This window comes from Rousettus aegyptiacus, unplaced genomic scaffold, assembly GCF_014176215.1.
Source record: "Rousettus aegyptiacus isolate mRouAeg1 unplaced genomic scaffold, mRouAeg1.p scaffold_m13_p_12, whole genome shotgun sequence".
Lineage (NCBI taxonomy): Eukaryota > Metazoa > Chordata > Mammalia > Chiroptera > Pteropodidae > Rousettus > Rousettus aegyptiacus.
The window spans coordinates 22296305-22368393 of record NW_023416287.1 but is presented as its reverse complement, the minus strand read 5'-3'; the positions used below and the strand labels follow the sequence as shown (position 1 = coordinate 22368393).

Sequence of the window (72089 nt, the reverse complement as noted above, 5' to 3'; positions counted from 1 at the left end):
ACACCATCTGAGTCCCTAAGGTCAGACTGGTCCATTTGGTGAATCCTGGAATAATGAATGTCAAAGCCAAAGGGAAAGTTAGCTGTAATCTCATCCAATCTCTTTCCCATTTTATGGATGGAGAAACAGATCCCCGCCCCCCCCCCACAAGGAAAGAAATGAATACTCAAGGTCACAAGAGATGGATGGAGCATCTTGGGCTCCTGACTGCCTTTCTGGTGCTTTTTCCATCATTTCATGTTGCCTCCCTGACCCCTGACCTCCGTTACCTCAGAGGATTTGGGAGGCGCACAGCTCCAAGTCACAGGATGCCTCAGGATGCTTTCAGCTTCAAGGAACAAAAATCTTAACCCCAGACACTCTAAACAGTGGTTCTCAAAGTGCGGTTGTATAGAGCGTAAAGAATTGAGGACTTTTTGGACTTTACAAAATGGATTCCATGGGAGCCATGACAGTAATTCCAACTGGCACGTAATGGGAACAACCTTAGGGTGTGACTGGAATGTCGGCCATGACTTCCCTGGATGAGCTCCCATCTACAGGGGCCAATAAGCATAAGGATCCTACCTTGTAAGGTCCATATAAGCTGAACACCTTAGACAGATGATGCTTAAGCCTGACCCGAGAGCATCACAGACAGGTGTTCTGAGAGCAGAAGACTCTGGCCTTCGGCCAGTCCTAGCCATTGGCTTGTGACCTCTGTACTGCTATCTGTGCAGCCAGTCAAAAGAGCTGGCTTTGGAAATGCTAAGGACTTTCATTCCTTTGCTCTGTCACATAATACTCTGCACTTCCCCTCTCTGCATGTTGGTGTTAACCTGTGTGGGTACCTGAGTGGTTTATCTGACAAGGTTCTGCTCAATAAATCTGGCATTGTGGAAAGACGCTAACGCATGCAAGGGCATTACTTTGGTAGCTGCTTTGCTTGCTTGCCACAGGGGTCCTCGGACCAGCCAGCATCAGCATCACCTGGAAACTCGTTAAAAATGCAAATTCTTAGCTTTGCCAACTGAATCAGAAACTCTGGGAGTGGGCTCCAGCCATCTGTGTTTTAACAGGTGGTGTTAATGCCTGTTCAAGTTTGAGAACAATTGCCCGAGGCAGGAAAGATATTCGTTATCTCACAAAACAGGAGGCCCCTGGACTAGCCCCTGGACTAGTGGCTTGATGGCTTTTTAAGAACTGTGTTTCCAGTCCTCTATTCTCTGTGCAGGGCCTCTGTCTTCAGGCTCAGCCCCTCCGAGTCACTAGGTGGCTGCTCCCATTGACAGCTTCATGAAGAAAACATCAGGAAGAAAAGAGATTGTATTCTCCAGACATCTTTTAAGCAATTTCCTTCCTAGAGGTCCCACAGCAGACATCCCTTTATATCTCATTGGCCAGAAGTGGGGCATGTGCCCTTCTCAAACCAATTACTGGCCAAGAAAATTGAGTTACTATGATTGGTAAAGAGTAATCTCCACTACAGAAAGGAAATATAACATAGTGATTAAAAAAAAAAAAAAGCACCCTTCATATCCTGGCTCTGCTGTTTCCTTGTTTCATGACCTTGATCAAGTTACTTAACCTCTCTGTGCCTCAGTTTTCTCACCTGCAAAATGGGCATAATAATAACATCTATCTCAGAGAAGTGTTAGGAGGATTAAGTGAATTTATATTTATAGAGCACCTAAGACAAGACCTGGCTGCATAAGAGTTTGTTAAAGAAATATCATACATACCATTTTTAATCCTGGTTTTTAATTTATTTTTAGTTTTTATTTATCTTGCTTTTTTATAACTTAACTTGCAGGACTTGAAGATCATCCAACAGTAGTACAGAGGGTACCTCTTCACTCCCCCCTTTTTTGGTTGCAGAATAATTCATTATGTGAGTGTACATAATTTATTTAACAATTAGGTTATTTTAATTTCTTTGCAATTACAGTGTTGCAATGGATAAAGTTGCGGATATATTGTTTCATGTGTGTGCTAATATATATGTAGGAATAAGTTTGACGGGTCTGTGTATTTGAAATTCTGTAATACTGCCACATGGCCCTCCATAGTGGTTATGCCAATTTACCCTCCCACTGCAGCGTGTGAGGCGCCTGCTTTCTTAGTCTCACCACCAGAATAGTTATCGCTTCTCAACTCCTGTCCTCACGACAATTCATGTTCATTGTTGCTCTCATTTGCCCAGGAAGAAATAGACCCACACTGGTGAGTGAGCTCAGAGAGACCGCATGAGGATACCGCCATGCCTGGTGCACTTCCCAGTTTACAGAGCACTGCCCTTTGGAAGGAGATAACGCCAGATGCCAGCAACCAGTGTGCTTTCACTCCAGCAGCCAGCATCTGTCTTTCAGAGCAGTGGTCTTCAAACTTTTTGGCATCAGGGACTGGTGATCCTATGAGAATCTAATGCCCGATGATCTGAGGTGGAGCTGAGGCGGTGATGCTAGCAGTGGAGAGTGGCTGCAAATACAGATGAAGCTTCGCTCACATGCCCGCCACTCACCTGCTGTGCAGCCCAGTTCGGTCCCTGGCTTGGGAGTAGAAGACTCTTGTTTCAGAAGACTGCTTGTGGCCTGTGTTTATGGAGAGCTGGAAGTGCCTGGACATGTATGTCCTACAGAGGGAAATTAACTTCTTCAAATTAATGATGACACAGGAGTATAAATACCCCAGTTCCCTTGCCCTCCCCACCCCTAAATGGGATAACTCAGAGGTGCAAACTATACTATACCCACGGCACTCCCGCAAGCTTGATCCAGCGTGGGACTTGGAGGTGACACACACTTGCTTGGCTCCTGTTCATTCCCTGTCCTGATTTCCCTAGTTCTACCAGCTGTCCTGGGAAGGCTTCACAGTAAGCTTGTTATAAAGCATGATATCATATGACATGATAAGATAATGAATCCTTTCTTTACTTTCACAAGAATCCTTTTCTCAGGGTCAACTACTGGAGACCCTAACCTAAGACACCTTCCATAGCCTTCATTCTTCCCTGTCATCGTACCCATTGTAGAGATGAGAAAAATTGGGGAAGTGACTAGTTGGAAGTTACAGAGCCACCAAGCGGCCCAGGCAGTAAGTAGTACCCAGGACATCTAACTCCTTGTCTATATTTCTTTGAAGGAAGGACTGAAGCTCCAGATCTGGCTTAGAATAAAATTTGTCCCCTCCTCTTTTCTTACCTCCTGAGCACTATGAATCTTCTACAGACACCTGCTGTGTGTGCACCTTCCATATGGTCTGTCTGGGTCCCTGGGCCTCTGCCTCATCTTATCTCTGAAGTGATTATACTGTCTGATACTAAAATCGGTTCAGTATTTCATGTCGGTCACATCCTAAATGCTGAGTTTGACTATAATTGCAGCAGGCAGACCATAATACGCTTATTTAACATACCCCGAGTTAGGACCTCTTGTATGCATTTGCATGTCATTTGCATCTATTTGACTGGACCAGGAACAAATCAACTAATGTAGTTTTTGAGTCAGGCGGGCTGAAGAGAGGGACAAGTGCTACGGTGTTTACCAAGGCAGGACCTGAGGCTTCATGTGAGTCTCCCTTCATCCCAGGACTCGCCATGCCTAGAACTGGGGTGATTCCCCTCTGTGTCCAAATCCACCTTCCCATACATACTACCCCAGATCACATTCCATGAAAGCAAACATCGCTTCTGTCTGGTCTCTGCTGGATTCCCAGATCTGAGTAGGTGAATGAATGAATAAATGAATGAACACATGAACAAATGAATGTGCATGGTCTGGTTTATCTTTAAAAAGCATAATTCTGATCTTGTGCCTCTCTTGTTCAAAACTCGCAGAAGCTCCCTATGAACTATGGGATAAAAGCTACAGGGCATTCAAAGCCTTTCGCGTCTCATTTCAAATCCGTGAGAGTATAAACATTGATTGCACACCTGCCGTGCCAGGCCTGTGGCAATGACCCTAAAATGCGGCTTGGAGAAGTGAACAGGTAAGCTATCTGACTTTCTACTTCTCCTTCTCCCCTTCCTTCTGCACACTTGATTAGAGCAGCGGCCCCCAACATTTTTGGCACCAGGGACTGGTGCTCTATGAGAATCTAATGCCTGATGATCTGAGGTGGAGCTGAGGTGGTGATGCTGGTGCTGGGGAGTGGCTGTAAATACAGACGAAACTTCGTTTGCTTGCCTGCCACTCACCACCTGCTGCGTGGCCCAGTTCCTAACAAGCCACAGACCAGTATTGGTTTGTGGCCCAGGGGTTGGGGACCCATGGATTTAATCAACCCAAGGTCCAGGCTCTGGGCCAAGTGTCAGGGTAGTGAGGGAAGTCTCAGAAATTATACAAAGACCCTGCCTAGGAGGGAACAGCATACAAGAATCACCCTGGTATCTGCAAAGAAGGAGAGCTAAGGTTAGCTTCAAGTAGGTGTCCAAAACCTGACTGAACTTCCTTGATTGGTCCAGGAGGGGGCGGCAGCATCCCTGACTACAGGAACCAGAGCTTCCAGAGGCTTATCTGTGGAACTGGGTAGCCAGGCTCCAATGAGAGTGTTTGTTTGTAAGTGTGAGAGAGGATCTGAGCATGTGATGGAGTGCCCAGAGTGAGAATGTGTGTGTTTATGAGTGCATTTATTCATTCGACTCTCTCACTCATTCACAAGTGTTTACTAAGTGTCTACTGTGCCAAGTCCTGCTCTAGACACAGCAGTGAGCCAGCTGGGAGTGATTCCTGCTCTCATGAGACCAGGGCTGGGTAGAGAGGAGACAAAGAAAGAAGCAAGCCAACAACTAGGGTGATGTCACAGGGGATGATGATGACCTTGGGTGAAGAGTAGGGTCTCATTTGGACCAGGTAGTCAGAGGCACAGTTCCAAAGAGGTAGCATGGAAGCTGAGACCAGAAGGACAAGAATGAAGCAGGAAAACAAAGATGTGGGAGACCATTCCTGGCACAGGGGGTGAAGTGGGCAAAGGGCTGACAGTGATGCCTGCAAGGGTTTGAGTTTGAAGAGTTTAATTTTAGTCTAAGGATAGAAAGTCCTTAGACTCTGAACCTGGGAGTGTCGTGGTATTTGGTTTACAGTTTTAGAACCTCTCTGGCTGCTAAGTAGAAAATGGTTTGGAATTGGATAAGATAGAAAGTGAGGAGGCTACTGCAAAGGTCCAGAAGTTAGGGTGGCTAGGCCCCCGCTGTGACCATGGAGCTGAAGGGAAGATCACAGTCTCATTAATTTAGAAGGTGGTGATGACCGTGGGGCCAGAGGAGGAAGCAAATGCACTCCAGGGTTCTTGGTCTAGAAAGAGGGTAGACTTCCAAGCGGGAACAGCTGTGTCAGTCAAATTTTGCATTTTAAAGGCCAGTTTCTGCCTGGGGCCTCTCTGTCTCAGCTCCCTGGCCTGTCTGACCAGCCCAGACTCTGAGGGCCAGCCCCACTTCCCATCTCTGCCTTCGGGAGAGAGGTTCTGCAGCAGCTCCTTCAGCCCTGCCCTCGGGAAAACCCAGGGCACTCCACTTGGGTGCTGTATGGGGACCTGTCAGCTCCAGGCAGTTTTCTCCCCCAAAGCTTTATCCTCCCCTCATTCAATCATTCCTGGGGGAGAACAGGAGTGTTGGAGACAGTCTTTTGCAGGGCTTTTTCTCTTGAAACCCAGGAAGCGTGTTCTGGGGAAGCCCAAGCACCAGGGAGAGCCAGCCCCTCAGCTAGAGTCTCAGCTGACAGCCAGCATCAACCACCCAAAACACGAGGGAAGAAGCCTTAGAAGATTCCATTTCCAGCCTCTCAGCTACCACGGCTAATGCCAACAAGAACAAAAATGAGCCATCTTTGCCACACCCTGCCCAAATTGCACATTCATGCCCATAATAAGGGTTGCTGTTTTCAGTCCTTGTGTTATGGAGTAATTTGTTATGCAGTAATAGATAACTAGAATGAATAACCTTGAACATCAACCCTGCCCTTACCAGCTGTGTGAGCTTGAGTAAGTTGCTTGACCTCTCTGAGTATGTGTCTTCAACTGCGGACTAAGGATAGTGATACCCATTATGAGGTATCCATTACGAGGTTGCAAGAAATCCTCGTAACACCCAGAAAGGTGGGTTCATCTGTGAAGGGACACACAGACAGCAAGCAGAGACCTGGAAGATGGAGCCTGAGGTCTGTGCAAGGCATGGTTCAGGGGTCTGTGTTCCATACCCTGAAGCACTCCTTAAAGATCCAAGCTGAGTTGGCCAAGGAGGGGAGGCAGTAGTGTCTGAAGAAACGGGTCAGTATCCTGAAGCTCAGTGCTTCCAGGGCCATGATCTTGAGTGTGTCCATGGAAGGGACCGCCTCCCATGGAAGGACTGCACCTGCACTCACAGGGGCTATGCAGGTCTTCCCCACCCCAAGTAGCTCAGAGCCTTGACCACTTCACCTCTGGGACTGCTGCCTACACTGCAGTTGTATCTGCATCTTATGTCACCAGGGCTTGCTCCCACAAATGCTGCCTCTGTCCACCAAACCCACTCCAAAACCTACCTAGGACCTCTGATCCCTCCTCCCTTCCTCTCTTCAGGCCATGGCTGACCTACTACCTAATCCTGAGCAAGACACTGGGCCAGCCTGAGTCTCAGTTTTCTTACCTGTACAGCGAGAGTAATGGTCTCTATTTGCTGAGTTCTTGCCAGGATTAAAGATAATAGTAACTACCAGGTAGTACCTGTGCACTTCTAGGAGGTGCTAGAAGGCTGGCTGTGGGGGGACCACATGCAAATGCCCTTGCAGAAGGAAGCTTTCCTCCAAGCTTCCGAGGACATTCCACCTGCTGTCTCCAGTACCCCGACATATCCAGTTTGGGGTGGTGATGTGGACCACCATTGGAGCCCTTGGGCACCCACTGTATGTGATGATGCCTGTTGCTAGGCAACAGGTTTTAGCTGAGGCCTGAGCCCCGGAGGTCAGCCACCTACCAGCTGGCCTGCTATTTCTGGGCTGTGGAAGCTGCCAGTATACTCCGAGATTTCTCTCCTCCATAGAACCTGGGAGGAAAAAGGAGGCAGGCTGTGCTTTGGGGACTCCATAAATTGCCATGCCCCTCAGGAGGCAGACCCGGGAGAGGCTGGAATCCCTATCTGGTTTGGGGCTCAGCAAAGGAAAGGGGTTAACCAAGACACAGAGGAAGACAGTGCGGGATCAAGGGCTCTAGAACCCAGTTCTATCTCCTCATTCCCATCCGCACTGGAGAGATGATACAGACAGCTCAGAGAGGTCAAGTGGCCAACCCAAGATCACACAACAAGTAAGGCACAAAGCAAGGACTCCAGCCACACCTTTCTATTCTAAGACATCATTTATGAACGCTTGTGGTTTGCAGGTGGGAGTCCTTGAAGACTTGGGTGTCTGCAGAAGGGTCTCAGGGGCCTCGGGGGTGGGGGAAGGTGACAGAGAAGCTGAGCTCACAAGTGGGACTCTAATGCTCCTGAGTTGTGCTATTTCTCCTCCCCAGCCCCTTGGGAAGTCACTGGGAAGGGATGAGGAGCGCTGTGCTCCAGTCTTCTGTGCTCCCTTCCCCTCTGAGCCTCAGTTTTCATGTTGATGTGATTCAAGTACTGAATGTGTTAGCAAGTTTTCAAAGAAATTTTAGCCTTTCTTTGCTCCTTGTGAGACCCACATGAAATGGGTGGAGTACAGAGGGCCTTTGCACACATCAGCAGCGGCTAATAAGACGCTCAGTCCCTCCCACAACCAGAACATCTCTTTCGTGCCATCGCACTACCTCAGCAGCACCCTGTTCCATTCTTCCCCATCTATCTTTGCACTTCCTGCTGTCAGGAATCAACGTGTTTTTCATCGACTCACTTATTCAGTGCCAGCCTCTCCCCAACTAGAAGGTCAGCCCTGGATGCTGAGACTAGGTCCATCTTAGCATTTGTCTCTGTCTCCCTGCATGACATTCAGCTCAGTAACAGAATGACAAAGTTGAGTCTTCGCAACATCCCCAGTGGGGATATTTATCATTTTTGGTCACTTAGTATCCATCTTCCCCTTCCTAACAGCGCCCTGATTTCCTTTTGGGCAGTGACTTTTCTCGCATTGCATCCAGTGATTTGGCAGGTACTTCAACATAATTTCTATAGTTTTCCCCTCCCACTGCAGAATATCATCATCATCATCGCCCTCCTCATCATCATCCAACAAACTATGTTTACTGAGTGCTTTCTGAATGCCAGGTACTGTTCTCAGTGCTTTATCCACATCAGCTCCCAGCCCATTTACAGAGGGCCAACGCCAGCTTGAAGATTAACTCGCTTGCTCAGAGCAGGCTGAGATTTGAACTGAGACAGGTCAGTTCCAGAGGCTTCATGCTTTCTTATTGCTCTGTGGTGCCTTTTCCTCAGGTCATGCCTCTTAGCACGCTGACACAACCAAGGCAGGACATGTGAACTTGTGCAGCCATGTGGGACTTTAACTGTTGAGTGGCTAATGCGAAGATGGAAGTATGGACAGAGTTGCTCATGCCACAGCCAGGGGGCCCTGACAGTCTGGTAGCTGCTATTCTTGTGCCTGTGTGAGTCCAAGCTTGGCTCTTTAGCCTTTGCCTCAATTCTGTTATCCCTAATAATCTTTCAATAAATTCTCCTTTTATTCAAACACCAAAGAACCTAATGGATACAAGGTGAAGAGGGGATGTATCAGTTAGCTGCCGCTGCGGAACAAAACACTCCCACCCCAAATTTAGTGGATTAAAACAACAGCAATGGTTTCTCACAATCCTAGGGGTCTACTGGGAAGTTCTTCTGGTCTGGACCAGCTCACTGGGGCTAGATGGTATAGGATGGCTTCATGCACTTGTGTGGCAGTTGGCAGGTTGGTTGGTCTCCGTGTCATGTGGCCTCACATCCTTCAGCGGGCTAGCTCAGGATGGTGGTCTCCGAGCCCCAAGGAGTAGTCAGTGTTTTCCAAGTCTCTGCTTGTGCCTTATTTGCTATTGTTCTGTTGACCAAAGCAAGTCACATGAACATGCCCAGAGTCAGGGTAAGAGGGGATAATGTGTAGTCATTTTCACCATTTACCCTGGGAGGGGATTATTAGAGATGGGGGCTGTGATAATCGCTATTGTCCAGACAGGAAATGAGGGCACGGAAAGGGAAAGTGACCCTTCCCGCAGCTCACTGTGGGGAGAGGCAGAGCGAGGGCTTTCCAGACCCTCTGGAATCTTTTGCCTCAGTCCAGTGCAGAAGGCAGGGCCTGGTTTTTCTCTCTGATATGAATCAATCTGATACAGTAATTCTTCTTGCAACAAGGAAAAGCTATGGTGAAACATTTGTTGTGCAGAATTAAGGAGTCTTATTTCCTGCATGGAGTGCTGACCTGGAATAATTGTCTTTATGCACAGAAAAATAAGAAAGGGACCTGAAAGTGTTTTCCAGAGCCCAGAAAGGTCTTCTTTAAAAAAAAAAAAAAATCAATTACCTATTCTCACTTTAGAGAAAACACTTCAGACATGCATTTTACATTCTAAATAGAATTCAGTGTTCCTGGCTGAAATCTACCTGAAAATTCTTTTCAGAGGCTGAGCGTCCAGACAGAGGCCCCCAATTACCTTGGCTATTGACGTTTCAGGTGGCGGAACGCCATGGCTATCTCAATAATAAACTACTTTTCCATTCAGAAAAAAAAAAAATGTAACATAAGCCTTGGATTCAGTTTCTCTTCCCCTGCCTGGTCTGCCATCGACCGGGGTTTCCTGGCGCCTTTTCCCCTCCCACGCACACTCCATGGTCACACAGAAAAGACACCGAAGAAACTGTCTACCTCAGTGTCAGCATGAGCTCTGGTCTCAGATATACCCAAGTTCAATCTTGTTCTGGTGCTTTCTAACCGTGCACAATTAGCTCATGATGCAACAGCTTCTGACTTTGGTTTTATCATCTGTGAATGGGCATGAGAATAGGACATCACAGAATTGGGAACAACGGCGTCCTTCCAGGTGGCAGTACTGTGTATGGAGGCAGAGGTGAGGGACTGGATGTTTGCTATGCACTTTCTGCGTTCCTTGGGCCTCGGCTTCCCTACAGTCGGGACTGGTGGGCAATGAGGGTAGGGTCAGGCTCTGGTCTACCAGCTGTGCCACTCACCAGCGGGCTGGCTTAGGCAAGTCACTTCACTTCTTCGGGCCTTGGTTTCCTCATCTGTACAATGGGCTATCCATTGTGCCTATGTCATAGAGCAGATATGAGGAGCAAGTAAGTGAATGCCTGCTGAGTGCTGAGGGTGGCAGTGGTATCCTTGCACCCAGAGATGGGAGGAAGAGTACGAAGGAGGGCGGGCTTGGAGGGGAGGTTCAAGGTAGCCTTGGATGGTTAAGTGGAGAGATGGGCACTTGGGTGCAGGGGTGAGGCCCTGGCCAGACGGTTAGAAGGCTTGGAGATTTCCCCAACCCCGGTATGTGATAGGGAATCGGAGTCTCACAGTGGTCTCTCAGAAGCAAGTGCTGCACTCATCTGGAAGGAAGAGCTTGAGATGCAAATGGATGAGCCCTGGCCTGGCCCACAGCCTCTCTGTAAAGGGAGTCTCCCTGAGAAAGGTAGCAATAACCCTCTGAGTCTGTACCCGGGCTGAGTGAGCATGGCCGCTGCTCCCAGGGTTATGGTGCTGGCCTCCTGGCCCCACTCCCTGCTTCTCCAACTGCCTGCACCCCAAATCTATTCCCAACGTGGAAGTCAAGGGACGCTTTGGAAATGGAAGCTGAATTCTGTCACTCGGCTCACAACTCTCCAAAGACCTCCCCAACCTCCGCTTCCCTCCCCTCTCCTCCCCTTCTCTCTCCTCCCTTCCTCTCTCCTCTTCTCTCTTACTGCAGCCACCCTGCCTCTGGCCCTTCCAGACACTCCACTCAGGGTCTCTGCACTTGCTGCTTTCCTTTCCCCAGCCATTTGCCTGACTTACCCCTCACTTCAGGCAGGTCCCTGCTCAAATGTCACCTTTGCAGGCAAGCCACCTTGATCCTCCCTATCCCATTGCCCTGATTTCTCTCCTTCAAAGCACTCGCTGCCCATTGTACACTTTTATTTGTTTACTTATACCTGTCTCTTTGCACTGGCCTCTAAGTGCCAAGAAAGCAGAAGCATAATGAGTGGACAACTCTGGGTCCCCAGTAGCTGGCCCGGGCCTGGTTCAGAGTGGGCCCTCCATGACTGGGACCATAACAGCAGCCCTCATTTGCTGGCCTCTGAGAGGGAGCCAGGCCCCTGATGGGTGGTGCATCCTATAACTGTGTGAACTCAGTTACCAGTGTGACTCTCTGGTAGACAGTGGAGGACAGTGAGGCTGGCAGCATCCCGTTACCTGTCCTGGGTCACTCTGTGGGTAAGAAGAGATCTGAGGCACTGGGTTGTGCCCCATGAGGGAGCTCAGGCCATGAAACCCAGCGCAGGGAAGGTCGGCAGGCAGGGAGGCAGAGGCCCAAGTGAGCAAGCACCTGGAGCCCTGGGCATGTGTGGACAGGTGAGCTTGACCTCCCAGGGTCACCAATGCCTAGGTAGGGCTGAGGCCTCGGGCAACAGCCAGCATCCAGGACATACCAGCTCCTGAGTTCCTCCCAGGCCCCGAGCGTTCATGCATGCAGCTTCTTTCAGAGCCAGTGGGCAGGGTGAATGGGCAGTGGGCAATTAGGGAGCACAAAGCTGAAGGGTTGGCAGCTCAGAATGTGGCCTGGGGATGCTTCTCTGGGCAAACACAGAATAAATGCCCTGCCAGCCCCTCTCACCCTTGCCCGGTGCCAGATTATGTAACGTGTTGATGCTGCGAGTGGCATCCACCCAACTCTCTGAGAACTCTGCCTACACCCTAGGAAATGAGTCTCAGGAGGATAGTCCAGCTGGCTCACCACTCCCCACCCCAGCCTGTCCAATACTCACACACACACACACACACACACACACACACACACACGCACGCGCGCACACACACACACACACACACACACACACACACACACGCATGCACGCACGCACACCACTGTCCAAAGGAAAGCAGAAACTTGGCTTTGGAGTTAGTCACTCGAGCAATCTTTATTGAATACCTACTACGTGCTAGGCACTGGAAAGATAGCAGTGAACAGGATGGACAAACATGAATGCCCCTGGGGAGAGAAAAATAAAAATAAGGTCGGCAAGGGATGCAAGAGAAGAGGGAGGGAGCCGGGTAGATGGCAAAGTGCGTGGCGGCAGGGGGTAGGGGGAAAACAGGCCATGTGCAAAAGCCCTGAGGCGGGAGCGCCAAATAACACAGAAGCTGCGGAGCTGGGACATGCTGAGTGAGATGAGAGGACAAGAGGTGAGTCGGGGAGGGGACAGTGGCCGGCTAAGGGTCTGTATGACACGGCAAGACTTCAGCTGTCACCCTCAATGAGAAGGAAGCCACTGCAGGGTGAACCAGCCCAGTAAGCACACACCACAGCACTCACCTGCACATGGAGTGCCGGCCTCATGTCCCTTAGGGCCGTTGCAGGAGCTCGAGAGAGGACATCTGCACCTGCCACTGCACTGCTTCTCCGTATTTGCTCCCTCCCCCCTGTAACTTGACTTTGCTTTCCACTCTAGGGGGCCTACAAGGGAACTTACAGAAAAAGAAGGACCCAGGCAGGAGAGAACAACTTTCGAGCCCAAGCCAGACAGACTATGGCTGCTGAGAGGAGAAAGAAGCCATTGGATGGGGATTAGGTCAGAAAAGGCTCAGGTGCCGCCTGGTAGTCAAAGGTCTGAGCCCTAGGCTGACTCTCCAAGCTGGAAGGATCCTTCTGGACCAGCTAGCTACCCAGACTCATTCTCCTTCAGCTTTTAACTGGAGTGTTTTTATACCAACAGAAAAGTTAAAAGAAATATGCAATGAACACCCAATGCACCCTTCACCTAGGAGCTCCCTTTCTCCCTCTCTCTCCAGAGAGAGGGATGAAGGGAGAGAAGAAATGCAGGAGGGAGGAAGAGAGAGAATAATAGAGGTATAGGTTTAGCTATCATGCCAATTCACTCCTAAATACTTCAGCATATACCCATGTATCACCCCAAAACAAGGCTTTCTTCTATACAACAAAAACACCAAACACTAAAATAACCAAAATGTTTAACACTGTTACATTTTCATCATACATTGTTAAAATACAATCAGCATTCAGTCTATCATCATGTAGCCCATATTCTGAGTTCCCCAAATGTATGATAATGGCCCCTACAGCTGTTTTATTTTGACTTAAAAAAAAAAAAATCTAGGACTCCATCAGGATCAGACGCTTCGTTTGGTTGGTTTACTCCTTCAGAGTCTGATCTGAAATGAATAATGCCCACGGTACCACCCACAATGCCTTTTGTTTCTTTCATGACATTGACATTTTTGAGACAGCCCAGTTGTCTTGTTAAATATCCCTCCATTTAGGCGTATCTGATTGTTTCCTCGTGATTAGATTCGGGTGGAACATTTTAGGCAATAACACTAAAGAGGTGAGGTCGTGTCCTCCCCAGTGCATTATATAAGGAAGGCATCGTGCCAGTTTGTCCTATCATTAGTGATGCTAAATGTGATCATTTGATTAAAGTGGTTCCAGCAGATCTCTCCATTGTAAAATTAATCTTTCCTTTTGTAAATGGCAATTCATCTGTGTAATGAATTATATATTTGAGACCATGCGACTATCCTGTGGGAATTCCCCCACAAATTTTCACTCAGTGATTTTTAGTAGATATTGCTACCTTTTCCAAACCAATTATTTCATTGGAGGCTGCAAAATGGAGATTTTATTATCTTGTGAATGTCCCTTCAAGCTGACTCTTATGTCCTCTACTTTTTAAATATAACAATTTTATTGAGGCATAGTTGACATAGGAGAAATTGCACATATCTAAAGTGTGCAATTTAATAATTTTGATGTATGTACACACCTTGAAACCATCACCATATTTAATTTAGTGCACATATCTATCACTCTAAAATTCTCTTCATACATTTTCACTCTCATTTTGTAATTCTCCCTTCTCGCTAGCCCTTCACCCTGACAACCAGTGATCTGCTTTCAGTTACTGTAGATTTATTTGCATTTTCTAGAGCTTTTTATAAATAGAATCATGCTTTTGTAATCTTTTATGTCTAGTCCTTTTTACTCAGCAGAATTATTTTGAGATTCATCCATGTTATACTGCATAGATCATTCTTTTTTGTTGCTGAGTAGCATTCCATTGTATGGTTATATCACAATTTGTTTATCTACATGTTGATATGTTGAAAGACATTTGGATTATTTCCAGTTTAGGGTTAATTACAAATAAAGTTGCTATGAACATTTGTGGAAGTCATTGTATAGATATATATTTATTTTTGTCTTTGGTAAATATGTAGAAGTAGAATGACCAAATTATATGGGAGGTGTACATTTAACTTTTAAGAAACTGTCAAAGTGTTTCCAAGGTGGTTATACCATTTTCCATTCCTACTGGCAGAATAGAAGAGTTCCGGTTCCTCCACGTAGTTACCACAATGTCATGGTTAGTCTTTTTCATTTTAGCCATTCTATTAGGTGTGTGGTTATAGCTCATTCGTATTTTAATTTTTAACTTAAATTTTAAAATTTTAAAAATTTGATTTTTCTTAGTGGCAAATGATGTTGAGCATTTTTGCATGTGCTATTTGCCATATGTTTATCTTCTCTGGTAACAAATGTACTGTATACTTAAAACTAAATAAAAATAATTAGAGAAAAACATTTTTAGTTTGATGGAGTTCCATTTGTTTATTTTTCCTTTTGTTTCCCTTGCCTGAGGAGACATGTCCAAAAAATTATTACTAAGCACTACGTCGGAGAGTTTACTTTCTATGTTTTCTTCTAAAAGTTTTATAGTTTCAGGTTTTACATTTAAGTCCTTAATACGTTTTGAGTTTATTCTTGTTTATGGTGTAAGAAAGTGGTCTAGTTTCATTTTTTTACATACATCTGTCCAGTTTTCCCAACACCATTTATTTAAGAGACTGTCTGTACCCCATTATATATTTTTGCCTCCTTTGTCATAGACTAATTGACCATATAGGTGTGGGTTTATTTCTGGGATATCTATTCCATTCCATCTGTTCTTTGATTATTATAACCTTGTAGTATAATTTGATATCAGGAAGCATGTTACCTCCAACTTTGTTCATCTTTTTCAAGCTTGCTTTGGCTATTCAGGGCCTTTTGTGGTTCTGATCAATACATAATCTTGTTTAGGTGTGTTTCTGTTTAAAGTCGCCTTATATAGTATCTATTATTGATTTACTAACCTTTAACTCACATCCAACATCACTATACTTCATGCCTAAATGAAATTTATCTAACATACAAATTTTCTCAATAAGGTACATCACAGTCTTCTTGCAGAAAGGAACACAAGACAGCACCTCAGCACTATGCTTGGGGGCTGTTTTAAAATCGCTGACAAAAAAAAAAAAATGTGGAAAATGTGGCACTAAACAGACTGCCGAAAGGACACCTGCTTATAGTATGAGCTGAAACAAGAGCTAAGTTGAGAATGTGTGCATCAGGCTACTCATTGTTTTTTTCCTGCCCTGTGCATGTCTGTGAGTGACTGGAACAGCATTGCCATTATTAACTTAGGCGTTACAGATAAATTTTAGCTAGTATGTGAATTCGCAAATGCAGAATCCACTAATAATGAGGATCAACTTATACCTCTTTATTTATTTAGCATTTCTTTCATTTCTCTCAGCAATATTTTATAGTTTTCACTGTATAAATCTTTCATAACTTTTACAAAATTTATCCCTAAGTAATTGATATTTTTTAATGATATGAAAAAATGATATTATTTTTTTCTATTTTAATTCTCAAATATTCACTTCTAGCATATAGAAATACAATTGTTATATATTGATCTTATATCTAGCAACATTGCTAAACTCAATTATTTCTAATAGCCTTTCTTTGTAGATTCCATGGGATTTTCTGCATAGATGATCATGTCATCTGAAAATAAAGGCAGTTTTACTTCTTTCCAATCTCATGCCTTTAATTTCTTTAATTTTGTCTGTTTGCACTAGCTAGAAGCTCTAATACAATGTTAAATGGTAAGACTGGGCATCCTCCTTGTTCCTGACGTTAGGGGAAAGCATTTAGTCTTTTACTATTTAGTATGATGTTAGCTGTAGTTTTATCATAAATGCCCAAGGAAGGACAAACGTGGAAGGGGTCTAAATCCCTTGGAAAGGTATAGCTGAGAAGTTTAATGGTTTAGCTAGACTGGAGCTCATCTGGAGTTTCTGGGTAAGCAACAGGCGACCTTCCAGAGTATATGTGTGTGGAAGCAGCAGGCCCTCAGCAAACAGTGTTATGGGCAGTGGGGTGACTGGGCACCACACGTGTTATGGGCAGTGGGGTGACTGGGCACTGGTGGGGCAGGTGGCCTTCAGACTACTGGGTCGCTCATGGGCTTGTAGAAGAAACATTGCTGGCTATGTGAGACTCACCAGGCCATAGGCGACTGTGTGCAGGCCGCCAAGGGGCTTTGGTTTCAGGAGGGTTGTAGAAAGGATATCACTGGGCTGAGGCTGCAAGGTCACAGACTGATGGTGTTCTGCGCCTATGACTGGGGTAGGAATCCTCTGCAAACACCTCACCCTGAGTTGAAAATTGTAGGAAGCCTTTTCCTCTTACAATGTCCCCCCAGAGTCTTTAAAACTGTGCTAACTTGAAGGGAGAAATGCTTAAAGGGATTTTGTTGCTTTGCTTATCATAGAGCACATATTGAAGGAGCACTTGGAACCGAGGCAACAAATAAATAACAGGTGGGAAGAACATACTATTTTAACCTCTCTCCAAAGCTTGCTGGGGAGAGACTGTGAGGGTCTCAAGAATAGGGCAGGAGTGAGGAATGGGTCAAAGGAACAGTCCTGGGAAGAAAGTTTGGGGCTCTGAGAGGAGAGAACTAGCTAGGCTCTGGGGTGAGGGAAATTGTCTTGGCTCCACAGGCATCCGTGGCTAATCATCTTTTGTTCCCAGATTACTGCTCATCTGATGACCCAGGAAAATAAAGGACTACTTTTCTGTGCTGGAATTTGGTGACCTCCTCTCCCTGGCTGCCTGTTCAGAATTGTGGGACACAGATGTCCACAAGCTGCATCCCACCCACAGAGCCGGGACCAGCATTTAAGTCTCTTAGCCCCTTAGATTCATCTTGTCTGAGCCAAAGTTCTCAGGATATGTCCTCTGTGTGTCCCACCCCTGACTCCACGCTTCTGCCTAGCCTTCATCCAGACACAGAGCTTGACACAGGGTAGGGGCTCATGAACTAACTTTATGGTGAGGGAATCAGATCTAATTCTATTTCATCCTTGAATATCCAGTGTCCAGCATATTAGGTGCTCAGTGAATGCTCAAAGCAGGAAGAAAGCAAAGCTTGTATCAAGGAAATCAATGGGTCCATTAAAGAGATCAGGGCTAATTTTATCAGTGTTCACAGTACTATATTTGTATTAATTTATTTAACCCTCAGAATAATCCTGTGATGATGTGTATTAGCTTTTACTTCATAGAGACAGAGACAACAAAACCCAGAGAGGTTAAGTAACTTGCCCAGGATCACACAGCAAGTGGAAGACCTGGGATTCTGACTCAGGCACTGTATTTCAGACCCTACCCTCTTAATCACCACAAAATATCTCTTCACCTATCTCTTTTCTGTATCTCTAGCCATAGAAGAGTGCTGATACAGAGATGGCACTCAATACACACTTACTGAACAAATGACATGCTGACAGACAATAACCTAAGTCTACAATTCTTGTAGCATCAGGTAATTCCATTGGTTACACAACACCTCAGCTCTGAATAAGGCAGCCTGGATCTTCTCTGGCTAATTTGGTTCTCTCTCTCTCTCTCCCTCTCTCTCCCCCTGCCCACCCCCACCCCAAATGCAGGTCTACAGAGCTATTGTTAATAAGATAATACTTAACCTTTAGTAGAATAAGCCAGAAGGACAGTTATAGGGCAGAGTGGCTACTTGCCTTATCCAGCACCAAGTCTCCCCTCAACCTCAGTAATAGGACCACTGCCCCTTTTGTTTCCCAGCCTCTTTGACACCAGATGTGGCTGCGTGCTAAGTCCTAGACAATGAAATGTCGGTAGAAGCATGGTGTGGGACTTTAAGGATGGTTCCATAGAAGAAGGGGGCAAGCTCTTCCTCCTTCCCTCTTTGCCGTTGCCTGGGACGAGAACATGCCTGAAGCTCCAGCAGCCATCCTGGATTGAAGTAGACCTTGAAGATGGAAGCCACTTGCTGAAGATGGTGGAGCAGGAAGACAGAAGGAGATGAGATCCCTGATGACCTCATGTTACCAGCACAATAGCCTTGTATTGCCCCCTCATACGGTTATGTGAGAGAGAGGTCTATTCTCATTTCAGCTGCTGCTATTTGAGGTCTCCTGTTTAGGCAGCTACACCCACTAGTTAGACACAGGTGCAGTTATTATCCCCGTTTTACATATGAGGAAACTGACTGGAACCCAGGCAGTCTCACGGTGGGCCTGTGTGCAGAACCACTAAACTACAGGTGCCTCCCAGCAGAACATTAATTGCTCATTGTGCTGGGTAAACACTAGCTGGAGGGTGGCTGGGCTCTGCCAATATGGGAACTAGGAATGCTGGGGTTTTGGCAGTGGCCTCGGTCTGCTGGTGGGGGCAGCTAATCTCTGTGTTCTCACCACATTTGAGTTGTCTGGGCCAGAGCCCTATAGCATTTTGGCGGGGGACCCATATCATGGTTATTAAATTCCTCATTCTGATCTGCCCCCAAGGAGCCAGTAGACTAAGCAGAGGCAATTGTTGGAGGCTATTGCAAGAGGTAAGTGATTCCAGCTTTATATGAGACAGGATAGGGTGGCTGAAGTTCCCTGAAAGGGAATTAGGATTTGAGAGCTGCAAAGATGATCTCGTTTAGTATCTCTCAAAGTGAGCTCGAAGGCATCTGCATTGAACACTAGTATCAGGAGATGCTAACAGGTGTTCAATGTGGAAGCACTGGTGATCCAAGAAGCTTGAGAAACAGGACATAATATAGGACTTCTCAGAGCCTTTCATGCATTGGGACACTACTGGAGGGGAATGAAATACATAGCATTCCTTAACAGTATTTAAAATTTTAACCTTTTTTTTTTTCTGAGGAGTATCTCAAAGATGCTTTTATTCTTAAAAAATATTATCAATAGATACCATTTATGGATAATTTATTGCATGCCAGGCACTGTGCTATAGATTACATATGCACTATCTGATTAATTCTTGGAAAATGTATGAAGTGAGTGCATTATTACTGCCATTGTATAGGTGAGAAGACTGAGGCTCAGAGTGTAATATGCCAAGGTCACAAGACTGTAAGTGCTAAAGCAGTATTCCAAACCCTTTTGTCCGATTCCATTCTATTCCCCATACTATCCAGTCCAGAGAGGAGAGAATTTGCCACATCCCACACAGCGGGCAGGAAGCCATGCTGGATCTGGATTCAGGTTTCTTGACTCCTATTCCAATTGTTTTTCTATATTTTCCTGTTTCTAGATCCACGAACATAGGTCAGTTGGTGGGTGACATCAATCTCTCTACACTGTACTCCCCTCCCGAACACCCAGAGCTGTGGCCAAGAAGCCAGCTGGAGGTGAAGTAGAACTTCCGGGCCTGGTTCTTGCCCTATCACCATCATGCTGCAGTAACCTCTCATTCACTTTTATGGGCCTGACACATGACACAGGGACACCCCTTGAACTGGAACCATCAATTATGGGCCATGCTGTCCACCATAGATCCCACTCAGAGAAGCAAGCCCTGGACTGCTCTAGGTGTTTGGTTTTTACACTTTTAAATGGTTGAAAAGACATAGTATTTTGTGACACTTTTGTGAAAATTATATGAAATCCAAATTTCAGTGTCCATTAACAAAGTTTTATTGGCACACAGCCATGCTCATTTGTCTATGGCTGCTTAAGTGTTATAATGGCAGAGTCGAATACCTGTGGTAGGGGCCCATGGCCTACAAAGCCTTGAGTATTTACTTTTTAGCCCTTGACAGAAAAAGTTTGCTAATTTCCGTTCCAGGTGAATGAAATAAAACTCTAATAGTATCTTCATCCACCTCAGGTGATTCCTTCTCAAGTAGTAGTTTTCGTTCTGGAGAGGGGTTTGTGGGAATGAAATGGACTATGAGTAAACCTCAGGAATGGAGAGAAGTTGCAGGCCGACCAAAGAGGGTGGTGGGCTGGGGCTTAGGAGCCCAGGGTTCATGTCCTGGGTCTGCTCCGACCCTGTAAGCTCCTGAGCAAGTTTCTTCCACTGGGACTATGTTCCTAATGATACAATGTGCTCTCACCAATCTACTTAGTATGCGTTGAATGCCTACTATGGGCCATGTCAGGTCCTGTGTAAGGATATGGAGATTATTTATATACAGTTGGTTCCTAACTTATGATGGTTCAATTTAGGATTTTTTGACTGTGAAAGCAAAACTCTTACAACCATTCCGTTTTTCACTTTCAGTACAGTATTAAATAAATTACATGATATTCAACATTTTATAATAAAATAGGCTTCGTGCTAGAGGATTTTGCCCAACTGTAGGCTAATGTAAGTGTTCTGAGCTCATTTAAGGTAGGCTGGGTTAAACTATGATGGTCGGTAAGTTAGATGTATTAAATGCATTTTGACTGGTGATATTTTAAACTTATGGTGGGTTTATCAGGATGTAGCCCCATTGTAACTCAAGGAGCACACTTGTATATGTATTATGTATATGTATGCAATATATAAAATATTCTGCTGGTGATAGTGCTATAAAGAAAAATAAAACATGTTAAAGAAATAGCAATGATAATGAAGTGTTTCTTTAAAGAAGGGAGCAGAGAACTATATGAAGCAATGAAGTAATACACTCCAGGAAGAAGGAACAGCTAGCTAGTGCAGATTCTGAGATATCCTGTGTTTCCTTAAAGGACAGCATTAAGGCCAAGATGGCTAGAGGGTGGAGCCTGAGGAGTAAGTAGGACAGTGGAGAAGGGCCTTTAGGCCAAGGAGAGGGTGTGGGTAATAATATCCTAAGTGCAGTAGAAATCAGTGGAGTTCTGATGATTTAAAAGGAAATCTGTTGTGCACGCGGGGCTGAATCAAGGTGTGGGTCTCAATGCCGTAGACCCTCCTTTGTACCCTCATGGTGGGATATGATGAGGCAAACACCTTCTGGGATGCAGGGTTATGTCATGACTCTTTAAGTTGAAAGGCTAGCAGAACATGAGGGTGCTGGCTGTCAGGGCTGCAGGCTGAAGGGGGCCACAGCATGGCCTGGAGAGGCCGGGGGCCCCGGTCAGGCAGCAGGCTGGACCGAGTATGGCACTCAGGTCTCACTTTCTCCAGCAAGTCTCAGCTACGCCATTCCTCTACATGCCCTGAAGCTTCCCTATCTCTCAGGCCTAGCATGCCATGATGATATATATGTCTTTTCTGAGTCCTTCCCTCTCTAGACCTGGAGCTCCTCGTTGGCAAGGACTGTCTGGTTCACGAGCACAGAATAGGTGGCTGCAAGTGTGGATTTATCAAACATCTAAGCCAGAAGCTGGAGCCCAATAGGCAGTGGGAGCAGGTCAGGAGGGGAAGGCAGTGAGGGAGGGCCTGGATGTGTAGCTTCTCCTTCCACTGGAGTGGACACTGGCCTATTCTAGGCATGCCAGACCCTTCCCTTCAGGGCCTGGGTGACATAGCTCTCTCACCTGTGCAGAATCTGGTACTCAATAGACCCTTGTGTTATAGTGATGCATCTCAAATTCCTCATCACCCACACCCAAACCCAACACAGAGGTCCTCAAAGCCCTGGTCTCTGAACCCCGATCTAATCAACTCTATGGATGCCTAGGACAGAGAAGGAACTACTCAAGAAGACTGCCCACCGTGTATTTTGTATGAAAATCTTTAGTTCTACCAACCATCCTATGATGTGGATAGTTACTACTTTTCAGATGAGAAAATGAAGTCAGAAAGGTGATCTGCCTCAAAGTCCAAGAGCCAGTGAAGAGTAGAGCCTATCTGCATCCTCTGAGTTCTGCTAGGCATCCAATACTTGTTGGATCAGTGACTGAATTAAGCATCTAAATCACCAATGTGCTCTTCTCCCCTTATCTGCCATTGGTGGTACAATGCTGTAGACAGACACCTGTAACACCTACTAGGAGGACTGTAAAGACATAACAAGTGTTGGCAAGAATGTGGAGAAAGTGGAACCTTCACATAGTCCTAGTGGGAATGTAAAACGGTACAGTCTCTAGAAAACCATTTGGCACTGGCTTGAAAAAATTATAGTTACTGTATGACCTAGCAATTGTACTGCCCATCTCTCTGTACACACACACACACACCCCCCCAAGGGCATTAAAACACAGTTCTATATAAAAGCTTGTATATGAATGTTCATAGCATTATTCATAATAGCCTAAAAGTGGAAACAACCTAAATGTCATCAACTGATGAATGGGTAAATAAAATGTGCTATTATCCATACAAAGGAATACTATATGGTAATAAAAGGGAATGAAGTACTGCCATGTGCTAAGACATAGATGAGCCTTGAAACATTGTGAAGTAAAAAAGAAGCTAGATACAAAAGGCCATATACGGTATGATTCCATTTACATGGAATGTCCAGAATAGGCAAATCCATAGAGACAAAAGATAGATTAGTGGCTGCCAGGGGCTGGAAATAAATGTTTGGGAGGGCATGAGAAGTGACAGCTAATGGGTATAGGTTTCTTTTTGAAGTGGTAAAAATATTCTGGAATTAGCGGTGTTGGTTGCACAACTCAATAAAAATCAATGGCATGAATGCTTCAAGAGAGTGAACTATCTCAACAAAATTGTTAAAAAAACAAACTTGTGGGTTGTGTTCTCCAAGCTCCAGGCTTCCCTCTAGGCTAACCACAGAAATATCTTTTGCAAGAAGCTTCATCCCCAGCAGGCCCCGGACAGCAGGCCTGGGCCTGGAATGCAGCTTGTTCGCTCTGATTAGGCAGGAAGCCCATCTTATCTTTTCCTCTAACATTCCAAAGTCCTGGCTCATCCTGCATTTTAAGATTCCTGGTTTACCAGGTCTTCTCAGAAAAGGCGGGAGTGGTGAGTCCCACAGCAAACATCAACCCTTACGAGATTGATGAGCTTTCCTGAGGCCCTGTGGTGCCAGGAGTCAGGGCTCAGTGTTTATCAGACTCTGGAAGACTCTCAAACCTGTCTGCTTGGGAAAAGGAACTACAGAACCATTTGTTGAGAGCCTACTAAGTGCTGGGCCAAATACTAGGTTCTTTCCATTTAACCTTCAACTGCTCTTCCATTTTACATGAAGAAGAGGGTGTGCAGTGAAGGCTAAATCACCTGCCCAGTGGCAAGTGGCAGAAGTTCCTATTCTTCCCAGAGCACCATTCACTCAGTGCCCTGGATTTCTTTGGGTTTTTCTCATCAGCAGGGGGGCTCACACCACATCTACCACACAGGCCTGTGGAGGTATCAGAAGTGCCTGGCTTTTAGTAAGTGCTAGTCCTCATTCCTCAGGGAATGTGGCTTTTGTTGACCAGGCAGAGGGAGATGGGTTATATGCACTTTCTTTCACTCCCAGACCCACCACGACGGCCTGGCTTAGAGACTTCTACTATCCGGACATGGATGCTACCCTCTCTGCCCAGAGTTGTTTCACCCTGCTCCTCTGAGAACACACCCTCCCCCTTGCTGCTGTGGTTTGGAGACCCTTCTGATGTCTACGTTAAAAATTCCCGAGGGCAGAACTTGTAGAAGCACAGGGCCGGGGGTGAAAAGGGCCTCTGAGATGTCTGGAGGAGGGGACTGCCATGTGGGTTGAGGTCCTGGATCCCTGCGAAGGGCAGGCCAGGCGCAGTGCAGGCTCCTCGCTTCCGAGTGCCCGCTCCCAGGTGTGGGGTGGAAAGACTAGTTGACAGCAAGCAGATCAGGGAGCTGTGGCATGGGTTGGCTTCTCCTCCCTCCCAAGCAGGTGACAAAACCACACACACTCATTTTCAAATCACATATGGCTTCTTTGACCCCATCAAATAACTTTATTCACACAAACGTCCCTTAATTTACAAAGCCTCAGTCATTCATACACATTAGGGGGATCCACAGTGTTCAAGGAACTTAAATATAATGTATCATACCAACCCAAGTAAACCAAGTACAAAAAATATTCATATAAAGTTGTTCACACGTAGGTCCTAGATTACCAGCTTCTGTGCAAAAAAAGAAAATAAAGGAAAATAGATGAACTTGTATTTGAAACGAACTTTGTGCCTGGGTTAAAACCTCTCACACCCAAGTCAGCCCCACACGACTGTTGAATCGTCACAACGTACTCCCCTGCTCTGAGGGCAAAGAGGCCCCTGGGGCACAAAAGATGTCTTTAAAATGTCCCTAAATAAACTCCCTTCCAAGTCCTGTGGTCTTTCATGGAAAAGGATGTGGGTGTCTTCCTTCTGTTGCCTCTTGTAATCTTAGGGGGCCTCTGGGCAACCAATGGCAGTGGGTTCATCTCTTGATGAACTATGGGTGCTTAGCCAACCTTAAAAGAGGGGAGACCTCCCAGTTTCCCTCAGAGGGCCTCTCTCTAAACAGGAGCCCCTGCCCTCCAAGACTAGGTGGGCAGGATCAGAGATGGACCTGTGTTGTCCCGAAGGCTGTGCCTCAGCCTAGTGTGGGAGGACGGCTGAGGTAGTGTCTCTGGACCTCAGCCCCAAACCCCTCGGCCTGAAGAGCTGAAGAGTTCAAGCTTGGCTGTTGTCAAGCTGCCAGTCCCTAGGAGACTCCAGCAGCTGTGTCTGTCTGGGGCCACCAGACAAACTGAGGAAGGGGAAAGGAGTCATGGGGGATGATAATCCAAGAGCCCCAGGTGCCCCGGATGGGGAGGTGCACTTGGTGGGCAGGACTGGAAGCCCAGGCGGCATGGAGCAAGGCCACGGAAGAGTTAGGGTTCTCTCCTTAGGGGGTGGAAGCCTGACTCCTGATTCTCCAAGTTTCCAAAAGCTACTGAGGCTGAAACCCAGATACCCATCCTATTAAGATCTGTCTTCTAAGAAGGTAAACAGCCAACGGCATAAAGGAGTCTCACGATGCCAGCTCTTTTCCTTTCCTTAGAAAAAGACTCAAGCAAAAATAATCTTATTGCTCCGAACACTGGTTCTCTAGGAGACAAGTGATATGTTAAGGAGCTGAGAATCCTGGAGGAAGGGAATGCAAGGCAGGGAATGTCCAGGGGCCAAAAGGCTGTGAGGAAGGTGGCGAGTGGTCTTAGCACCGCAGGGTCAGGGAGCAGAGGAAGTGCAGGGTGTGCACCCCTGCCCCTGGCATCTCTGCCTTCACTCACTCTGGGGCCACCAGCGGCAGTGCCATAAAGGAGGCCAGGCCGTCCAGTCAGTCAGTCTCCACCTACTGTTGGGCACGTTTCTCCTCTGGCTGTAAACAGGTTATTTCTCAAGTAAACATTTAATACACTCCCTTGGAAAGGCAGCCGTGAGGGGCAAACCACATCTGGGTGGGAGGACAGAATTCCCATCCTCCTGTCCCAGGGCCTCTGGGATGAGAAGAGGCTGAGGCCTGCAACTTTAGTCCCTGGTGCCCAGAAGGGGTCAGAGCCAGTCTTGAGTGAACAGACTGTGGCATCCTCCCAGCTAGAGGTAAGAGGCAGGGACCTGCTGGGTAGTTAAGACAGAGTGCACCTGTCTGAAGTAGTTTTTCCGTCCTCGGCTAAAGCTGCTAGTGAGTGCCCTAGTGGTGTGTGGGGAGACATGTTCCTAGCTGCAGCTCTCAGAAAGGGATGGAGGGAGGGGGTGATGGAAGGGTAATCCTTCTCAGGGAGCTATCTGTGAACGGGAGTGAGAGTTTAAGTGACAGAAAGAGAGGGAGAAAAGAGCCATACTTCAAGGGAGCCAGGAGGTCTGGTCAGGGGAAGGCAATGGAATAAGGCACTATGATCTGTCTTGCTGATTCTTCTCTCACTGAGGGGGAAACCGAGCTCAGACCCACAGGGCTGAGGCCCAGACCCTCCCTCCAACAGGCTACCCTTTTCACAGACCCAAGGAGAAGAGAATAACAGCTTTTTTTTTAAGGTTTGGAAACTTCTAGAACATGGACAGGCCTAACAAACTTGGTGGTGCTGAGATGATGCACCACAGAGCTGCTGCCGGGCCTGAGACCCAGGTGGAGAGGGTAGAAAGGCAAGAGGTGAGGAAGCTGACCACGGTGGGAACAGGTGGCAAGTGGCTGAGAACGATGACAGGAGCTACCTGGGCGTGACCCCAAGGCTAGTCCAGACGAGGCAGAACCAGTATTAGGATGGACTTCCACTTAGCTGCCTGGGGGTGCCTCAGGTGGACAAAGCGGAAAGCAGGGAAGGGAGGAAAAGAGGGAGAGAGGCACTTGGGGCTAACAAGCTGGCCCTCATGAGCTAGAACAGGAGGTCCCACCACGAAGCCAGGACAGGCTGGGAGTCCTGCAGGGTAAGGGCGTGTGAAAGCTGCCCGCCTCACCCCAAAGGTATGGACATCCTGTGATCTACAAGGGATACTCTGGTGCCAGGAAAAATAACAGAGGGGGAGCACTGCAGCTCCAAGACCTTATTCAGACAGGGCTGAGAGACTTGGGGAAGGCAGAAGAAAAAGATAAGCAAATGGTAGTAAGTTGTTAGGCTTGAGCCCTCACTAGGAACTTTAGAGCATGGGCTGCAGCTGCAGCCAGGGAGTGTCAGGGGTGCTGAGTTTGAGGACTGTTTTCCCCATCTGCTCATGTACAGAGAGCTGCCCCAAGGGAAGGCAGAAGAATGTGCACTGCCGTTAGGGGATGCTGTCTCCCAACCCGCCCAACTGCAGCTCAGCACACACAGGAGGCCGCCCGAGAAGTCGGGAGACAAGACAGGTGATCACAAAGGATTTCAGCCAAGGAAGGGAAGGGCCTGGTTACCACCTGCAGCTCTGCTGGGTCCTGCTAACCACAGCCAACTGTCTGCCGAGAGAAAGCAGCCTTGGTATTTCAGGGGCTTTGAGAAAAAATGTGAGCAAATGTTTTGCCAAGTTTGGGCTGATGTTGTGCTGGCTTCTCCCAAAGTCCCAGGGCTGCAACATCAGGACCGCTGCTGGGGGGAGCGGGGGGAAAGATCCTCTTGGTCACACGCTAACTTAAATGCCCTCCAGTTATCTCCCCTATTGATCTTATGCTGGTTTAGAGAAAACGTAAAACAAAAATATAAACACAAAATAATTCCTTCCCTGTTCCCAAAGACCCTTTCCTGCTTGGCTGTCATGGGGTGAAAAGCCTTCGGAGCAGTCAAAGTAGTGTCCAGGAGAGGGAGACAGCACAGGGTTGCCTTCTCCTTGCACAGGGAGGCCAGCGAGGAGGGCGGCAGCAAGTGTTGTCGGAGAGTGGAAGAACGGCTACACTGACGGACACCGGCGGTGGGGTCCAAGGGCTCAAGGCTGGGAAAGCTCTAAGGTGGCAAGCCCACAATCGGGCGTCTAAAGACCATGTCTGCCCAGTCACCTCCCTAGTCTCGGCAGGTCCGTCCTTTCCCTTTTCAGACACATTTACAACGAAGGTGAGTACCTAACAGTCTATCCCTGGGATGACAGAGCACGTGTTTGACATTGTCACTGTTAAGTGACACCATGGGACCTGGTACATAGGGTACACCGTTCCCTGTGAGGAAATGACAGTGGCAGCCAGTCCAGGACACTCCGTTCTTATGGCAATGGTCACAATTGGATCTCAGGGACCTGGACAGTCTCTGCGACAATCTGGATGTTTGGTGGACATATCTGGGAAGACAACAATGCAGGAGGAGCCAGTGGGCGATGGGGGCTGAGCTCACAGGAGTGAGAGATGCCTGTTAAACACCCAGCTTTGTCCCAGGCAGGGGTTTGGCACAACGTTTTTTCCTGGGGATCTTCCTCTGGGAGGGAGATCACTAACAGGAAGGTAGGCCTGTAAAAGCTGGGGTGGGCTGACCTCAAACGCCCAGGAAGTGGGAGATGGTCACCTTCTGTCCCTCCCCTCTCAGAGCTCCTGGTTGTAAAGGGCAATAGAGAAAACAGATTCCCACCACTGTTAAGTCCTGGTGTGGCCTGGGGCTTCCAACAACTTAAAGAGAACACACCCATAGTTCAGAGCTTCTTTCTTGAGTTCCCCTGGCCAAACCCTGGTCTTCCTCTTCCAGGTGGCTCTTCACTTAAGATCATTTCCAAGGCCCAAGGGCTGGCCAGGAACAGCCCACTGGACAGTCCAGCAGTTCCTGCATCTGGTGGGAAGGTGGCCCAGAGGCCTCCTATCTTCACGCCCCCGTTCCAGGAGAAATCCCCAAATTCTCCATGGAGAGGTAGGCCTTCTCTGGGGAAGTGAGGTGTTAAAAGCAGAACTGAGAGAGAAATGGGTAAAAGACAAGGAAAACAAAGGACAAAAACAAAATAGCTCCCTAACCCCTTATAAAAATTAAAAATGAAATTTATACATATGCTTTGTCCATATTGAATTTCTTTAAAGAAATTGGTGCCTGTCCATAGCATGGCTTCTGCTCTTTGAAGTCTTAATCGTTTAAATTAAAAAAGAAATAAAAAGGAAAAACAAAAAAGAGGAAGACAAAAAATTTTTAAAAAATCAAGCAAAACTAAAGGGGAAAACCCAAACAAAAGCTTCACATTGCTAGAGATCCAGCTGTTGGGAGATCGCCAACAGGCCAAGCCACCACCTGTACCCTCTGCCGTCCTCTGTGCCACACATGAGACTGTAGGTCCCGAGGATCAACCTGGAAGACAGAAAGCAGGGAATTAGTGGACATTGGGTTAGTGGGCTTGGGGTGCCTCCGACTAGATGCCAACACCCAACCCGAATAAACTCAGGGGCTGTGATGTTATGGGGGAGGTTTCTAAACACTTTATCTGGAGTAAATTTAGCTTTACTATTTATTACTACCCTGCTGGACATGCAATTTTCTTACTTTTCAGACAAGGAAACTGAGATGCAGGTTAAGTAATGTGCTAACATCACCTGGACTGAGGGGCGGACCTCGGCTAGGAACCCAGGTATGCTGGCCCCAGCCACAAATCTGACCGTGAATACTGTCCCTCTCTAAAGGGCTTCTTGTTTTGTTTGCTGGGCCTCGGGAGGAGACAAACCCCCTGCCCCTCAGGGCCCTGTTCCAATGGAGGCCTAGACTACAAGCACCTACAGAGAGATTAGCCTTGGGTCAGCCCACACCCCAGCCTGGTTTTCCCAGCATGAGCCTGAGCAGAGCTAAGCACAGCCTTATCCTAGCAGGGCAGCATCCAGGGCAGCAACGCTCCATTTGCCCTCCATGTAAATCATTTAAGAGCTTCAAAGTCCCCGCCTGCACTCTGAATGACTGAATCAGACAAGTCTTTCACTGTGTGCTTCCCTCACCCCTCGCCCCACTGGCTTCAATGTTCTAGAGGCTCTGCAGCATCAGGTGTGCCCTGCCAGCCCAGCACTTGCCGCATGTGCAGTCTGATGACAAGGGCCCACTGTCCTCAGGTCCTGGGGAGATGCCTTGCTAGTCCTCATGAGGCAGTGGGGTATGATGATACTGGACAATTTACTCATCTGTCAGCCTCAGTTTCCTCCTCTGAGAGATGGGGGAGGGCTCTTTTTTGAGGGTCGAGAGAAATAACAACTAAGAAGTACCTGGCCTAGAGTAGGAACGGACATACTCTATGAGTCCACCCTCTCCCAGCCGCTTGTCCCTACCAATGATAAACGCGTCAGATTTAAACAGGCCATAGTCCTCAGCTATTTAACCACCAACGCTGCGTGAGACCGGGTGCGAGTGCCATGGAGAGGACACAACGCCCGCGGAGGAGGGCAACAAAGCCTTCTGGAGAGCAACTTGGCCATGTGTTTTCAGAGCTTCAGATGTGTTTTGACCTGAAGACCCTATAATTCCACTTGTGGAAACGCAGGTTAACTGATAATCCTAAATATGAAAAGGACTTTGAATAAAGGTGGTGACTGAAGTACATTTAAATTATGAGGCAACAACCCATATATTCAAAAATAAGAGATTTAAGCAAATGATCCATCCGCTCAATGATATTTACAGAGGAAATGAGAAGGCTATGTGGCATTTTAAACTACATTACGGCAAAAGCACTTCCTGGGTTAAGTGTGAAAAAGTCAGCTACAAAGTTCTGGGGCATGTAGTATGACCATAACTATGTACAGGGAAATCTGGCAAAAATACATCACAATGCTGTATTTGTCATGGGTGTGTTTTCTTCCTCCCCCACTTTTCCTCTGTATTTTTAGTATCGAGTACACATCACATTGTCACGCTCTACTTCATAATGGGAAAAATAGTGCACTTAATCTAATCAACAAGAAAAACTGGCAGCTCTGACAGAAAGATCCATGGACTAACGAGCAGTCCAGGAAACCAGACCCAGGCTCTTTTCTGGGTTCTTCCATGCTCTGTGGACATGGAGACTTTCCTATACCTGTCAAATGAGAGGTGAGACTGTGATTCCCTCCTCCACTACACAGGTGAGGTGACCTGGAGTCTGTGTGATGAATAAAGTGGGGATGGATGATAAAGGCAATGAAAAGGAGTTTGATCTAGAAAGAAAATACTGGATTTCTCAGGCCCAACCTCTCCCTCTGCTGCTTCTGTTTCCTCTGCCTGTTAAGTCCTTTCGACAAAAATCCAATGGTAGGTCTGTCTGTCTCAGTTTTTGACTTGGAAAAAAAAAAAAAAAAAAACTCATCATAAGCACATCCTGTGAGGAGCCAGTAGCCATCTCAAATCCAGCTTTCTTCAGTACACTTATTGCCTCCTTCCTGTGCTTTCAGTAGACAAAGCAGAGCAACCGGAAGATGGTGGGAAGGGAGGATTTGGGGGGAACTCTACCATCCAAGCCACTCCTGGGAAACACGACAAGAAAAGCCAGGGAGATTGTATGGTCATGTGTCATCTGCTAAGATAATCTCTGGGACCAGTTAACACTGCTTTCCTCTCCCTCACAGTAAGACCCAAGGTGACAACAATCTCCTCAAAAGGATGATCATCAGCAAGGTGGTCCATGGCAGTTGAAAAGCCATGTGGTCAAGGAGGCAGAATGATTCAGAAGCTAGAGTCCCTTTTTACATAATAAACTGGCGGAACAGAGTGTGACTGCAGGTCAAGCCAATAGCACAGTACTCTCTGCAAGAGCTCCTGACACACCAGCGTGTAATGACCGCTGTAATTACAGGTTCTTTGCCAGGAAGCAAGGCTGACATTTCCCACAGGCTCCTCCACCCTCCCTCCAGCTTTGGCACTGGCTTGGCCCTCCTAGTAGGCCTCAGGACAGCCCACAGGGAAATGAGAGGGTGCCCTTCCATGAGAGAGGGTTTGAATTCCTCTCTCTTCTCCCATTAGAGAAGGTGTATACCTTCCTGGGGAACCAATAGCAACAACCTGGCTGGAAGACAATGGGGCCCTTTCTATGGCCATGAATAGAAATGGCTCAGATCATAGAATTCTGGGATGAAGCAGCAGCAGATCCTCCTAGGCACTTAGTGGAACAGTAAGTGATGCGGACCCCAGCCTGGTGGGTCCTCATCCTTCATCCTAGAGGCCACACCTCAGCTCTCTGGCTGCCCCGGTTGCAGTTTGGCTGCTCGGTTACCAGCTTCAACCAGGGCTTGACTCATCCCTTCCACTGGAACCCCTACCTCTGACCAGAGCCCTCTCTAGAGGGCAAAGCCACACCTGCTGAGTATGAGGATAAACTTGCAGATGGCATCTGTAACGCATTCCACCTATCACTTTCTTAATCACCTCATCTTGTGAGGATGGATCTGCCATTTTAAGAAGGGAGGAGGCCCCAAGAGATGGAGCAACCCAGCCCACATCACAGAGCTGTTAAACAGTAGAACTGGCACTCAATCCAAACTTTTGAAGCCCTTTTACTGCCCAAAGTCTTTCCACTACGACAGTCTCCACTTGGTGTTTTTAGAGCTGGCTCAGTCAGTGATTCCAATAGCCTGCATTTGGGATGGTCTTGAGGGAGAAAGGTGTCAGTGATCAGGGAAGGTGGACTGGCACATTTTCCCCTTACTTCAGCTCTCAGACTAAGTTCCCTCAGCACATCGGACCTTCTTATTTCTCTAATTATCGTAACAGCGATCACTTGTCAATGTTTCGTATGTGTGAGGCATGTTCTATCTAGGTAGGACACTTCCTACGTGACACCTAAGGCAACTTCAGCACTCCTCTGCTGCTTTCCACCCACCGTGTCCCAAAATGGACCAAGCGTTTTTACACCCACCGCCTCATTTCACCCAACAACCCTATGAGGTAGGAACTATGGTGACTCAGGTTAAGAGATAAGGAAACTGAAGCTAAGAGAGAAGATCCTGCACGCCTAAGAAGTGGTAGAGAAAAAGGTTTCAACCTAGGTGTGACTCACTCTAAAGCTCCTAGCTTTTAACACATAACTTTAGAACATAAAATCCCTTCCTACAGAGACAAGAGCTTAGGTGGACTTAAAAACCTGTTTAAGCCTTTCATTTGTAAACGAAATCATTCAGAAAAATGCTCATAAAAGGCTTGGCTTAGATACCTCTGCACAGATCTGGTGTCCAGAGCACAAAGGTTGATGCAGTGCCAACTGGGCACTGAGGAGCCTTCTGGCAAATTCCTCCGCCATCCAAGCAGTTGTGTGGCCTGCTCAGGAAGACCGGAGAACCAAACTGCTCCCATTAAGGCCACGAGCAGTGTTGAGAACAGAAGCCGGAAAGAGTGTCAACAACAACGAGCAATGATGGGCCTGGGGACCAAGTGGGCCCACATTCAGAAAAGAAAGTCATCCAGTTGGTGTGCTCAGAGATCAAAGCATAGTAGAAACACAAACTGCGGTGTTTCTGGGTGCACAGCTGAGAACTCACCCTTACCTAAATTCTTCCTGCAGTCCTGTAGCTAATGCTACCTTAGATATGCTAGACATCATGCAAGGCTTAGTATCCAAACAAAGAAGCATCCAAGAATTCTCTCCATTTTACAGATGAGCAAACCGAGGCTCAGGTATTAATTTCAGCACGTCATGCTCTGGAGGCACAGAGGCAAGTGAATCTCAGGGTCACAGACAGCAGGCCTCTCCTAAACAGGATTAGCTTCAAAATGAGTCATTCTTCACTTGTTTAATACACCAAACAAAGCAGCCGGCTTTTCATGCTCAGCTATCAACATGCCAGCCCTGGGGAGTTCAGTGGCCCTAGCGCTACTGTCGATTCCAATCTGTCAGAGGCACTGAGGCCAAGCTTTCTAATGCGTCATTCCTCTAAGGCTTAGCTGGCAACAGTGGTGCTAAGAGTAGGGCAAAAACAAGGACAACCGTGCCGTAAGCAGACCCTGGCACAGTATATGGGGGTCCTGTTGTTAGGGCTAAAAAAAATGATGGTAGAGATCACAAATGGGCTAACAGTGTTTTCAGTCTTCAGGTCTGAAGACTGAAGGGGCACGAAGTCAGGGAAAAGGGGACAGGAGCCTAGAGGTTATCAAAGCATACCCACGAGGAGCTTCAGGAGAGCCAGGACGTGGAAGGCCAGGGGTGCCATGCTTTATGGTCTTTGAGCCCTGACCAGGAGACCAAAACCAGGTGGAAATCAAGGAGCAGGTCCCAAATTGGGGGGGGGGGGGGAGCACTGTTCAGGGAACATGTGTTAACAGAACGGCAAAGAGTGGATACTCTGTCAAGGACATTGTCTTCGGAGTAGGAAGATCTAAAATTCATATCCCAATTTTACCGATCACTAGCTTTGAACTTTGCAAAGTCAAGGCCCTCTGAGCCTGTTTTCTCAGCTTAAATGAGGAAATGTCTACCTTGCAGGCTGTGAAGACCAGTGATGATATTTTTAACAGCCACCGTGAGGCACATAGGAGGTACTTAACAAGCTGATGGCAGTGTTAAATCATGCCCCCAAAACCCCAAATCAAGACAAAACCTCATGACCATCATTGGCTCAAGAAAAAATTCCAGACAAAACAACTCGGCCTCAAGTCAGTTCTCTCTTGAAGTGACTGCCTCCTTTCTGGTCTAGGCTTTGGCAATTGCTGGTCTGGTTTGGCACCTCACCTGCCCCAGTCCCCCAGCCTGTCCCCTCACAGTCCGCTCAGGTGGCACTCACCCTTAGAGGCCCCCTCCATGTGCTCCCCAGAGGACCCGTCTCCTGTTCTCCAGTGAGCAGGCATGGAATGAATGACCACAGGCCCCCACTAACCATGCTGCGTGTGCCACTCTTACCACCTTCTAACTACAGGTTTCCTTAAGGACAGGGACAGACTCCAGCTTCTAAGCCTTCACGTTGCCAAGCAAAAAAAGAGCGCATATACTAGGTGATCGATAGAAACTGGGAGCTAGTACATGGCGATAAAAAATTAATTTACAGACTTCACCAAATAATTCATCCCACGTAATAGGGTTTTAATATAAAAATATGGTTATAAAAATCCCTGCCTCTGGTTGAGTCCCCAACTGAACATCCCAATCAGCCAGGGGAAGAGAGGGCCAGGCCAATTCTCCAGGCTCCAGCAGCTGGGAATGGAGAAGCTGGATTTCACCTGTTATTTTTCTCCCATGCTATATGAGACGTACAGGGGTGAAGGATTTTCCTGCCAAGACATTGCCTACCAGTTAAAGAACCGGGAGGCTCCTGTCTCGCCGCCCCTTCTCCCCTCACAGACTTTCTCCAACAGAAGGCCTGCCATCGAAGGGGAAGGAGATAGCCCACTGTCCACAAATGCAGTCAGAGAAGAAGGAGCTTGAAACTCGGGTGTGGCCAGTTGGAGCTGGCCTGGCTTCATAGTAAATCCCTGAGTCTATCAGCCAGAATAAGAAGTTAATGAGAAGGGGAGTTAGGACTGGAAGACCTGGGTTTGGCCTCAACTCTGTGGACTTCCCCAGATTCACTGTGGTAGCCTCCTTCCAGGCCTGACCACCTGTAACATGGCAAAAATGCCCCCAACAACTTTCCTTAGCTGACAAGTAGCTCAAGAGGTGGTGGTGGAGACCTGGCTGGGGTGCTGCCAGGTGTGGCGGGGGGAGGACAGCCCTATGAGGAAACTGGCACCAGCCCTTGGGCAGCTAGAGGTCTACCCTTTGCCTAAGAAGCCACCCCTCCCACCTTCTACGTTTACTTTGCCTACTTAGGTGTGTCTGGAGGAAGCAGCCCTGTGAATTGTCAGAAAGATAGACTGTTGCCCAGGTTTTGACAGTACAAATACAAGGGTAGGCATGTACTCCTGGGTGACAACCTATTAGGAGATGCTTAAGTAAAATGCAGAAAAATGATAAATGATCTCACCTGGTGGTGAGTAGAAGTGAAAAACCTGGCTTCCAGTCTCATCTAGCTCTCCCTACTCTCTCTGGGGGCATCGTTTCTTCACGTGCCAATGAGAAGCTTAGGACCAGGGAAGGGGTTCTCAACCTGGGGTCCTTCTAACTCCAAGGATGCAACAGGTTCTACAACCCCTCTGAAGGTACATAAAGTCCCACGGTATGCAAATCATGTGCATTTTTCTACATCGTACTCAACATTCAGATTCTGAGAAGGATCCATAACACAAGGAATACTGAGAACCAAGAGGATCTTTCTAGGCTCCTTCACTATTAAAGCAAAACTTCAACCAGAAAGCAGCACAGGAGTGCTGTGTGGGGCTGTCCCAAGCTAAGGTGGTGGTACCACCCGTGGGGTCAGGGCGGCGAGGGGAGTGCTGTGGGGAAGATGACTTCAGCTCACTGTACCAGAGCCCTTGACAGTGGGATGGTGAAGTCCCTCCACCCTCAGGCTGAGTAGACTGAGATTCCCTCAAAGCAGACGAGTGTCACTGAGGAGGCGGGCTCTGTGCAATGTCCACTGGGCTTGGTCTACTTACCACAGTGAGGACACACGCCGTTGCAGCAGCAACTGCAGGGCCAATGGCAGCAGGGCCCAGCTTACTGAGAGAAAGAGAACTAGCAGAGCTTAATGTCAGCTGTACCTCAAGCAAGTGTGAAAGTGTGGTCAGGGCAGTGACCGGTTTCACGTGAACTGCAGCAAGCAGTTACTGAGGAAGCTCTCAGACACGGAGACTTGGTCACATTACGGCAGTGATCATGTTGTCACCAGGCTAATTTGCTTCATGTTGTTTTAAACTTTTCAATACTTGGAGCATACTGCCAAAAATCTTAGTATTTATAAGTCTGCCAAATGCACAAAAACAAGGATCACTGGGCAAGAGCTAAGATTTGGGAAGTCACATATGGCAGCCCTTAGGGACCCAGGGTTGGTGATTTCCCCTAAAGCACCTTAGTTGGTAAACAGGTACCGGGTGGCACTCACTCAAAACAAACTAAGGGGGAACTTTTTGTCTCTATTAACAGCCTTAGTAATTAGCAGTAGGCTACGGGGATAACTAATTCTCTTCTTCAACTTATTAAGTATGGGGATAAAATGAAAGCTGCTAACTGCCTCAACTGGCCCCCAAGAGACTGAGGTTCAGCTGTGGCTGCTGTGATTAGCAGGAGAAATGGCTCAGGGGAGTGACTGGGCTCCCCAGTGAGTTCTCCATATGGGCTCTTTGCCGGAAGGGAGATGTCTAAGGTGTAGTTATAACTAAAGGGGAGAGAGAGGTCGCTCTTCCATATGGGGCCAGGACAATTTGTGGTTATAAAAGACTCAAATGAGGTCATGCCCAGAGTGGTCTGGGCAAAAGGAGACCATATGGTTACAGTGACCAGCCTGAGGCCCCCTATGCCGAGGGGAACTCACTGGGGGCACTGCTAAGGGATTTGGAGTTCTCTTAGGGAAAAAGGCATGACAAATTGTTCATGAGAAATGAAGTGAAAACGAAGGGTCAGCTTACGAGGGTTTGGCAAAAACAAACAGGACAGGGGTAACACACAGAGCCACCATTATTGAACTCTTATTGTATACTAGGAATTGCACAGTGTATAATGAGCATCATTTAACAGACAAGGAGATGGGGGCCCAAAAGTTAGGTGACTGGCCCAAAGGCACCCAGCTAGTAAGTGGTAGAGCTCTGATGCAAACCTGGGGTTACCAGCATAGCAAATTCAAAAGCAAGTGTCTTAATGTCTTTGCACCAATATGGAAGCACAGGGTTTCTACTTCCCCACGTTAGCTGCCTTTTCTCACTTCACATGCTCAGGAAAGTGCCTGTCTAGTCTCACAGCTTCTGAAGACTGGTACTGGTGAGATGTGGCATCTCATCTGCCTCTCCTAGGGGGCTATCTGTCTTCACTGTGACCGACTCATCTGCCAAAAACGCAGCCTAGTACACCCTCACCAGCCATCCCCACCTTTTCGATGGGATGAAGTTCACCTCCGTAGGCTGACATTCAAGGCTCTTGGCAATTTCGTGCAATTGTGCCCTCCCACTTCAGCCTCTGTGGGAACCAACCCAAAGATCTGCGCTTCCCACAAAGTCCCAGTGTTGGCCTTTGCTCACGCCGTGTCTCTGCTTACAGACTCTCCTCATCTGCTCTCCTTTCTTCAAGGGTCATCTTAAGCCACATGTCCTACATGTTGCCACTACTTATTCAACAAAGAGCACACACTCTCCCCTCTGAGCTCCTAGGATCACTGAGACATCCCAGGGCCACTCCATAAGCTACTAGACTTGCTAATGTGACCTGTTCTTAGAAACTCATGGAAAAGATCATGGCACCCGAGCCCTAGCCATGTGGCAAATGGGGCAAATTACTTCCTCTCTGGAGTGGGAGTGAGGAGACACACCATACCTAGGACACATATGAAGATTTAACAAAATAAAAAACAGGGTGGAAAGTATGAAGTCTGGCAAACAGCATGTACTAACTTCAGGTGAGAGAGAACCCAGAAGCAAGTAAGAGTGAATACGAGACTAATAGCAAGCTGCAGAAGCTCTCAGTAAGCATTGCTAAGTCAGTGCAAAAAAGAACTAGATTTTTCTGGGTTCCAGGAAAGGATATGTAGTGAACAGGCATCGAGGCCAGCTACCACCTAATATCCTATGTAGAATTCAAACTGAGGTCTGAAAGGATAGCAAAGAACTGACTCCACTAGCTGGATGTCCAGTTACGGCCGGAGGGCCACCCCGGTGCTCCTAGTACTTGCATTTAGAAATCTGAAGGCAACTGAGACCAGGTCTTCTCCCTCTACCTCCTTCCCCTGTGCTCCTTTACTTAACCTAAAATAGAAAGTATTTCCCACTTTGCAAATTAAAGTGGCTCTCAAAATCAATTTTATAGCCAGCAATCATGGTCCTGATGTTATATAACCATTAAAAATAAAAACAAAAACAAAAAACCCAAAGAACAAAGAGTGAGATGCTGGTGCTAGAAAGCTCTTTGGCAGAAACACGAGCCTGTCCATGTGACAGGACACTACACAGGTTTTCAGCTCTAAAAAGCAAAAGTAAATACCAAAACAATAAATGCTATGTTCTTGAGACATAATTATAGCAGAGTGCATATGCAAATGAAGACAAGAGCTAGACACATCAGTCACCTAATGAGACGCTGATTACAAAGAACAAAACACAGCAAGACTCAGCTATCAAATGAAGGCTGTAAACACAGTCCTGGGTCTAAGGTCACTCTGTGCCCATGAAGGTAAGTAGTACACCATGTTCGGCCCCAAATTCAGGACTCAACAGTCTTCCTAGAAGATTCAATCACTTGCAACTTACAAATAAACCTAGAGGAGACAGGATGGGTTTATATCCTATAGCCAAGATACATTTGTGTATTTCTCACCCCCTAAAATCTGTCTCCTCCTGCTGTGTTCACTATCTCTTAAATGGCTCTGCCTCAGAGCCCAGTGACTCAAGCCAGATGATGGAGTTATCCTTGAGCTGCCCCTTTCTTCACACCTCTGTAATCGGTCTACCTGGAGGCCCTTTAGAAATCTCCAAGACACACCTTGAATCCGCCCCAACCTGGAAAACTGCAGCTTCCTAACTGGGCTCCCGGCTTCCCTGCTTGCCTCTCTTCAATCTTACTGGCCACAGAGCTAGAGTGATCTTGTAAACTTGTCAACTGGATGAGTAAAGCCATGGTTCAAAGATTTATTGTTATCTACAAAGCTTGGCGTGATCGGGTTGCTGCCTACCTCACTCCTGCCAGTTCCTTGCTGGGCAGATGCCTCATCCTTCAGGTCTTAGTTTGTGTTGCCTCCTCAGAAAGACTTTCTCTGACCGTCTTGGGTAGGTCTCCTATTTTTTATTTCCTTCACCCATACACACCTAAAATTGTATCTGTAGTTTTCCTGTGTGGCATGTGAATTGAAATACAAGTGCCACAAGGTGGTGTTTTGCTGATGTACTATAAGCACTGACTACAGTGCCTGGAATATACATAGGCAATCAATAAAATGTATGGGTCCCTGCGGGGTGTGTGTGTATGTGTGTGTGTGGGGGGGGGGCGGCGGGTGGATAAGGTGGAAAGCACATGAACCTGCACATATTGAAATACTATTTCTAGTTCTGTTACCAGCATGGCCAAGAACTTGTATGAAAGGACAGCAGGACTCAACAGCTATGGACTATCTACTGCATGCTTAGGCTAGCTTTACATTTTCCACTGATTCCTCATAAAAAAACCTGTGGGTAAGTGTTAGAACCCCAATTTGATCAATGAGGACTCCAAGGCTCAGAGATATGCCTAAGGGTTAACATGGACTGAGATCAGGGGCTATCTTCATCTCATGGCTCAATATAGGCCACTGAAATGAACAAATGAAGTTTTCTAGTCAAGTTCAAAGCTATGCCTAAGACTCCATGGGGAGACTTAAGCACTACTTGTGCATCTCATTGCTTCCCCATTCCCTATGCCTCGCTGCCTTGCAAATTACCCTTTCTCTAAGGATGATCTCTTGTCCTACCATGAAGACCTCGCAGGGACCTGCAATTCCCCTGCTGGTATTCACCTGAGAGCATCCGAAGAGGCTCACTGCTGCTATCACTCAGAAGCCCACTGTCCCAGGTCCAGGGATGTCCATGGAGAAGTTCAATTGCTTTTCTCCTTTTCCTTTTCCTAGGAGCCTGTGGCCACAGGGCCTCACCTCATCCTCAAGACACATCCACTAAGGGAAGAACCAGGCAAGAGCCAGGAGTCCCCAGTCCTAGAACCACATCCACTGTGGTACTGTGAACATGCCAGGGATGAGGGAGTAGGGGACAGGGGCCAAGAGTGGTCCTTTAGGTACCTTGGTTTTCTGGATGAGGAAATCAAAACCCACCCAAAGTCCCAATGCTAAGTAATCATAGAAGGCAGAGCCTGGATTTGAACCTGGCAGGCCTTCCTAGCTCTTGGGCCTAGATCTAAGCTTTTTGAAGGTAAAAGGGTAAGAGGCAAGGCAGTGGGCTTTGTGTTTAACAGAAAAGGTGGCGGATGGTGCCTTTACCCTCTTTGCCAGTTCTCAGACCAGCGTGTGTAGCAGCATCACTGGAGGCTTGTTGAACAGTTTCCCATGCCCGCTTGGTTTCCAGTTCTGTAGGTCTGAGGTGGGGCCAGAAACATGCATTTCTAACAAGTTCCCAGGGGATGCTGTCAGGCTAGAGACCACACTTGGAGAACTATTGGTGCTAGGTTTGTCACTGACACTGTGCGTTGCGGGGGGGCTAGTGAGGAAGAACATGGCAACGGCTTGTCGATATCAAGTTCACAGGACGGAAGCTTGAGTTTTACGTAGAAACCACTGGGCTGCAGTGACTGCTCTCCAAAAACTCTGTGTGCGACACCCGGTTGGTGCTCGTGCCCTGAGACGCTCTGGGCAGGCGAGGGAGGAGGATCTCTGAATCACATCGGTGGTGACATCTGCATTTCAGTTTAGGAAACTGGCCTAAACTCCCAAGTAATTTTTTAAAGGTAAAAGTCACCCTGTTTTTTGTCTGGGGTGTGGTAGGCTCATGTTCATTTCTGCTGCCCCATGCAAACCAAGGTTTCCTTCCAAACATTCAACAAATCCAAGCATGCAATCTGGTTACTAACAACAAATGAGTCTTTACTTGCGACTTTCAGTTCTCTTGTGTCTGGTACAAGGCTGGGCTGTGCTGGAAAGGCTCATGCATTCTGCCAAGATCTGACAGCACCACACTTCAGTCCATGCCTTAGATTTGCTCTAGACTGGAGCCTTCTGGGAGGACATGTCTTAGACATGTCTGAAAAAAGCAGAAAGGAAAAAACAAGAGGGTGCTGTACATGATATTTTAGGGTTTCCTTTTCCCAAAAGGATGGAAGTAAATGCAGAATGAGTCAACTGGCTCACATCATCTCTGTGACTTTCCCACTGGAACAGATGCTCAATGCTAAAATCCAACATGAAATACCAAAGCCAATCTGCCCTCCATTCTTGTGACCGTACCATGCCTTGGAATTACAAAAAATCAAGATCACCATTCATAAGAATAAATGCCCAGACCCCACATCCAGCTCTTTTTGTCATGGGGGAAAGAGAAGCATTTTCATCTTCTTCACTATGCCCTATGGTGTGTCTGGATAGCTCTAATCCATTATTCCTGAATCCCCAGACGTTACTTTCTTTTATAAAGAAACAAAATACAGAATTCTGACCTGTGTATGATGCAGACTGAGTTATAGCTTTCCCCTGGCACCTCTCACAGAAAGTGGAATTTCTTTAAGTTGGGAAATTCATTGCAGTATTTTACGGTATTGATTTATTTTAAACTTGGCTGGCAGTTTTAAGGTCTGCCATGCTTCTGAATCCTAGAAATGCTGCAGGAGGTCTCCATTTCCTCTCATTTTATAATACCACCGAGGACTCGCTAGTGGAAATGAAACGAGGGGCTGGGAGCTAGTTTATCAAGAATGAACCTAAAGCAGTCTCCCTAGGTCCTGAGCCTAGAATGCATCTCGGGCTGAGACTTTCACTACTAGAACAATACCCTTTCCCGTCGTCAGCTGAGTCCTGTATCCCCAAAAGCCTCAGCATGCCAAGAAGAGTTTCCGACAAACTGTGAGATGTGACCTCCTCACTTATCACCCAGCTGACAAGGTACCCCTAAACCTATCTTTAAGAGCCAGCCCAAAGCACCACCTCCTCCATGAAGCTTTCCCTCTTCTCTCTCCCACCTACCACAACGAAGTATCCATATCTTTTCTCCACTGCTAAGCTGAGCTCCTATCAACACGCCACTGGGCAAGTGCCTGCCATATACCAGGAGGGCTCTTGCTCACCAAATCCACCTTGGCTCCGGAATTTTTCCACAGGGCTGCAGGCAGCCAACAAACACCATGACAGGCACAAATGATGAGATCCTCTGCTTTAGTCAAGATCCAATAAATGAGCTAGGGCTGTTGAGAGAAGCCCAGCAACCCCTACCATTTTGCTCTGGGTCCTCATCAACCTCAAATGCTCAACTTAAGTTCACTTGGAACTGCCTTTTGCCAAGGTACTGGGGAGCAGAGACGACGGGGTGCCTTTGGGTCACATCAGAGTCCTTTCCTTGTACAGATGCCACAGACTGTTCTGTCAGCACTCTCTTAGTGCCAATGCTTTCCTGGATGCCATTATGTGGGGGTATGTTTTGGCTCTCCCATTTTCCAATCTTTTGATAATTTTGATGTCTGCCTGCTTATGTGGCTTCTGCCTACTGTTGCCTGATCCGTGGTTATCCCAGCCACACCTCACTTGACTTGTTTGATACTGTATCAGTGTGACACGAGAGTAATCCACTCACAGGTGACCTTACCTGGAAGAGCAGATGGTAGGCCTACTGCAGTATACCAATGCTCAGGTCAGTTGTCAGACTCTGAAGGACATCCCCAGGCAGCACTGCCCAAACTAATTCATGTATGGTGCTATTTGGAGGGGAACTACCCTTTCCAGTCAGGCGCCTTGTTTCAAATCCTGACTCTCAAAATCTTAGGAAAATGATTCTCAGCTTCTTCAATCTGCAGAATGATGGCAGATAACACAATGGTTATGCAAATGCTGCATGATATAATATATGGAAAGTACTTAATTCAGGCTAGAGCTATAAGGGCACAAGTCAGAGGGCCCCTCGAAGCAGGTTTTTATAACCAGGAACTGTTACTGTTGGTGAGGGTTATCTGTGTGTCCCTGCGGTAAGAGGAAATGAGAGTTGGAAAGACCCCAACCATCAGGCAGCTTTGCCCACAGATGGATGATTACAAGAGTTATTTTGATTTGCTGAAAGGGAGGCCAGGAGGAGTCAAGGACGCCAAGGAGCTGGGGAATGTGAGCGGCAACAGCCCTGGGGCAGACTTGTCCCTTCACAGATCCTTTGACGTCCTGCAGAGCTTTAAGGGACAGATTATCCCTGGGGGTCACCAGGCCCATTACATAACCAAGAGCTCACAGCTCAGCTTCCTCCCTCCCCTCCCACTAATACAGCAGGAGCAGACAAGGGATGGCAACAACAGGGACAAAAGCAGCCTGGGGTAACTGACTGGCTTTACAAACATTAGCCTTTCCCACCTGAGGGAACTCCCAGAAAACACCAGTAGACAGACCAGGCCCCAGGAGGCATCTCCTCATATGCTAGTTCCTAGGGCTCCCAGGTCTTCACAGTGAAGGCTGAGCTCTCAGTTCCAGGAGAAAAGAGACACAAACCTTCTAGATGTTTACTCATAACCCCTCCGCTCATGCACAGCTCTAGGAAATCTAGTGAGACAATAAGGCAAGGCTGGATTTTCATTTTACAAACAAGCACTTGAAAGAGGCTCGCAGGTTCCAGGTCTGCGTGAGTCAAAGAATTAGTAATCACTGGCTAAATACACTTCTCTTCCAATGATCTCTCTACTTTACGTAAAACCCCTATTCTTTAGGGATCTAATCATCCACTTCAGGGTAAGGGTGGTGTTCCTCTCCTCCTACCCTCTCTTTAGGCAGTTCAAGGCTTTGCCAGAGACTAAGTGGGACAAGCTTCTGGAGTGTTAAGACTCGACCATCTGACTTTGATCCTTTTAGCACTTAGGTCTACTCCATGAAGCCTTCCTTGCTTACACTTTCCTTTGGCCTATCTAGCTGTTCGCCAGCAAACAGAGCTTTTTCAGAGTAGAAGAAATGACCTCCCGATTAGAAACCTACTTAGTGCCAATGCCTCCTATCCGTGTTACTTGTCTCAGAAATGCATGGTTCTAGGAGAGCAGGGAATTCAATCTACTTAGTGCTCAGTTTGTTGAATTAACTTTAAAGATGATTCAGTGAGGTCATATTCCATATTGGGTAGTCATAGGCTTAGAGCTGGGTTCAGATCTGAGCTTTGTCCTTTATTAGCTCTTGTGACCTTCAGGAAGTTACTCAAAAAGTAGTGAATGAAATAATGGTCATAAAGCACTTAGCCCAGGGATGACCATTCATTATCACCTTTGGACATCTTATGCACAGTCGCCCTCCTTCCAAGCCTAACCCCTTGGCCTGCCACATTCACAAGGTGAAAGCTCCAGTTGGAGGTTTCATAGCTCGAGGCTAAATCTCATCTTGCCACTTCTCCTAGAGAGGGTAGTCCTGTGAGGGGAAGGGCAGTCTTGTGAGGGAAGGGCATATGTGAGGTGCTTTGGGTTAGTTCATGGCCATCCTGTCAGCTGGGCCACGAAGTCACACTCAACAGAGAAAGGACCTGGAGACCTATCTAGTTCTGGATTCCCAATTTTTCACTTAAAATTCCTTTTAAATCTACCCCTGAGGGACTCTGTTTTGAAGACCTGCTGTTTAAAACAAACCACATTAGTTAAGCATTTCTTTTCCATTTTTAGTTTTTAGTATCACTTCTGATTAACTTGACACCTATAATATGACAGTTTGGGGTATAATTCCAGCCAAATTGGCTTCTACAGCTTCAATGTGAGCAAACGTGCTACTGCCTGTTGGATGAGCTGAAAAAGCTTGTGAATCCCCAGAATACCATTAGGGACCCAACCAGAGTTTGGGTAAATCAGATCTTGTACAACAGAAACAAAATCCAAAGCCCAGGTCAAGAGGACAACCCAGGTCACCCAGCTTGTTAGACCAGAGCCACGTCTTTAGATCCCAGGCCAAGGATCAATATATTATTTATTACTTCAAGAAGAAATTAGGCTTCACTTCTTCAGTGTTCGGCAGTTACCAAAATTGCATATGAAGGAAAGAATATTTTCTATGACCCCTCAGGTCACACCAACATCTGATTTCCTTCAGCAGGCTTGAGCTGTCTGTTCCAAATAAACGTCATTCAAGGGCCCTGGCTTCAAAAGGCCTTAGTAACCGAGGTTTGTGTATTAGACAGTAAACTTGGCCATGAATGCAGAGTCCCTCATCCCACAACGCCCTCCCTGGTAACATGTGGGCGGTGGCACCTGGAACATCAGTTTGGCTGGCTTCCCACTTTGGGTAAGTCTTGTGGTTGGCTGGCAGAAACCATTAGGGATTTTAAAATATCTTCAAAAAGTGACAAAAATAAAGGCAAGATAGAATCGATTGAGTAATCTTTAAAAAGATAATTTTTTGGGACAAGTAATTGGACAGACAGAGTTGCCTATGGGTACAGTTTTGTTTAAAAAAAGCTATTTGGTAATCATCGGAAGCAAGGCCACTACTAAAGACTACTGTCTTCAGAAAAAAAACAAAAGACAATACCTCAAGACAAAGTGTGTATCTAAAATTCTACTATTTAACATCTCATTTAGACAGTTTATATAGGGCGCTTTTTGCAACCTCTTGCAATACCCTACAACCTCAGTAAGATAAATATGATCTACTCCATGTTATGGATAATAAAACTCAGTAAGATAAATATCATCCACTCTATTCTATGGGTAATAAAACCCAGAGAGGTAGAATAACTTGCCTGAGGTCACATAGCCAGTAAACCACAGAAATGGGACTTAATCCTAAACAGTCCACTAGGCAACACTGCTTTTAGAGGAAACCATGTGCTCTTCCATTCATTGTTGCAACACATTAAAACCATTTAGACCTGATTTAAACATTACTCTGAAATCTAAACCTAGATGACTGAGGCATTTCTCTATCATGCTGGTGCTGGGGACAAGTGTGTTTCCTATGTGCAGCCATATCTGGAGCCACGACAACAGATCTAATAGGTAGGTACACTGGCTAGGAATCAGGACACATAAGCTCTGTCCCTTCGTTTGGGACCTTGAATAACTCCCTTCTAAGTCTCCGGCTGCCCCCTACTTCTCAGCTTTCTTTCCCAATAAAATTCCTCAGGAACAGTAATCTATACTACTGGTTCTCAAAGTGTGGTTTGGAGTTTGGGAGTCCATGAAGCCACACCTTTTCATGATAACATTAGGACATTATTTACCCTTTTTCACTTTCATTCTAAGTGTGCAGTGGAGTTTTCCAGGAGTTCCATGGCACCAGATTATAATGCAGAAGCAAATATGAGAATCTGGCTGACTATTAAGGCAGATATTAAAGAGATTTTCAAAAATACAAAACAGTGCCATTCTACTCATGAAACAGGTTTCTGAAAATAGTTATAAATTATGATGCTTATGTTAACATGTAACCAATTTATTATTTACTCGTCTGAAAGGAATATTTAAAATATTTCTCAGTTTTAATTTCTAATACCGCAAATATTCATAGGTAAAACCTAAAACAAAAGCTCTCTTGAGTCCTTGGCTTCAAGTGCATAACAGGGTCTTCAGGCCAAAAACTAAGAATCACTGGTCTGTTCTCTGTTTCCGATTCTTTCATTCATTTTCAAATCTACTCTAGTTAAGGGTTTTCCCCCCATTACGTGGCATAAATTGCTCACAAGCACTAAGGACTTCCAAGGTACTAAATCCAATAATCCTCATTTCTCGATCCTTATTGAGAAATGTCATGGCATACATCTCACAGCTGATTACTTCTTCCTCCTGAGGTCTTTCTTGCACTTGGCTTCAAGGATACCATGCCCAGGTCTCCAATCTCAGATTCCTTTCCATCTCTCTACCCTCAATCAATGCTGGATGGTCTAGTCCTCAACCGTTCTTTGAAATCTTCTCTATACCCATGGCCGTACCTTGGCCACCTCTAAATTTGTATCTCTAGACCAGATCTCTCCCCTGAACTCCAGACTCATCCAACTGCCCATTCCAAATGACATTCTAAACTTTCAGATGACTAAAACCTAACTTTCTCTAGCTTAATCCATTCCTTCCAATGGCTTCCAAGGCTAAAACCTTGGAGTTATCCTTAATTCCTTTCTCTTATACCTTTCGGTCATTCCAGCAGAATATCTTCTTGGCTACTTAAAAATTCACCCCAAATCAATCATCACCTCCCTTACTCCATTGTTTAAAGCCACTATTTTCTCTCACCTGGGTTATTACAGTAACCTCCCCATCTGATCCTCTCACTTGGCCCCTGTAATTTAGTTTCAGCACAGAAGTCAGTGACCCTTTCAAAAGGTCAGATATCACATAGCTGAAAACACACCAATGGCTTTCCATCTTACCCAAGAATAAAAACTCAAATCCTTACAATGCCTGTAGTGCCTACGCTAGTTGACTCCTGGGTACCTCTCGTCCCTGCTCACTTTATATAGCCTTCACGCCTTTAGGCTGGCTGTTCCCTCTGAATGGGATGCTCTTTCTCCAGAAATCTTCATGACTCACTCCAACTCCTTATAAACTCTGCTCAAATGTCACTGTCTCAAGGAGACCTACCCTGACCTCTTCCACTTAAAAGTACACCTCCACCCCCAACTTCCCAACACTGATCTCCCTTATCCTGCTCTATATTGCCCCCCATTGCACTAACATATTGCCTATGTTTGTCTGCCTCCCTAATAGATGTCTCCACAACTTCAAGAATTTTTGTCTGTTTTGTTCACTAATGTATCTTGTGTGTCTGAAATAGTCCCTGACAAATAGTTTCCCAATAAATATGTTGAATGAATATATGGAACCAGTTTCTCCGTCTGAAAAGCCTAGTGGGAGGGAAGGGTGTTTGGACTCAATATTTCCCAATTCAAGCCTCTGATTCTCTAACTAGGCAGGAAGCTCACGCATAAAGGTGATTTAAAACTGTTTTGACATATGGCTCAGCTCCTGATAACACAGACCTGGACCTAAGCCCATAATTCTAAGTGCCCAGCTAGGACAGGGCAGGACAGGTTACGGTTAAATAGGCAGCTAAAGACCAAGTACTGTATTGGATGTCAGGACCTGAGACACTTTTCAGTAACTATGTTCCTAATCTTTTCTCATCTCAAGGACATCTAGTTGTCCTACCTGCAGGATCATTTGTATTTCGCTAAAACTTTTCCCTGCAAAACGGCACAAATCCCAATTGTGGATGTCCAAATGCAAGCTGTGATCTCAATTAGTTGTGACAACTCCATAATCCTAACCCAAATTCAGGTCCCTCTGTCAATGACAACCTTCTTCCTCCCCCAGAGCAAACTTGAATTCTAAGAGGTTTTTTAAAAGTGGAAAAGATGAGATGGAAATGGGAAGTGACAGCATGAAATACAATTAAAACACTGTCTAGCCAACCCTTTTGGGGGCTCTAATGTGGTATTAGCCAAACCTAGCTTTAGTGAAAACTATTCTCTTACTCGCTGAGCAGCAGGACAAACTGATCTGGCACCTGGAAGGTACTCAATCAATGTTTATGGAATGGAACAATTAAACTTAGTAACTCACCAGAAATATAGCTATAACCATAGCTATCACCATAGCTATAACCAGGCTTAACTCAGTACTAACCAACTCCAACTAGAAATCTAAGGGTGATGAAAAGAAAGGTGGGGACTAAGAACCCACCCAGGTGATGGAGGGCCTTGTGCCCGACGTGCTGAGGCTCCTTCCTTGTTTGTGGCCATTGAGATCAGCACCATCCCCATCACCTCATCTCAAAGCTTAGGCAATAAGAGTACCTACCTTATTTCCAGCTTACCATATTGATGTTAAGAAAAAAGGAGGGAAGAGGAGGGGCATGAGTAAGACATACCTGCCTTTAAATTAGTAGGATAAAGGGTTAAGCAACTTAATCCTTTATAGGGCTGCAAAAATGAAACAAAATGATACATGTGAAAATACCAAGCAAATATGGTGGTTGATGTTCTTTTCTTTTCCCTTCCCACAAAACAAGCAAAAGAATTCAAATCTGACCAATATACTAGCTAGCATTTGTGTCTACTCCCATTAACCTCCCATATCTCTTACTTTCTTCTATTTCCATATCTGGCCAGTTGTCTTGCCAATTCTCTGCCCTGAAGATCAAGGCAGTCCTCTGTCCTCAGTGCTACTCAATTTCAAGTTCAACAACATCCGTTACTAGTGTGAATAAAATAATGAATCCAAGTGGTCTCCCAGTCTCCAGTCTTTTGTTCAATTCAACTTGCACATCCTTGAATTCTTAATGCTATATTGTTCTGCTCTGGTCTGCAGATGGCTCCAAGCCTGTTAAGCCAAGGTCAAACTCCAGGGTCCTAGGTTTCACCTAATTTCTGATCCTATTTCTCTTGCTCACACCTCAGTCTCTGGTCCAGTTGAACCTGTTGTTCCTGGTACACTTTTGGATTTCCTACCTTAGCTCTGTCCACACTCTATTGGTAGGTCCCAGTGTTTCCTGATTACAGGTCTACATTCTTCACTAACTCAAACTGGTAGAGTCTCTCAAATGCTCTAGGGTCTCTCTGGCTTCAGGTCCTTTGCAGAGGCCAGTCCTTCTACCTGGAATGCTCCCCTTTGACCCAATTCCCTACCTACTCTTGCCTCTGGGCACCATCCCCTGTAAGGTCAGTTTCCCTTAATGCCGTGCCTTAAAGCAACTATGATAAATACTGTTTCTTTCCCCGACTAAGCTGCAGAATTCATGAGGATGGGGCGAGTTTCTGATTTTGCTTACCACTGTCATCCCAGAGCCTAGCACAGTACATGATAAATCTGTTAAATAAGCAAAGACTTCCAGATAAGAACATTCACTCATGCACTCTTTATAATATCTAAAAATGGATCTTCCAATATCTAAAGTAGGAAAATAGCTATATTAATGGTACATAGAATGAAATGTCAATTGTTGAAGGCCACATTTTCAAAGTATGACATAGGGAAATGCTCTTTAGTGCTGAATGAAAGAGCAGGAAACAAAACTGTACTTAACTACAGCAAGATTTGAACTACGTAAAACTGGATGTGCAAGTAAGAGGGATACAATTAGAGACAGCATATATTCTCTGAAACAAAAAAAAAAAAAACTGTCTGTACCGTACCTCTTTTGCACATTTTCTATAGTAAGCATTTATTAATTGATGAGAAAGAGTGTTTCTAAAAAATTTAAAAGACTCAGCTCAAATGCAACTCCACTCAAAAAACTCTAGACTTTCCAACTTATACTCAAATAATCCCATGTATCTCATGGAGACTTGATGGGGGGGGGGGCATCTCTGATAACAAGCACTTAGTTCTTTTCAGCCCTGTGTTTCCCCCAACTACAGGGCCCACCTCAGGGCCTAGTGTGAAACATCCAGTTCAGGAAGAGTGCATGCACAACAAAAAGAGTACACTCACCTAGTTTAAAAACACCCAAGATGCTTTGCCCTGAATTTTAAGCAGCACATGTGACCTGGTCCATTCTGGTTTCAAGTTCAAAGGCATCGGGCCGGTCCTGTGGGTTAGCAGCTAACATATCTTTCAAGAGCTGCTTGATCCCCTCAGACATGGAAGTCCTGCGTTTCTGGGGGATGTGCAACTCCATCTTTGGGTTTTCTAGCAGCGCCTCACCAACAGGGACGATCTCAGTCCCCTGTTTGATATAGGTCCCCAGGAGCTCCTTCTTGGTCTCAGAGTCAATGAAAGTGATTCTTTCTATCATTGCCCAGATGATAATGCCCAGGGCAAAGATGTCAGCCTTGGCTGTGTAGTGTCCCTCCCAGACTTCAGGGGCCATGTAGAAGTCTGAGCCGCAGGCTGAGGACAGCCAGTATTTATTCACATTCACATTTTTGTTGTCTTGATTGCCCTCTTTGCCTCGGGGAGCCAGCCCAGCACAGACCTTGCTTAGTCCAAAATCTGCCACCTTGAGGATGGGGGTGCCAGACCGCTCAGTGATAAGGATGTTGTCTGGCTTTAGGTCCCTGTGCACGATGTGGTTTTTGTGCAGGAAGGCAATGGCACTCGTGAGCTGTAGCATGAAGCTTTTGTTGGTGGCTGGGTCCGGCCTCCGGGACAGGACGTACTGATTCAGGTCTCCACCTTCACAGAACTCCATGACAAACCAGAGATAACAGGGCTCCTCGGCATAACCCAGGATCCTTTCTCCTAAATCAAAGGAAGACCGGAAAGAGCTTGAGTGAGATGGGCACATTTATACCACCTTTAGACTACAGGAATGCAGTGTATTAAAGGAAGAGTGACAGTGGTGACAATCGCTCCAATCAAAAAGGACCGCAACAATTGGGACAAGCCAACTCTATACAAGCCGGCCTGTCTCTACTCACACAGGATGAGTCGAGGGACAAGACATGGTATAACACAGGCTGCAGGGACTGGCGTCAAGCACCTGGGTTTAGGGTTAAGAGTGCTTGGGTAATAAGTCTGGTTTACTGCTGACTGGGTGGACAGCCAGGAGGCAACTTAGTTCACCTTTCCGAGTTTCTATTTCTGCTTCTTCACCTGTAAATGGCCATGTACGACAAAAAGAGTACACTCACAAAGTGCCTGCACTGGCACCTGACATTCAACTTAATATTTATCACCACCCAAGGAGGTAAGAGGAAATGGTCCCATCTTATAAAATGAAGAACCTTAAGAGTTATAAAATGAAGAGACTTAAGAGTTAAGAGACTCAAATTCATTTGACTACAAAGCCATTGTATTCCATCACTGTATCCAAACAGGCGGAATCATACCACCCATACCTCCCATGGCTGATGAGACAGGTAAGCATGAGAAGGTTGTCAAATGTCTATTACTCCATGCTAGGCAAATGAACTTCCTCCTTTCTTTCCTGACTTGTATAATGATTCTTGTCAATGCATCTAGAATTGCACTATGATTGTTTATTCCAGAGACACACTCCAATTCATCAGTGTTTTCTCCTAGCCCATCTTATGCCTAGCACAGTGAGCATGCCCATCCCTATAAAGTTTAGTTTCAAGGAGATAACTAAAAGGTAAGCTGTTTATCTGTAACACGGTCATTTTATGAACAGCGAAGGGTAGGTAAGAATTGTTAGGTCTAAAGAAATCAGAAGGGATAGGACTTAAGTTACATAAAGGACAGGGAGTAGATCCGCAGGGAGAAGCAAGAAGGGAATTCTAGACAGAGATGGAATGGATAACAGAACAAAGGAACAAATGAACTAGAGGTATAAACAGGAAAACTACTGGGAACAAATGTATAAGGTGGAATCAAGTTGTGCTGGCTTGAAACTCCAGCTCTGCCTTTCCAATAGTCTCTGACATTCCAGGAAAGCTGGTAATTGGCATCTCCCAAACAAATCCCAATATTCTTTACAAAGCAACTCAAGGCACAGTAAGCCCTTAAGTGAAGTTATTTGATGACTGCCAGTGCCCAAGAAGCTGAGCATAAGTAGACAGAAATCTTACCTAACTGATGAGGCTGGGCCTGCCCTGGATAATCACAGGGATCATCATGACTGAGCCAGGGCCTAAAGACAAGTTCTGATCCCCATTATGGTGTCTCAATTCTACCAAAACGAGAGCTGCACCTCCTCATATGACCTCTCCTAGAGGGTTCCTTTTATCAGTCATTTACTCTAATATAAAGAGAACTGGTGATCTGGGACACCCCAGTAACCCAAATGGCCCTGAAATTACCAAGCACACAGTCTACTGAAGCCAGTGGTTTGGGAGTTCTACGTTAAGGCAAGAAGATGGACAAGCAAAAGCCTTAGGTTTCTGACCATGATCTGTCAGGCCTCACTTCCCCTGTAATTATATAATTTGTTTCTATTACTCACAATCAAAGTAATACAGGTAGAACCAGTTTAGGGCAGATGGGTTTCTTTCCACTTTTTTTTTTAAATCAGTTTTTTCCCATCTCATAATCCTCTTTCTAGGTCATCAGCTCTAGTGGGCTGAGGCTCTTTATCTCAAAACACTACAAAATGAGTGGTGATCTGAATCCCAAATCAATCTAGACTCTAGAGTAAAGACCCATAAACAGAAGAGCAAGAAATGTCTGCTGGTGGTAGAGCCAGAAAGGAAACGATTAAAAAACCATCAAATCCCTTTTGTAAAGGCCGCATCAGAAAACAGTGCAACTTTTCACTGAAACAGTAGGGAAATTAGAGGGTGGGGACTGATGATTATTTTATATACAAAGTTGGGAACTATGGCAACTGAAAAGAAAAGAAAACAAGTCTGCAAAACAGACTACAATGTAAGTCCAGGTTATGAGAATCCAGGGAAAGAAATAAGGGTAAAAAAGATTGTAAGTTAGTGAGTGAGTAGGGTAGATGGGACCCAGGATTGAAGAGCTTGCTCTGGGGAAGTGAGCTAAACTCAGGAGGTGCTACAGGAGGGGGCTGTTTGTTGAGAGGAAAGCACTGGACAGGAAGCAGCATTTTCAGAATCAGACACAGCATCAGTGAGCATGACAGAATGGAAAACTGGGGAACAGTTACTTGTTCCAGAGACAAAAAGTACTTCTTTACACAGGCAAGGGCCTTGGGCTTATTTCAGGAGAAACTGCAGCATATGTTTTCACACAGGAATCCCCAGCTGCCTTTTAAAAAACATAAGAGGCATGTTAGCGTTCCAGTCCTTTCCTTCAGGCAGATTGCCTATCTGGACCTCTCAGTTACCTCACAGTAAGATGGAGGGAGGGAATGTGGCACTTCAGGCATTTCTCTTAAAAAGCAGGCCAGGGTAAAGAATAGAAGAGGACAGACCAGAAGGCAAAAAGTCTGGGTTTAGACCCCAGCTCTGCCCATGGGTTTACTGGGTGATTTCTCAGCTCAAAGGAAAATATGAGGAGACTGAGATATGATGCAAAGATGCCTAGAACTCTAGGCAAATCCCTGAACTTCTTTGAGCCTCAGCCCTGTAATTAGCAAATGAGAATGACACCTGCATCCCTCACATACTACTGTGAGTTAAGTCATAGGCATGCAATACATTTTGCCAAGTGTAACATACTTTGAGGGCATCACATCCTGACCATCACTAACATCATCATTCCCACTGGACTATACTAGAGTCCTACGACATCACTGATTTCAATCATCCTGGTGCTGTAGGCTACAGAATGAAGCTCTCACATGTTAGGCCAAAGATGAAACTGAAATCAGAAAATGAAAGTGGATGATCACACATTACATTTCTCAGGCTGTTCCAACTAAAACACATGTTCTAGCTAGACAGGGTCACTTTATTTATTTTTTTTTTTGAGTGATCTTTCCACCTAAAAAGCACCCCCTCCCCAAATTTCTGCAGGTGCATTTGAATGTGTACCTTTGGGCCCTACATGAATGCCAATCGACTAACATTTGCCTGTAACTAACTCCCAGGTAACATCCCTCTTCTGAGCAGCCAAGGTCCCAGTCTTATAATTTACCAAGGTGACTTTGAATTGCAGAAGGCAAAAGGGTCAAATTTTTAGGAATTACCAAATGCTAGTTCTGAAATGACACTAATTCCTGGAGACCCCAAACCTCCCTATGGTTTGCCATTCAGAGTAGGAGCTTGTGGAGGTGGATGATCAATGGAGTTTTAGCTCAGGTCCATCATACAGTGGGCCCAGTGGGCCCCTGAAGCCAGCCTGTGGTAATTTCCCCAGTTTCAGGAACAGATACAGGCAGCAACTAGCAGAATCCCCCAAATTAAATCTGCAGTTTGATGATTTAAACTGACAGACAAACTCTACATACTATAAGATTTATAATTCCCTTGTTTGGTGTAATCTGAAAGTTCTATAAGATTGATGAGAGTTAAAATTTTAACACTCACTATTCTCCCAGGGGAGAACAGTGAGTGTTATTTGGAGGTAGTAAAGATTTGAGGTAAATTAATCTTTGAGAGCCCACTGGGGTCCGGGCATTATTTTAAAGGCTCATTATATGTAAGCTATCTCACCTCGCTGGCCACTGTTTTAGAGGTGGGAAAACTAAGAGAAAGGTTAAGTGACCTGCCCAAGACCACTGCCATGAGTGGTTGGGTAGGACATGACCCTCTACAGCCAAGTCCTTCAACCAGACAATGCTATCTCCCAGGTCACAGGGGGCTAAAAGATGCGCTTTGATTAAACTGATGTAGTCCACCTTCGGGATGGTTTTATTACCTTCCCCCCAAGTCCAATAGCCAGGAGATCACAAAATACACTATATCTTAAAATGTATCCTAGGCCACAGCTCAAGAGGAGACAGAGAAAATGGGCAGGGAGGACCAAGCAGGTGTCTCAGTAAAGAGATTTCATTACTTATGGGAATAAGAAGTATTGAAGTCTCCCCAAAATGTGGCCTGCTCTATCCAGAAACTTGAGGTCAGCATGCTCAGCATAAGGGTTAAGTCAGTATTAGCTGTAGAAAGGCAGGCAGGCAACCTGCTGGAAAAGGATACAAAATGCCTAGGATTTTATAAACCTATTCCCAAACCTCCTCCAGCAGTTAGATTTCCATGCTGTCAATTCCACTGAAACATTTCGTGAGAACGCAGTGCTTTTCAGACACCAGAGATGAGTCCTTATATTATAAAGGTTTTCAGTGATTAAAGCAGAGTGATCACAGCTACAATAACAAGGAATAAGGTGTAATTCTGACTAAGGAGCTGAGAAAGGTGGTGAGGATGAGCGACAGGCAGGCTAAGAATCACTGCAAGTATGGCCCTTGAGCTGTGTCTCCCAGGATGAAGAGAATGAGCAGGCAGCACAGAGGGGTATGAGCTTGTGAAGGACACAAGTAATCTGGGGTAATCACAGAAGAGATGCAGTAGGAGGTGGGTACAAATCAGGCTGGAGATGAAGCTGGAGTCAGGTCATGAGAAACAGTGTCTGGAAGACAAAAAGGATTTAAACTTCAACTCTAAGAAATGGGAAGTAATAACAAGTTCTTGATCTATTTTAGAAAAATATACTGCTTGTTGAATCTAAGAAGTCACTTACTTTAAGACATACCATTTAAGACCTACAGGCTGCTGACAACACCATTATATGCCACTGACTAAGCTGAGTTCTGACTTTAAGAGATGTTAACATGTGAAAGAGCATGTCTGAGAATGAATGAAACATGTTCCTTTGGAGGCATGAGGAGTTGGAGACGGGAGACCAGTGGCCAAGACACTCAAAGGGAGGTTTTGAAAGAAGTGAGGTCTGGCAACGAAGGGGGTAAGAAAGGGATGGGAGAAAGAGGTCTGGGAGGTTTAGAATCAACAGAACTTGGTAACTTATCATCGGACCCCTGTGATGGACAGGAAGAATTCAGACAGTACTCCAGCCAATTCTCTTTTCTTACTCCAAATCTCTAGCAACTTAGATGATAATTATATCCCTTTACACAGGTGAGGCAACTGAGGCTTAGATTAAATAACCTGTCTATGGCTTGTCAGCTAGTTAGGGGCAGGTCCCACAGTCTTCAGAGCCTGGATTCTTAACTGTGAGGCTCCACTATTATTGCCTCTTAGTGCCAACAGCAGAATTTAACACCTAGATGTTTTGTTACCATTTTGACCCAAGCTCCTTGTTAATAAGCACACTCTTATGTATGGTATGCTCCCGAAGACTTTAATGCTCATTCAGTCCCTAGTGCCCATAGTCCAACCACACGACACGTGGGTTCAGTTTTCAGTAGAGGATTAATTATAATTTTGACTTAAATATGCTGAGATAATTCAGCAATACGTATCACCCATCTTAAAAATGCTCAATCCATTTGACATAAAAATCCCACTCTAGCAAGTTAGTCTCAGAGAAGAGGACTAACACCCAACCATCAACAGCAACAAAAAAAGCATATCAAGCACCCCAATCACCCAGAACTGTATTCCATACAGCACAGAAAAAACAAAGAGTTGGAAATAATTGTTTGAAAGTATGGTCAATGGTTAATTATAGTATTGTCACTTGAACGCTTTAAAGGGCCATGTTATACTTCAACAAAATTTAAAAAACCAAAAACATTTCATAAGCAAGTTTAATGTGAAGTAAAAAAAAAAAATTATAACATTGAATAATTAGAAATTTAGAGAAATGAAGTTTGATTTTGTTGTCTATAGACATCCCTGATTTTGATTAGTTAAGAGCTATACATTAATATAATTAAGTGGCTCAGCTGAAGATAAGTCCTGAGAAGCTACTGAAGACAAGGACCCACCCAGCATGTTTTCTCAAGGAAAGATGAGCATCTAGACCAAGCTCCAGTCTCAGTCTCAATGACCTTGGGCTGTATTACTGTAAGTGGCTGGGTCCAGTGTCAACACCTCAGGGTGTGTTCAAAGTACTTCCTAAGATTAGTCAAATGTCACTGTGATCCCTTAGAGTGACTGCCAGGGCAACACAGTGTCCTGCTGAGGCCAAAAGGCCCATTATGAACTTGTACGTCTAGCAAAAAGGACAAGGAGCCAGTCAGGCCTGGGGTGACGCCATCCCCACTCTCTCATCTACATGGTTATGTGACCCTGGGCAAATGTCTTAAGACTATGAATCTGCTTCATATTCCCTAAGTTAGGAAGAGAGACATCTCCTTGCAGGGCTGTTGTAAGGCTTAACTGGAATGCAGGAATATCTTGCCTGGTACCTGGACACTCGAGCAGACAACCACTGGGTGTGAATTATGTTAATGTGTCTGGACACCACTGGCAGCGGTCTGACAGTCATGAGGCAGCACGTCAAGAACATGGAAACTGGAAAGCACGTCTGGAGGTAAATCTAGAGCCTGACCCCTTACTGGTGTGAAACTGGGCAAGTTACTTGATCCTGATGAATTACTCATGCGTAAAACACCAACTTAAAGGGGAGAGAATTGAATGAGAGAATATGAAAATACTACGAAAGGTTAGCTATTAGTACTTGAACATTACAGGGATCTTGTTAAAATTCCAACAGCCAGGCAGAATGGGGAATGACCCACAGCAGTCCTGGTTCATTTCTCTCTCCACCTGCAGTGGGCCTTGCTACATCCCTAGGCCTTACCTCTTGCCAGGATCACTTCTGATTTACTCTCTTAAAACTCATCTTTCTCTCCCCTAAACTTAGTGCACATTCCTGGCAGCTGTTCCCCCTAGAGCACTTCTCGCAGACAGCAGTGAAATAACATCTGTTGTGCTGCGACCATCTCCTCCATTAGACTGGGTGCCCGCGGTGGAATGAAACCAAGTCTCTGGGATCCCCCTCGGTGCACCCGGCACACAGCAGGCAACTCAATAATTGGGTAGAATCAAGTTGAGAATTGTGAGCTGGAGAGGCTTGGAAAAGAGAGCAAACAGGGAAAGTACTAGTATAGGGCATACAGAATATGTATATTAAAGACAAGGAGATAAGTATCCAGATTTTGAGTCACTAAGCAGGGCTCCTGGCCCTCAGGACATCAAAGGCCAAATTGGAGTTGAAAACACACTGAAGTTCTATTACGAAGCAAAACTCTCCCTGAGTTTACATACTATAAAAAGCCCTACCCAATGCAACCCCAATTAACCAAAGCTCTCAATTAAGTAAGGGTTGTTTCTATCTCCTGGGGCTAGTATCTAAAATCCCCCATGCATATAGAAGGTAGTCACAGCAGGAGAGGTCTGTATGGTTGTCCCAAGACATTCAAGAGTAGACCAGAAGGAGATAAGGGTCCCAGGCAGCTGAGACACACAGGGAAGGCACCAATACAAATCAGCAGTGCCACAAATACTAATTAACATATAGTTAAAAATAAAGAGTAGCCATTCATTTCTGTGTAAAATATGATCATGCCCATTTAACAACCCAGAAAAACAGAACCAGAACTTAAGCTACCTGTCCCAAGAGTGTAGCACAGCTGTTAAGGAACTCAAGACTCAAGTTAGAATGTCTGGGCTTGGATCCTGGCTTGGCTATTTGCTTAGCTGTTTTACACTGGGTGATTTCATTAATCTCAGTGCCTCAGTTGTCTCACCTGTAAAATAGGGATAATTATAGTTCTGACTTCCAAAGGTGGTTCTGAGGGCTGAATCAGTGAATAGGTATAAAGCCTTTAGAACAGACCTGGCACATCACAATCAGTAGGTTTCGACTTAGTAACAGAGTGAAACTGGGACTAAGACCTCCTGACTCCAAGTCAATACCAGTGTTCTATTGTATCCCATTAATTTCCAGGGCCCCAATGCCACCTTTCATCTATGTCACTGTCATGATACCCAAAGATTACCATTCAGCAATCTGCATTTACCCGGGGGGATTTCTAAACTCTGAGGCCTCCAGCTATAGTATAGAATTCAGTTGCTTTCAAGAGGCCTTGGGTGGTGGTGGCGGCCAGGCGCTGAGCCTAAGGGTTTCCTAGGCACTCAACAGACTGGAAGAGGGTAGGGAGTAGGGGGTTGGGAGGGTGTCTTCAGGCTGACAACCAATCCACTGCTAAGACCCTGGTCTCCCTCCCCACACTATTCTCCCCTCATTTTACTAAATTCTACTTCCCCATGCCTCTCACACTCTCAGAGAGAACCTCTACTGTTTTCTAGGATACCTACTACTCACCTGTGACCTTATACTGTGCTCACCTGGGCATGTTTTCTGCATGCTTCATGCAGGAAACTGTGTAGCCTTTTCTAATAGTGTCTGGTTCAGTCACCACTGAACATTGATGCATAGACAAAACCGCCCCCATGGGCCAAGGTTCCCATCTATGTCAAGTTACCTATAGGTACCTTGGGTACAGCAAATGTCAAATAATTGCTAAAGGAGAGCTAGCATCTTACCAAGTTGGGATAAGCTGGGCTCCCAGCTTTTCCAAATTTCTAGTTGGTTTCATGAGCCTTAAGAGTTTGTCCTGGAATATATATATTTTTTGTCCTTAGGCTCAGTGTGTGCTTCAGAGAAAGCACTAGAATTTCATGAGTTTGACAATGAATTCTGGCTTGTTTACTGTCTTCTTCTAAGTGGCAGTAATCCTGAACTTAGTTCTAGCTGCATTCAGGACAAGGTCCTTTACCAATGGAAACGAGGAGATAAAAACAAACTGTAGATGTCTTTAACTTTTTGTGAAAAGTATTTAAAGTTAAATAGACACCAACCATCAACCAAATAATTTACAGGATTGCTAATCTGGTTTTAAAAAGCCCCGGGAGCTGGTTTGAATGCTACCATTAACTCCTTTGGGACAAGTCCTGTCCCTTTTCTGGGCTTCAGTTTCCTTCCCTGTTAAACAGAAGGAAGGCCAGATCAGACACCTAAGACTGCTGTAAACTCTCTGAAGCTTCTGTTTTCTACATAATGCTCTGGGTAGGACTTGTTTGGTCTATGTTCAGAGATAAGTAAAGATTACTTATCTACATGGTCCTAGGCTCCCTTCTTATAAGCTCACCTCCTCTGCCAACTTCTGATTCTCATTCCTGTTAATTCTGTACAACACTCTGTAAAAAGCCCTTGTTAATGAGCCAACTTGCCTTTTCCTCTTGGGATTTTGATTATTAGCATTTAAGTCTTCTACAAGTCCTCAAACTTTTCAAATTAAGTTCCTTTGGGGCAAAGAGTGTTTCCCCTCCACCCCTGCAAATAACATTGCAGGGATTCAGTAAAAGTACAGGCATACCTCGTTTTATTGCATTTTGTTTTATGTGCTTCACAGGTGTTGCTTTTTTTTTTTTTCTTTTTAACCAACTGAAGGCAATACTCTCCACCAGCACAAAGATTACAACTGGCTTTATTGTGGTATCTGGAACCGAACCAGCAATATCTTCGAAGTATGCCTGCACGTGGATTTGGATCGTTTTTTGGTCTGTTTCAAAAGAATTCTAAATTGCAGAAGACTGGGAAAAGGTGATGGTAAAGTAGTCTTTAATGCTCTGTCTCTGAGCCCAGAACTTTACTTGACTCATAATACTCAAATACTTAAGAGTCCAAACTACTAAAAGGGACACTATGTGGCCTAAAGCAAAATATATTTCTTTAGGCATGTTTTAGTTCACAAAGTGAGGAAAAAAATACCAGTGTTTCAGTCAATTTGGTGTTCTTGACAACACAGGAAGTAGAATATGTTCCATGATAAAACAAGTTTGGGAAACTTGAATAAAAACACAGAATTTCAAACGGGATGGCAGAAGATTCAAAATATAGCCTGAACTTACTGAGGCAGTGAGTTTCTCCTTATCTGGAGCACTTACTGACATCCCAGGCTGCACAGCAGCCCTGTGACAAAGGTACCCTTATCTTGGGGATTAAGGAATGCTTCTCACAGGTTTGAAGCAATCTGTCCATCTCATGCAGTCAGTTTAGACAAGTCATGACTGCAAGTGAGTCCAACCTCAAAGCCCATTTTATTAACCATGATACTATGCTGCCACTGTTCACTGTGGAGTTGTGATCAATTCTATAGGTGAGGAAGTTTGAACAGTATAGTTGACCCTTGAACAAGGGTTTGAACTGCATGGGTCCATTTATATGCTAATTGTTTTCAATAAATACTGTAAATGTATTTTTTGTATGATTTTGAAATTTTTTCTCTAGCTTACTGTATTATAATACAATATATATAATATGTATAACATACAAAATATGTGTTGATTCACTGTTATTGGTAAGGCTTCTGGTCACATATGTGGGCGAGGGAGGGTTGGCACCCCTAACCCCTGCATTATTCAAGAGTCAACTGTATTATATTAGGGAGATAAAGTAAAGACTTCAAATTCAGGTTGAAGTTTCATGACTGGCATCAATGAACTGAGGGTAGAAGAGGATCATTTGGTAAAGTAAATTCCCACATCCCAAGGCAGTCATGTAATACTGAAGTCCATAACATGTATTAACCGTAGTGGAGAAAACAATCTAAGAATTAAGAGCTTGTAAAATACAGGTGAACTAAAAGAATCTACTAGAAAGTCTTTTCGAAACAAATATAGCTGCCCGGGGTGGGGGGTGGGGGTTCTTTTCAGGATGGATGAGGGAGAGATGAGCATAAAAAGTGGAAGCCTATTTTGAAAAATAACTCTAGGAGATATTGATCATGTCCTTCAACCCACTGTCAAACAATGACTTGAAATGGGTCAGGGAGTTCTCCTGGGATGGGGTCATTGGATTTTAAAGTCAGGCGGAAGGTCCAATGCTCTACCCAACACCACCCTAAATCCGACCATTCAAAGGCAGTTCTAATTCATTCTAGGGTAGGGAGGGCAAAATTACCCATTGGAAAGAATCTAGGCCTTGAATTAAGACAGATGTAAGTTCACATTTAATTTATTAGAAAATTGTAAAAAAAAAGAGGAGTACAATGTGACTTCATTAACTTACATTTGTTTATAGCTAATCTTTAGATTATAGAAAGAGGATTTACTCTTAGTATTATGTAAAGTCACTTCTGTAAGACATCTAGGACATAGTTGGGACTCAGATTAGTAACCTCTCCCCTGAGAAAGTCTCCTCAGACTCTTCAAGTCCAGTGGCCCTCTCCTCTCTGAATAAATCCTTGGCTACCTGTAGTATGAACAAGATATGAGTACTGAGTATTGTAGTGAAAACCCTGAAACTTGCATTAGCCACCCCCAAAGACTATAAAAGCCTCTTGCCTCACTGTATCTCATCTCCCTATAAATAAAACCACTCCCAAGCCTGCCTCAGAGGATTAAGAAAAAGATTAAGAATGTAAAAAGGACGGAAAAGTTGTTAGATGTTGTTATGTGACAGCTCTAGGCCCACCTGTGGGGTTATTATTGTGCAGGACCCAGAGGACTTAGCCAGAAAACCAACAGTTTGTTTGACTGCCTTGGGATGAATGGCTGGGGGTCTCAAAGGAAAAGGAAGACTAGGAAGCATGAGTTTGGAGAGTGGAGCTAGGGGGGGTCAGGATACTTGTAACCAGACAGGAAGGGGGTGTGGGGTCTAGTACAGTTTTTCCTTTTTGTTTGCTTTGGGAGGGAAAGAGAAGAGGCCCTAGAGAGTGAGGGGGCTTTCAGCAGTTCTTCCAACCCTGAACCCAACCCTCCTCCCCCACTCGCTGACCGTACTAGACTTTTCATAATAATGGCTCACACATATTGAGCACTTATTAAAACAACGATTAGCACTTAATGAGCGCTTGTTATGAAAATACCAGCTAACATTTGCGCCAAGGGCTGATCTTGGGTCCTGAGTTGAGAGGTAGGCCCGAATAGCTGGGCCCTGAAAAGGAGGGTGTGTCTGGGCCCAGGGTGACAGGACCAGGGCCTAGGGGTCCCGAGGTCAGTTTGAACCAAGCCGTCCACATCACTTGGTCCAGGCCCTGCGCAGGATGGATGGCTTGCAGGGCTCCTACCTTTAAGCGAGGTCTCCACCAGGCGCAGGTAAAGCTGCGAGCTCTTGTTACCGTGGCTCATACGCTGAGCTAGCCCGTTGCGCTGCAGGACGCACTCCTCAAACTGCACCACGTTCTGGTGGCGCCGCTTAAGGCTGGTCAGGGCCCAGAATTCAGCCAGCGCCAGCTCCACATTTTCCGGGGCGTCGCAGCGGATCTTCTTGACCGCCACCCTGGCCCCACTGCGCCCGGCCACTGCCTCATAAACCACGCCGTAGCTGCCGCGCCCGATCTCTGCCAAGAGGCTGTAGCGTGGCCGCGCGGACCCGCTGCCGCCCTCCGGCCGCCGCCGCGCCAGGTAGGCCTCACCCGGGGCCTCGGCCACCACCGGATCCATGGCCTGGGCCGCTGCCGCCGGCCTCAGCTTCGCGCTAGGCGCCCGCGGCACTGGGCTTCGCCTTTTCCGCTCGGGGCTTTGTGTACCTCTGCGGGCGCCGTCCTCTTTCCCCGTTTCCATGGCTGCGGGCGGCGGGGGGAGCAGCAACGGCGCTGCCCGGGCCCCCCCTGCCTCATCCCTCCGTCCGGCCCCGGGACGAGGAGGAGCGGGAGCTTGGATTGTGACCTACGGGTGAAAGAATCGGTTAAACGACCAGGCCGAGGCGGGGAGGAAAGGAGCGCAGGCCGCAGAGCGTCCCACCTCCTCCTCCTCCGGCCGCCGCGGCCCCTTTAAGACGGAAGCCCGGCGGCTCATAGAATCAGGGAGGGGAGGGGAAAGCAGGAAAGACGAAACCATTGGCAGTGACTCCGAGGGGGAACCGGAAAGAAAAGCAATTCCCTTCCTTCTCAGTTAATTCATCGTGTAGGAATAGGAAAAACAAGGACCAATGGTCTTCACGATTTATTAAAATCTCCTTAAGAAGCAATTCTGACTATAGAAATCTTTTTTCCTGAGGGGCGCCCCCGTGAGATTCCCCCTCCCCACGTCCCACCTTGTGTTCTCCAGGGTGTAAACAGTCCATTGAATTAAGCTCGAGCAGAGCCCAGCGGAATGACCCAAGTCCCCGAGGGCGGCGGGTGGAGGGGGTGGGCTTGAAAGTTAGGCGTTCCGGAGCGCGGCAAATCCAGGGCTCAATATTATTTCCCAAGGGCCCGAAGCGATCGGGGTAGCTCCAGCCTCGGCACTTACTTTGACTCTGCAGACTACGCTCTTACCTGGCCGGCGCCCCTCCACTTCCGGGCGGCCTTTTTCCCCTCTGGAGCCTCTGGCCGAGGATGGTCCACTCCCGGCCAGGGCAGCCTTCGGTACCGAGCTGCGCGAGCAGTGGCCCGCAACGGGTGCGCGCCAGAGTCTGCCTCTGCACGGGTAGTAGCAGCGCCGCGCGTGGGGGAAAACCGAGCGTCCAGGCTCCCGCGGCTCTCCACGTGTTCGCGCCAGCTGATCCCTTTACATAACCTCTTTATATAAGCCGCACCTCCTGCAGGCACTCGGGCCAGCGGGGGCTCCTGGTGGCCCATTCCCCGGGAGGCCGGTCGAGTGCTGAGCCGCTCGGGTCCTGCCAAGGTCGACCGAGCAGCCGCAGCCGGGGCCCAATCACAGACGAGAACACTCAACCTACAAAAAGTAGGCGCCAAATTCCCGCGATCCGCTGAGGCCTCCAGGTCTTCGCAGCCGCCTTCGCACCGCAGCTTTCTGACCTCGCCAGTGCTGCGTGATTAGGAACAGCACGCAGTAGGCGCCTAATAAATACTAATTGGTTGATCGGATTGGTCGATTTGATTGATTTATTGCTCGTTTTTGGGAACCGCCCTGACTGGGTTGGAATCCACAGCTTGCCTCCAGTTAGCCCCTTGATCTTGGGTATATCGTTGCTTCAATAGACCCTCATTTTCCTCGTCTGCAAAATGTGTCGACTGGGCCTAAACTCCTAAGTTCGCATGGGTTTTCGAATATTTTGTTAACTGCTCTGTACCCCAATGCTTAGTAGATGCCCGATATTTGTTAATTCAATCTCCAGATATTTATTGCATTCCCATAATGTGCTAGGCACCCTTTAAGTCGCTGGGGGAAAGAGCAGTGAACAAGACGGTCTCTTACCTTAGTTGAGGTTCTGTACCACGGGATGGAGACCAGTCATGTCCGTCACCTTGGGCAAGTTAATCAACTTTCTTGTGTCTGTAGGATGGTTAATTGTATAACTTAGAACAGGAGAGGGCCTTACACACTATAAATTTTAGGTATTATTAAATAAATACATGATAACTTTTGACAATGATAAGTGTGATGGAGAAAAAGTGAACTAAAGAGTGTCCTGAGGTTGGGGACAGGCCACTTCTGATAGTGTCACTGAAACTTTTTACATGTAACTTTTATTACATGTAAAACTTAAAAATTTCATGTAAATTGCAAGAATAAACAATTCCTGTATGCTTTTCAACCAGAAAAATGAATATAGCAAAATATATTTTGCTATATTTTCATTATCATATTCTTTCCTGTGTAAAAGTGTATGTATATAAAACATGTGTTTTGTATTTTCTTAAATCATTTTAGAGGAAGTTTCAGACATATCCCTTTATCACAATATACTTACTTCTGTGTGTATTTCCTAAGAACAAGGACATTCTCTTGCATAATCTCAGTATAATTATCAAAATCGGTAATTTTAACAATAGCAGGATTCCTTTAATACATCTTCCATATTTAAATTTTACTAAATATCCTAACACTATCCTTTATAGCTATTCCCAAGGATCCAACTCAGGATCACTTAGTTGTCTTGTCTCTTCAGTTTCTTTTAATCTGGAAAGGCAGTTAGTTACTCAGCTCTTCTTTATCTTTCACAACCTTGACATTTTTGAAGAGTACTGGTGAGTTACTTCATAGATGTCTCTAAATTTGGATTTGTCTGATATTTTCTCGGATTCAGGTTATGCATTTTTGGCAGGAAAACCAAAGAAAGAAAGTTTGTGTCTTCAGTGTATCTTGCTGGGAGGCACATGACATTGGTTTGTCCTAATATTGGTGATGTTAACTTTAAATTATTTGATTAAGGTGGTATGTACCAAGGTACTCTGCAAAAAAGTTAACTATTTTTCCCTTTGTAACTGTTAAGTATATTGTGGGAAGATATTTAGAGACTATCCCATTCTTCACCAGACTCTTACTGATAATAGCATTCATTGATGATTCTTGCCTGAATCAATAATTATTATAATGGTTGCAATTTGGTGATTGAAAGGCCTCTGTATTAGTCTGGTAGGGCTACCATAATAAAATACCACAGACCGGATAGCTTAACGGAAATTTATTTTCTCATATTTCTAGGGCTAGAAGTCCAAGATTAAAGTGCTGGTAGGTTTGGTTTCTTCTGACACCTCTCTCCTGGCTTACAGATAACCTGCTTTCTGTCTGTGTCCTCATAAGACCTTTCCTCAGTTTAGGTGTCTTTTTCTCTTGTAAGGACACAAATCATACTGGACTGGGGCCCCATACTAATGGGCTCATTGTAACTTAATCTCTTCTTTAAAGACCTTGCCTCCAAATATGTTACATTCTAAGGTGCTGGGGCTTGTGAATTCAACATGCAAATTTGGGTGGAGGGCAGGGTTGAGGGAGAGACACAATTCAGTCTATAAACAGCCTCTTTGGAATATGACATTTGACTGAGACCCAACACTTGCCATAATAAAACTAGTGGAAAGGCAGGCAGTTCAGGAAGAGGGACCAAGTATGGAAGATGTGAGACAGGAACAAGATTGTTATTAAACTTCAGCCAATTGGTGAGAATGTAAAATGGTACAACCACTTTGGGGGAAAAAGTTTAGCAGTTTCTTTTTTTAAAATAAAAGTTAAGTATACATTTATAAAGCATTAACTCAAGAGAAATGAAAACTTACATTCACTAATACACTTGCATAAGAATGTTTATAGTGGCTTTTCCCATAAGCGTGCCCAAACTGGAAACATTTCAATGTCCATCCGTGAATGAATGGATAACAAGATTGTGGTATTCCTATGAGATGAAATACTGCTTAGGGGGACAAAAAAGGAATGAGGTATTGACATAACAACATGGATGAATCAAAATAATTATGCTGAGTGAAAGAAGTCAGGTACAAAAGTGTACATGCTATATTATTCTACAGACAATTCTTGAAAATGCAAACTAGTTTATAATGACAGAAAGCACATCGATAGTTGGGAAGGGAAAGAGAAATGGAATACAAAAGTACAGGAGGAAACTTTTCAGGGTGATGGATATGTTTATCACCTTGAAATTATCTTGTGCTGACAGTTTCGAGGTGGGGATTATGTTAAAAACACTTCAGATGGTATATTTTAAATAGGTAATTTATGTACATTAATTTTACAGGTTTACGTCAATAAAGCTGTTTAAAAAATGGAGGAAATGTGGAATAAACTATATGATTCAGTTAGTATAAAGTCAAGGAACACTGATCCATGGGGGTCGAAATTATACCAGTGGTTTCTTTGGGCTAAGAATTGACTGGTAAGAGACATGAGGGAATTTTCTGGGTGATGAAATTATATTTTATGTAAATTATACTGTAATAAAGTTGATTTGAAAGGTGAAAAAACAAAACCGTGCCACCAGGGACACCCATATCTTTACTTAGAGCTTTGAAGGATCGAAGGCAGTATCATGCTCTGGCAGGGCTGGCCCCATTCCTGCAATCACTGGTCCCATAGGTTGAGCAAGGCCAGGGGAGTCTCCCTTCTGGTTAGTTTTTTGACCTGAATTTTAAGAGAAATTGGATTTGAAAGTCTAGGAGAACCACAAGGAGTATAAATCCTTTTGTATGCTGTGAGTAGGACCAGATACTTGCAAAATTGTTGGTGGCTTGGCCAATTTTTTTTTATTTTAGTTTTTCTTCAGTTACAACAGTAACCCTTTTCTTTTTATTATAACTAATAGCCATTTTGTTAAAGTTTTCTATCTGGCAGGCATGTGAATTAACAAAGATTTCCCACGTCGATTTCGTGAGGAAGTGACTATCGTTAGCCCCACATTACAGGTAAAGAGACGAGGCTGCCCAGCTGGGATTTGAACTGAAACCCCAGGCTTTTCACAACACCTTACCTCACTCGGCCCTCCCGAGATAAGCATTTTTGTAAACATTTACAACAAACATGCCTACCTCCATATTCCTGGAGCCTCAGACAGTGGCAAACACATGGTTGGGACTCGATATTCAGTGACAGAAGAAATAGAGGGAAAAGGGAAAGGCAGCAGTGAGGTTTTAGGCCCCTGCCTTTGAGGGGCTGACATAAAATAATAAGACATAAAAGACATAATGGAATTATTGATTCCAAATAATATTGATCCTACAGAGGATCAATAAAGCAGGTAAAAGGATAGCAAGGGAGGAGGCAGGTGTTATTTTAGAATGGATGATTTGGGAAAACTTCTCTGACCTTTGAGCAGAGAGACCTGACTGAAGTAAAAGAATCAGTCAAATGCAGATCTACTGGAAGAGCATTCCATGTCAGAGGAAAGAGCAAGTGTGAAGGCCTTGAGGTGAGAGCATATGAGGAGGCTGGTGTGGCTAGAGTGAAGTGAAAGGGGAAAAGTTATGAGAAATGAAGAGAGAGAGAGAGAGAGAGAGAGAGAGAGAGAGAGAGAGAGAGAGAGAGAGAGAGAGAGAGAGAGAGAGAGAGAGAGAAGAGATGTGGGATGTGGGGCAGGCATGAGGCAGAGACTTGTGGCCCACAGTGAGGACTTTGGATTTGTTAAGCATTTGCAGTATTTCAAGGACTATGGCAAGCGATGCAGCTGGAGAGGATTGACTCTCGGATAGAATGTTATCCTAAGAATTGTTGAAGAGCCAGAAGGTAGAAAGGTGATGCTCCTTTCCCATTACCTGTACTGCAGGGGGCGAGAACCAGACAAGGGGAATAGCTGAGAGCAAAAGGTTGGGTGGAGTGGAGGACTGTGGGAGGATGGAAGCTGGGGGAGGGGGCTGAGACTGCTCTAGAGGGCTAAGTGAAATGTCTTTGGGGAATGGGGAAGGAGAATTGGGGGCTGGAGGTGAAAGAGAATCACATGAAATGGCAGTTTTAGCAGAGGGAGCTGAGAGTGGGAGAGGATTAAAAGAAGAGGAGCTGACATAGGGGTATAGAAGGGGAACTTTAGAGGTGCTGAAGGGCAGAAACTTGAGGTGGGTACCTCAAAGGCCATCTCCAAGAAAAACTGGAGCTCATCATGCTGCCTAACATCGTGCAGCTCACAAAAACTGTAGGAGCAGTGAGGTTTGTCCCCATTTTATGAATGGCAAGATTGAGCCTTGGAAACCGTTAAACCACAGACAAGAGGAACAGCTAGGATTTGAACTTCGGCAGCCTTAAGTTTTGGTATCTAAGGTTCTAACCATCATAGCAATGTTCTCAAGCTTGAGTGCACATCAGCATCACCTGGAGGGCTGGTTACAGCCTAGATTGTCGGCTAATCAATAAATCTTTAGTAGGGCTTGGTAATTCGAATATCTAACAAGGCCCCAGGCAGTGCTGTTGTTGGTGTTGCTGGTCTGGGGACCACTCTCTTAACAATGCTACATTGCACTACACTGCCCAGAGACTGAGCTCAAAGCTGGGGCGATTGTAGAGGACTGGGGTTTTGGCAAAGAATATGGGGATGAATTGGAGCTATTCCACAGAAAAGTAAGCAAATAAGACAGGAGGTAGTTATTAAAGGCGAAAAAAAAACCCAAAATCAATTTATAAGAAAAACATGGTAATCATCATAAAGTGCAACATTCAGCTGGAAATAACATTACATTGTCGTTATAATGTAAAAACAACACATCGATTTAACCAAAAATTATGATATAATTATTTGGGGAAAATTGGAGTGTGCGTGCGTGTGTGTGTGTGTGTGTGTGTGCGCGCGCGCGCGCATGTGTGCTTGTGTAGGGAAGAGAGAAGAACTAAATCATTTTTTTTCATAGCTGTAAGTTAATAGAAAAGGTCTAACATTAGCATATCTCGAGGTGACACCACAATCAGGATTGAAGAGGTAACCACAGAATTAGTTAATGCTTCACAGGGTGGGACTGGGGGAGGGACAGGGGATTTTTGTTATAAGCCTTGTAGTAATATCTAACTTGAAATAGTAACTAACTCCTGAACATTATGAATGTTTATTGCTCGGCTTAAAATTAAAATAAAAATAAAAGTGGATGTTGGCTTTAGCTACCACTGAAGCAGCCTGTCAGCTTGGTGGCGCTGTTCAGCTTCTGGCCATGACGTTCACCTGTTGTCCTGTATTACCTAAAAGTACCTGAAGGGTTACAAGTAGTAAGTAGCCAAATCACATCCTGGGGACACTGCGCTAGAGACATTGTACCCAGTAAGACTCAAGAGAGATGGTCTCTTGTCTTTTAAAAGACCGTGCAAGTCACAGAAAACAAAACTGGAAGCAATTACAGCCACTCTGCTTCAAATTTCAAAGGTTCTTCCTGCCAGCCACTGAAAGGCTCAGAAATTCCAACATTTCTTCCTCTCTCATCTGGAAATTGCATGAAAGTTCTTTGTTAGGCTATATTTGCTGCAGAAAATTGGTTGCTAAGTTCTTAGCAGGTGTTTATGATTTTTGGAAAGATAAAGAACAAGCAGGGCAAAGTCTAGTTCTGTAACTACCGGGACATTCAAAATAAATGACTGGGGATTCTGGTTGAAGTGTACACAACCATAAGGCAACAGTACACATGTGATCAAAGTGTAAAGTAGTAACAGTCTTTTAGAAAGGCAATTTGATCACTCATTGTTTATTAATATATTTTAAAATTAATACACTTTGATCCAGCAATTCTGTTTCTAGGATTTAGCTTATGGAAATACTTACCCAAGTGTGGAACGACGTATGTGCAATAAGGATTTTGGTGGTCATTTGCAATAGTAAAATATCGAAATACTCAAGTACCAGACGCAGGGGATTAGTTATGTACCACCACACATTTGAGTATAATGTAGCCATCAAAAAGAAGGAATTAGCTCTGTATGTACCATCACCAAACAAATATTCACTCTATATTCTTCCATAAACAAATGGAAACTAGGATCTAGAGCATGACCTCGTATTTTGTTTAAATATGTATACATAATTGTTAACTTTCATTTAGTTGTCTCTGTATTCAGAGCTCTTCTAAGTCCTCTCTGTAGACTAATTTATAATTCCAATAAGCCTATAGAGTAGATTTTATAATTATCTCCATTTTCCATAGAAATAAGCACAGAGAGGTTATGTGACTTTCTCAAGGCCATACCATGAAGAAGGTGGATGGAGATAGGTTTCAAACCCAGGGATATCCAATTCCAGAACTTATGGTCTTAAACCATCACATGATACAGCCTCTGTACTTATGTGTTTGTTTATGCACACATAAAAGAAACATGTGAATAAATAATAATCTAGATGCCAAGAAGAATTTTCTCTAGGTGATTCTTCTACTTTCAACTTTTTTATGATTTGACCTTTTTACATATGTTGTTTTGATATTAATTTTAAACACTTTTTTTGTAGATATGAAAAGACAGAACCCATTTAAGAAAATAATGGGCAATAATATAGACTATACCCCGTTACCCATTTGCTTGATGGGTACTCATTAAGCTCCTCCTGTTCGCCAGTTTGGGGACTGAGATGAATAAAACCCATTTCCTATCCTGGAGGAATTCATAGTCTAGTGAGGACACAAAGAAAGCA

General features: G+C 45.5%; 1 protein-coding gene across 1 annotated transcript; it reads right to left on the bottom strand.

Moving 5' to 3' along the window:
- Positions 1-24041: 24041 nt before the first annotated feature.
- On the bottom strand, positions 24042-64943 carry STK35 (serine/threonine kinase 35). Its single transcript, XM_016145840.2, has 4 exons — positions 64579-64943; positions 63388-63988; positions 50535-51284; positions 24042-28810 (listed from the first exon to the last, which is right to left on the bottom strand). Exons 1-3 carry the CDS (start codon positions 64879-64881, stop codon positions 50572-50574), a joined length of 1617 nt encoding a protein of 538 aa, XP_016001326.2. The 5' UTR covers positions 64882-64943; the 3' UTR covers positions 24042-28810; positions 50535-50571.
- Positions 64944-72089: the final 7146 nt, after the last annotated feature.

What these genes read in the sequence shown, in the direction of transcription:
- STK35 (XM_016145840.2), bottom strand. Translation starts at nt 64,881, where the DNA reads ATGGGCCACCAGGAGCCCCCGCTGGCCCGAGTGCCTGCAGGAGGTGCG. An exon ending in AGTGGAGGGGCGCCGGCCAG is followed by an intron (nt 63,989 to 64,578) that starts GTAAGAGCGTAG and finishes TTTCACCCGTAG; the next exon opens with GTCACAATCCAAGCTCCCGC. An exon ending in GGTGGAGACCTCGCTTAAAG is followed by an intron (nt 51,285 to 63,387) that starts GTAGGAGCCCTG and finishes CCTTTGATTTAG; the next exon opens with GAGAAAGGATCCTGGGTTAT.